Raw genomic sequence first — 72,089 nt, 5'->3', positions numbered from 1 at the left:
TGAGCACTGGCCGTGGAATACCAGCTCAGCTAGACCAACTAATTAAAACTAATTCAGCTCCACTGAGTGGCGCAAAAATATAAGTACCAAGCTCAGCTAACGGCCGAGCAGTACCAAAAAGGTGTGTTATGTCCAAAACAAAAGGGCTAAAGCATGTGAGTTTTACTGTGCCCTGTAAACAGCCCATGCTAACAGCACACGTGGCTGAGACAGGCGCTAGACCAAACCAAGGAAAAGCCTGCCTCTCTAAGGAAAACTGGACTTTCACACACGCAGACAGAGCGGCAGAGTCTCCACCCACACACACACACACAACCGCAAATGATCTTAGCGTGCTGCCGGGCGCCCCAAAGATCCTTTTATAGACAGTGCCTAAGTCCAATCAGACAGGACCTTGCTCAAGGGCCAATCCGGAGCTGGCACAGGATCTGAGCAGCTGACGACCGACCACCAATGAGAGGTTGCCACCTCACGAGCATGCTCAGTAGAGCGAATCCTGGACTTAGGCTCAGGAATGACTGCTCGCTGCTGTCTATTGTTAGTTACCATAGCTGGACCTGAAGAGGAAGCGGTAATATTTGCACAGCCTGAGTCTGAGCCAGCTGCTGAGACTGATGTCTTTGCTGAGCAGCATCTACTGTGGTTGGGAGTGAATGGGAGACTGCAGGAGAAGATAAGGTTTGGGATTCACACTGTGCAGAGGGAGAACCCTGGCGCCTAAAGCAAGACATCCTAAAAAATGTTTTTTCAATAAAGCGTCAACTTTTTTCCAGGAAAATAATTCATCATAAAAAGTCTTGGCCTTCGATGCGTTCCCTACCGGACTCTCCTCACCCTCCAAAACTTCAATAAAATCTCTCTTTTCACACATTGACAATTCACATTCACAGTAAGACAAAGTTCTTAGTAATACTGTATTTGATAAGGTTTTTAATATTAGACAGTGTAGGACCGCTCCGATCACAGAGTCACCTTGTCGATGGTGGGACGGCTTTTATGCTATATTTGATCAAATACAGTAATACTAAGAACTCTGAATTATTTAAATGCACTTTTGCTTTTTATTAATTACAGCAGGGTTTTTCTCATTTTGTCTTTTGTAGGTTTTGTTTGTTTTAAAAGAAGAGCATTTAAAAGCAGAAATTAAAAAATGGTCAATCCTGGACGAACACCCTCTAGCCGACCATGTGACCTTGAACTCTTTTTTTATTCCCATCCAATGCCCATACATCCTTTAGATTAAAAGAGGAAATAATACTTTTAAGGTATGATACAGACCCATCCTGTTCTTTTTTCAATTGGCAGTTAAAATCACCCCCAATTAACACAGGATCCGTACCTGGTAAAAAAAAAAAGCTGTAAAATTTCAAAGAGATGCAACCTCTGACTTTTCTCCACGTTAGCATATATGCAAAAACAACGACATTTTTATTTCCATCGTTTTTTACATCGACTCTTAGAATACGGCCAGGATAAATTTCCTCATGTCCCACCACCTCCTTGAACACAGGAACCCCACTCCATCACTCTTTGATTCCCTCCCACTCAAAAACACCATATTACCCTTCCAAATACCACGTAAAAACTCATCTTTTGTTGCAAATTACATTCTTGTAAAAAAACAAAATCATATTTTTCTTTGTTTAAGAAATCATATAAGGCTGTTCGTTTATATAAATTATTTAACCCCTGAACGTTCAGTGAACATATAGTGATCATCTCTTAACATTTACACCAGGGCTTCCCCCCTCTGTCATCAGACATAGATAACACCTCATCAATTACTAAGGAGCCGTCCTCTGAAGCAGTAAAGGGGGACCAAGGCTCAAAAGCAGGTGAAAACCCACCCCGAGCCTTTTTCCCATTCACATCTTCCACCTTCTCCTCCGTACTTCTCTTTAAAGTTTCTCTTCCTAAATCCATCTCTTCTTGACCACAGGGAATATAAGGCAACTCCTGAGACTCTGCTGGCGGCACTCCACCACTATGATCCTCCTAGCGAGACCCTGGAGCCTCCACTACTACGCCTCCCGCCTCCACTCTCCTTCCCTCCTCTTCTTTTCTTCTCTCTTCTCCTTGTTACTCATAGAAGGAGGTGACATATCCTCCTGTTAAGCACCATCAGGAGATGACTTTTTCTGGGCTTCCATCATTGCCACTTCTTGTATGTTCTCCGCCTGAGTCCCCGAAGCACCTCCATGCCTCCTCGGACACTTAGCAGTTTCATGCCTTTGATTCGGGCATTCTTTACATAATGCACAGTCTTCAACTGTATGACCATGGTCTTGGCACGTTTTACAAAACGGTGGCATGTGAGAAAAAAAAACAAAAAACCACTATCCTGTTTTATAAAAACAGTTGTGGGGGGGGGCATAAATACACTCCCCTCCTCATCGGGGTCTTTTTAGAAAATGACTTGGTACAGTCTCTTGCCATTCCAAGCCCCAAAAGAAGTTAAAAATCTTTTTTAAACAAAACAACTGAGCAAAACTTCCTTAGATATGCTCTTGGGTCGCCCTCCCTGGGCTGTGGGGTACTCGGTACCAGGCCGGTATCAGTGGGATGTGTCACAGCAGCGGTGACCGGGACGGTGGCCCTGGGCGCCCAAGTAATAGGAAGATGTGAATGGTGGAATGTAGTTAATGGAATAGTTCGTGACGCCACCTGTGGTGTTCGGCAACGGAGGTGTTAAGCCGACGCTGCAGACAGATCCTCCGGGACAGATGGTGTGGTGCAGCAATAATGTTATAGCCCTCCACAGGCAGGGCTGTAGTCCCAGGGCAGGATAGGTGAAGAGACACTTAGATGGTGTAGTGTTTGGCGCAGGGGATATAGCAGTGCCAGGCGGACGGACGCAGGAAGAAATGGAGGACACCAGGGCATGTAGTTCCAAAGCTTTACTCACAGTCTGTAGTGCCCACTTCTGTGCCGTGTCCTCCGGCTCAGGGTCTCAGTCAACCTCCAGGCAAGATGGAATGCTCCCTTCCAACACTCTGCCAACTTATGTGCCTTTTCTGAACGTCTCCTCTATAGCACCTTTAAGTGTGAAGATCTCCTGGTACTGAGTTACACTGGAGTTCCTCCTGACAGATGTTCCCAAGAATGCTACTTGTACGGCAGACAGCTGTAGCCTGCTTCGGGGACTCTCTACTCCTAAGTCCCGGCTCTCTATATGTGTTGCTATTGTGCCCTCAAGTCTTAGATGGGAGTAGTGCATTTACAGCCCACTACTCCACCGGTATCTGCTGCAGAACCATTAGTGTCCATACAACCTCGGGGACTGGGCCCCGGCCTTGCGCTTAGAACTTCTAGGCAGGGTTCTTTCTCTAACCCACGTCCTCTGTGTTCCCTTTCACTCCTACATTCCGTACTTGTTTTTCCCTCCTATGGAAGCTCAGGCTTCGGTTCAGTGTCTTTCTCCTTCTTTCCTTTCCCGTGTCAGCTGGCTCAGATCACTGAGGCAGCTGCAGCACTCCTTCCTCCATCCCTCTTCCAGGGATCCCCACTCCTCTCCGAGTGGCTTCCTCTCCCAGACTCTCCGTCTGACTGACCTCTAATCCTAAAACCTTCCCGCTCTTTTATGTGTATTCTCAACTCCACCCACCTCCCAGCACGTTTAGTGTTCCAAGCAGGGAGCCACCAAAGGTGCTCTGCTTCTCTCTAAGCAAGGAGCCGCAATGTGGTTTTGCTGAACTACTCTATTGTGTGGGGTGCGAGTGTTGGAGCTTGGTCAGGAGCCTCCAGCTTACTTGGATGGTGGGGCACCACACCTTAGGAGAAGGTGCAGTACCTCTGTGGCGACTGAGCTTCAGGGCGCCACATACCCCCCCGTTAAACACAGCACATCCACGGGCTGCAAGGTAAACAAAGTTGAAAATACAGGAACTTACAAATTTTTGTAATGCTGAATAAACATTTCTTATACTAAACTTCCCAATGTGAGAGGCACTCATTCTTGAACATTGCAAACAATTCTTAATTAACTATCTAAAATCCTAAGTCAAAAGTGCAATTTTCTATACAATACTTAATTCAAAGTGCTGTTGTCTGTTACTCACTACCACCTCAGTATTCTTCATCAACACATTTCTTTTCTCTTAACTCTGAGTGACAACTGTGGTGCCTGGTTCATCATCTACATTTTCAATTCTTTATTATTCTCTATCCAAATCTCTTATCTCTTTATTTAAACATTCTATATATAAAGCCATTTACTCTCATAAGACACATCATTATCAAATACTTCACATTAAACTTTTCAATAATTCTTGTAAGTGCTGGACACTGCTCCCAGCCGGGATCTCTTGCAGTGTCCTTTGATTGGAGTCATGCTCCAAATGAGGTAGACGTTATCTTCGCAAAGTGTTCTATGTAAAACCAAGAGAGGGCACCTAAAGAGGTGCAACTATTTACAACTGCAGTTCTGGACCATTCAGCGTTCATGATCTCCTTAGTTCAATGGAAAGGCTGCCAACAAAACAGGGCAACACTGGAAAAATAAACTAGGGCATGATAACCAAAAATAGAAAAACTGGTAAAAAATAGAAAACAATGGCACAGCTGTGCAAATACCCTCCTGGCTAACGAGAGTTATGTTGTAGGTACTTCCTTTAATGTTGGTGGGCCCCTCCTGGGATTCTGGAAGCTGATGATTGGGAACTGCTACCAGATGTGATACTTTGGGTGTCTTCATCCTGTTGCTGGTTGCTTGCTAGTTCCGGTGCTCTGGTGCGTGGCCTAGCACCGAGGGATGCCGCAGCTTGTTGGTGCTGATAGTCGACTACATGGGGACTCGGCAGCCAAGGGATCCCAAGGTCACTATCCCAAAGCGACCTAGACACCTCCAATCCCCGAAGATGTCGAATCGTGCGTGCCTGTTCCAGTCGTACCCTTCTCAGTAGGGACCTCTTCCACCTCCCCATTTCCGACAGTCTAGTGCCCCCAGCTGACTCTTCCAACTGCCCCATTTCGAGTTCCCGCAAGCCAGCCTCTGACAACGTGAATTCGGGGGGCAACCCATTAGGAGGGCCTGGGTGTATACCTGGTGCCTCCCGGCGGTGCGGTCTCCGCTCCGGTGCAGGTGTATTGGCAGTGGGCGCTGCCCGGTGGGACACCGGGGACGGCGGTGGAGCTAACGGCGGCTCCGGGTCCGCGGGGGTCTCTGTAGGGACCTGCGCAGCCGCGTCAGGTCCGGACAGGGGCTTCTCTTCCTCCGCTTCAGCTCCCTGTGCTGTGTACAACTCCTCCGGTAGTAGCGGCAGGGAGGGAACAAGGTACGCTGCCGGCGGCATGGCAGCGGTTTCAGGCTCCACAGGGTCTGCTTGGAAGAGGTCCGGTGCAGCAGCGGCAGGTACCGGTGTCGCGGGTACCGCAAGTGTAGGCCCCTCCTGGGCGCGCTGCAGATTCAATGTCCATAGCGCTCCCTGCCTCAATTGCAGGCGGCGCGTCAGCTGGGCTATTTCTTCCTCCAGCTGCTGGCGATTCATCTCGGACACTGGGTTGGAGCCTTCAGCCATGATGCCGGGGAGATCCACTTCCCCGCGCTCCGCAGGCCTCCTCCCGTCTCTCTCCAAGATGGCGTTCTGGCGTTCTTCTCCCTCCTCTCTCTGCCCCTTTCCTGCCACTGGCTTCTGCCCCTCCTTCTTGGGGTGGCGTCTTCTTCCAGCGCCTCCATACCAAGCCAGTATACGAACCCCTCGGGGGGTGGGCCATGTTGCTGTCACATAGTAATTCAGGCAGGGGAGGCCCAAGATTGTTCGCAGTCTTTTCCTAGGACCTCCTATCTCGTCACGCCCTTCTCCACGCCAACGGCCATTTTTAATGTTCATTTTACAGTCTATTAAATTGGGTCTTCTGCACATTCTCAAAAGTTTTAAGTCCAACAAATCTTAGGCACACAGAACCCGATGGCATCGGGTCTCGTCATCCTGTTTGATGGCATCGGGTCTCGTCATCCTGTTCGTGACGCCAAGTTGGGTCACCCTCCCAGGGCTGTGGGGTACTCGGTACCGGGCCGGTATCAGTGGGATGTGTCACAGCAGCGGTGACCCGGACCGTGACCCAATAGGTGGCACTAGAGTTCTAGTCCTCTCCCTCTCTGAAGAGACAATTTGCATATTTCCCAGAGGAGCATTGCAGCTTTAAGTCTCCTCATCTCGGCATGCTTAGCATGTCATTCTCCACAAGGAGAAATGATACTTCTTGGATAACAAACAGTCCAAAAATACAACTTCCATTGCTTTCATTTCAGTGTTTTTGGAAACTGGATTAGGGAAGGGGTGCACTGGCAATCTTTTTTTCCATCTCCCTGTTCTAAAAAATCCATTTAATATATGGTCCCCAGATAGGGGACGTATCATATATTGAACTGATAAGAACAGATTTTTTCTTTTTAAAAAATGAATATAAAGTTGCCGCGCTGACAACGCTGTGTGGCCTGAAATAGTTAATAACAAAATGCACAATCTGCCAAATGAATGCAAATCGGGGTACTCACTGGTGTGCGTGCTCTGCACTGTTTATGCGCCGTTCCTCCGTGGAAGCCAGTGGGTGAAAGCTGAATTAAATGGTCCTTGAGAAAAGGGGACGGTTCCCCCGAAACGCGTCGGGGTTGGCCCCTGCACATGTCCGTCATTGCGGACCGGTGACGTCACCGCTTCACCACACGCCCCCTTCTTACCACGCCCCCCCTTCTTACCACGCTACTACACGGCGGCGCCATCGGCTGAGGCTGCCCGCCGTTAGCTGTGGCGCGCCACCCAGGGGGTCTCTCTTCATGCAAACGGGAGGACGCTCCCTGCATTTAATTCAGCTTTCACCCACTGGCCTCCACGGAGGAGTGGAGCATAAACGGTGCAGAGCACACACACCAGTGAGTACCCCAATTTGCATTAATTTGGCAGATTGTGCATTTTGTTATTAACTACTTCAGACCACACATCGTTGTCAGTGCGGCAAGTTTATATTCATTTTGTGTCTTTTGTTTGGCAGAGAGCACAATGTATCTGCTTGGTTTGCCAGCGGCTTTAAACCCAGCTGTGTGTGAAATTAGCGCCGGTGTGACATTTTATTAGATTTTTTTTTTTTAACTTGAATGCATCAGAGAGACGCAACATTAAATAAAAATTCCCATTTTGGACAATAAAATGTCGCCAACATCCTCATAATCCGTATTCAATTATTTTTTAATTTTATATTTATTTCTCATTAAAATACAAACAACAAAACTCTACATTTTAAAAAAGCAAAAACTTTATACTTTCTTTAGCTCTGTATCTGTATACCAATCCACTTCAAATCTCCAATCTGTCCATACTCTAATATCTTCTCCAGAAATTTCTTCTTTCCTCTCTCCTTCCTTCTCTTCATATTTCATCAATACATTCGCCCTTAAACCTCCTTTATTTCTTTCCTGTTTCTTTACTTTCTCAGTGTTCCTTAGTTTACCCTTAAAAAATTGTCTTTACTTCCTTTAAGACACTTTCTTTGATATTCTCTTTTTTGTCTTTCTTTTTTCTTGCACTTTCACATTATCTCTAAAGTTGGTTCATGATATGTAAATGAGTCAATGGGACGTTTGTGTCCCCAGACTAGTCTGGGAACTTAGCATGTTATCAAGCCCATGTGGGCGTGATAACATGACTTACAAGTGCCGGTGTCATCGCCAGAGCTACACATACCTCGCGGCTTCATTCCCAAACTGAATTGATCATCTGAAGCAGAGTGTACGCATGCTGGCTTCAGAGAGGCACATTGCACATGATCAGAATTGAAGAAGACGTCAAATCATGTGAAGTGCGCCTCTTTGAAGCTGGCACACATAGGAAAAGTAGTCATGAGCTTGTGTGAGGTATGTATAGCACTGGCGATGATGCCAGCACTTGTAAGTCATGATGTTATCATGCCCAAAGTGGGCTGTGTAGTTTTGGGAAACTAACAACCCATCGACTAGTCAAAAGCCTCATTTACATATCATAAACGGACTTTAGAAATACTTTTTCTAAATATCTTTTTATGCATGTAATATAATATAGGGACTGTTAGGCAGGGTGTTTAGCTATGTAGACACAACTGCTGTTGGTTCTGGGGTCACAGGGGGACTTGACAGGTTTCCTTTAATCTCTCCACAGGACTTGTTTCCAAAATGCATCAGGCTTGTTTAGATGTTTTTTTGCATAGTTCTAATTCTGAATTTTATGGTGAAGACACAGGTAAAGTTTATTCTGATGACTCCTCCATGAAGGCCATATTTGTGCACGTGTGTCTGAACAGTAGAACAATGAACCACAACTCCACAATCTGCTAAATCTTTCTGAAGGTCTTTTGCAGTCAAGCAGGGTTTCTGATTTTCCCCTTTAACAATCCTACGAGCAGCTCTCACTGAAATTTTTCTTGGTCTTCCATCTTGAAAATGCTTTGCTATCTTCTTATAGCCTTCTCCTGCTTTGTTGGTCTCCACCGTTTTCATTTTCAGAGTGCTAGGCAGCTGCTTATGTAAGGGGGTGAGATATAATGTCCTTCTTGCTTCCCTTCCTCTAATTGCTGTTGATTTGTTAATGTTTATATATTGCTAATATTCATAATGTATATGTTGAATGCTTGAGGTACTACTACATATGAAGATGTATTACCGCTTATTTTACTGGTACTGCCACATTTGTATATATGTTACCATGCTCTTGCTTAATGTTATACTGTATATATTGTAAAGTAATGTACACTGATATTTATGTACAGTTTAGGGTAAGTCTAATTCGGGAAATTAGAGGAGGGCACTTTAGTAGATAGTTCTTATATATAGGGTAAGTGTAGTTCTGTTATGGGCCACTAGATGGGGGCATACTAGTGGGCTTTATAGGTATAGCTGATAGGATGGTTGTAGAGGGTTAATTGTAGGAGGGGCTGCCAGGTAGTAAGAGAGAAGTTTGTGGGAAGTTAAGTCAGACGGGGTCAGGGTGCCCTAGTGTCCACATGGGCTATAGGCCCGGACAGCTTGGCAGCCACGCAACGTTCAAGCGCTGCAGCCCACGTTACCCACGGCCACTGTATGTCATAGCAGTGGGACAGTGCAGGAAAGGAAAGATGTGGCAACTTATCGCCTGGGCAGATGTTTTTAGGGCAGGAGTCAGTTGGACTGATGAGATGAAGGAAGTTGGAGCTTCGACGAGATTGGTACAGATTGGCCGGATGCTTTACCAGAGGCAACCAAACCTGGTGACGGATGATTTCAAGTCTGGGATGAAGCAGGCAGAATGAATTGTCATCATGGAAAGGTCAGACCAGGAAGGAACTGGGGAGCAGTCTAGGACGGTCCGGGTGTGTACCTCACAGAAGCTACAGCCAGAAAGGGAAAGATGAGGAAACCAGTAAATGTCAAGATGTAACTACTGTGGATGTAACGTGTGAAGTACTCAGTAAAGAAAATGTTAAAGTTAACTTGGACTGTGTCTCCATTGCTGGGGGTTTCCTGAAAGAAGGACCGTCGTTGCCTGGGAAGTGCACAGAGGAAGCTAAATCCGGAGATACAGGTATGCTGAAAAGAAGAGTGCAGTTTTCTGTAGGGGAAGGAGTGGATATAGATATTGCGGTTATTCTGGTCACAACTACAGTCCTGTCCCTCCCATACACTTAGAAGGACACATGGCTGCTGTTTTTGGCACAAGGTTAGAGAGGGCTGGGTTTTTATAAAGCTGTGAAATTTGCATCACCTGGCCTTTACCAACAATGATAGTGAACAAGCCATAACCCTAACAGGCTATTAAGATCTGAAGCCTTTGTCAAAGTTATCTGAGCACACAAATCTCCAAGGGTGCCCAAACTTGCCCAAATACAAAGGAAATGTGTCATCTTTAGCTAAACTTTTCCATGCCACTGTAAGTAAGTGAAGATTAAGGTCAGCACACATTGTCGTCTGTGTGCAGTCCATGTGTTATCCATTTTTAACACTGTAATGTATTGGAGATTATTGCCAATTTATTCAGTTATTTTTTGATACAAGAAAATCACTGATGAATCGCTGATTGTAAAAGCAGAAACTGACAAACACTGATGGAAATCAGGCCTTTTTTTCTGTATCAGAAAAAGCACTGATGTTTTAGCGAAGCCTCGGTCTCAGAAATTTCTACCATATATCTTGTATAAATATATTTTTGGTTCCTCAATTATTGCTGCAGGAATTCGCTTCTACTAAACAAAGATTTCCAGAATGTCCTAGTTCCACTTTGGTGCTGTATGATCAAGAACTTGGCTCAAGACACACCAAAGAGTTCTTAAGTTAAAAAATGTTCCTCACCTCGCCAGGGTGTATTATAGATTGCTCACATGTAATCTTTTAATCTTCCAAAACCAATTATCAAAGGCTGATGGACATTGAGTCATTTGGCAACATCTGGTGCCAGGCAGCTGCTCCAAAAGCTAATGAAATCCTGAAATGCTATTAAAAATAGGGCATGGTTGAAATTATTATTGTGGACACAGATTGAATAAATACGTTTTGAAAACCCGCGTATGGCAAAAATAGGTCTCCCTAAAATGTTCTTAGGGACCGGCAACATAATTTATGTGTATCATTCAGGAGAAATCTATCTATAAGTCCTCATTCAGATGTTCTTCTTATTGCAAAACAGAAAGCAAGTCTTATTTATTATTATTATTATTATTATTATTATTATTATTATTCATCCATCTTTGGTCTGTGTGTCCATTATTACTGTCATTGTAGCTGCACGCAAATGACACACTGGTGGCACCCATCTGCTGTCCACTTTTTTCACGGACCCATTGATTTGAATGGATGTTATGTTTGTGACTTGGGTCACAAATTAACTTGTGTCTTCTTTTTTTATTTTATTTTGCAAATACTTGCCCCTTAAAAACACACTGAGCATTTGAACAGCCCTATAGGCTATAATGGGTACGTCTTTGTGAAAAACATGTATGGACGAAGAATGAGGGCTTTAGGTTGGCTTAGCCCAGATATTATATGAGTGCAAAGCAGAAATCCTGCCAATTTTTCTATCTGAAACCCACCTAAGTAATACATGGTTAGCCCACCGTACAGCCCAGGAGGTGGGGCTGCAGGTTGCATTCACTTGCCAGCAGCATAGGCTGTTTTCATGGTGCATTGGGCATCTACTAAGTTATCACTTTGTGAGTGCCCGTTAGATGCCATGGTTTAAAGTGCAACCTGTTTCATAAGCGGTTAGTTGCAAGAAAAAAAGAGAATGTAAAAAAAATACTTTTTCTTTAAAAAATCCAAATGACCAAAGAACACTTAAGCAAAGCCTACATAGTAGGGGAATTTTACCTGTAAGTGGTAGATATTGTGGAAATCCCTGAGAGTCATAACCTGGTCACAAAGTTGCTAATAAAAACTTAGATTTCTTCCATGAAAGACCTAGATCTCTATAGCTGAAGATATTGATCAATGTAAGAGGGTAACTCTCATGTTTTGGAGCTGGAACTTTTTTTTTCACTTCCCCATTTGAGATCCACATAGCAGCAAGAATTACAAGATCCCCTTTATGACGTGAACTGTAGATCTATAACATTATACAGCTGCCGTCAGCATGTGTGGTTGTTGGCATGGCCGGACTAGAACAAAAAAGAAGCCCTGGCGCACAAACTCCATCAGCCCACATACTAGAAGACCTTCCCCCCCATTGAGACGCAGTGCAAGTCTCAGCGAATTTTGCTTTAATTGGCCATGCCCCTCACTATTCCCTTAATGGGGTTGTTTGTGGAGCCACGTGTGAATGGAGCTACAGTGCACATAACCATCACCGCTTCATAGCTTGATGTCACCTGACAATACAAAGGTGACATCAACCCCACAAATATGAACCCTACTTGCCACCGCTAAAGGGCAAGTGGGAAGAGCCGGGCAAAGCTCCAGAATTTACGCATCTAATAGATGTGCCTTTTCTGGGTGGCTGCGGGCTGCTATTTTTAGGCTGGAGGGGGCAATATCCATGGCTCCTTACTAGCCTGAGAATACCAGCCACCAGCTGTTTACTTTAGTTTGGCTGGTTTTCAAATAAATAATTTTAAAAAACATTGTGGGTACCCCTCTATGCTTGATAACTAGCCTTGCTGGCTAGTAATAGTCCCATCAGCCGCCACCTGCTCTCATTATCACTTGAATATAACTCTCATCATTCTCCCCTGCTCACATTGATTGCTGGCAGAGCAAGGGAGAATGATGAGAGCAGTCTTCAGCACCGGGGAACTGCGCTTACTGTACTGCTGCTTCTCAGGCGCTAGTATGTGTCTCACGGATGACATACCTGTGTGTCATCCATGTGCATGTGTGCGGGACGTTTTGTGGCCTGTGCTGCCGGTAAAAACGAACATACCAGTGTGTATTGCCCATGGACACATGGTCCGTGGAAACACACTGATGTGCACAGACACATTCACTTGAATGGGTCTACGTGTGTTAGCGTCTCCGATACATGTGAAAACTGTCACCACACGTACCAGAGACACGTATGAAAGAGGCCTTAAGTATAGAAAGGTATAGAGCGCCGCCTGAAAAAAGAGCATAGGGCTTCTTTCAAGTGCTTCACTCTGAAACCTGAAACAGTTAAAAGAAGTGACATAAGACGATATGACGGAACATGTGCACCACAATGTCATTTTGATATTGCTTTGCACTATGTTCATTTTATGGGGGGATTTTGCAGAGATGTTATCTGCACATACCATTAAAACCGTCTCTTGAAGCATTTTGGAGTTCTTCCTTCTGATTGGACGGTATCTAGTTTGAAGCAAATTCCGTTAGGAGCCATTTTAAAAAAGTGATCTGCAATTTCCTGTTTTCTTCTAAGTGTTTTTCAAAACTTGAAGTGGAAAAAAAAACGCTGAAAACACAACATATGAACAGCAAAAGAAGAGTCTTTCATGCGTTTTTTTAAATGATTTTTCTGGTGAATATTTTGAAGCAGCCTGAAATCGTCTTGCAAAAACTCCCCAAAACTGCAACAAAAAGTGAACTTAACACACAGCAATGTAAAAACGACATTGTTGTGCACATGTTTAGTCTTTCATTACTTCTTTTAACTGCTTAAGGGTTCAGAAACTGTGACTCGGAAGTAGAATATTCATTTCTTGGCTTCCGCTACAAAGCCACTTTTTAGTTAAAGTTGTAGAAAAAACAATGGCCAAAAGACCACCAGATTTTTCCTAAAGCGGCATTGCCTAGGAATAGTTTTGGAGCAGAAACTGAGTGGAAACTTTCCAAAATCCTCCTGAAAAACTCAAGAATCCTCAAAAACTTTGAGGTTTTGCTCAGTTTCTGCTTCAAAACGTGAACAAAGACTGAATGTGAACCCATCCAGCGCATGTTTTTTCATCTTTGGAAGCCTGTATATGTGTTTGGAAAAGTTCTATAATAAGTTCACACAGAAGATACTTTTATTAACTTTATTATTTGTGTCACCTGCCAGCAGGAGGCACTGCAGACTTCTGCATTTCATGAGACGAAGTAGTTGTCGGAGTTGGGCGATGGTCCTAAGTTTGAAATATATATTTGATTCATTTCTTCCAACACTGAAGTTGCAGAAGTATTATCGAGTTGATGTTGAAAACTAAGATGTACATTGCAGTATCCATGTTTGTCCATAGGTGGCAGTGTTCTAATTGTGCAGTTCCGTAGGCCGCGCTTACTCATTGGTCCAGGAGCTGATCCAGCAATTAGTCACAGTACCATGACCTCCGACAAGTGAGAAAACGTCTGAATATGTGAAGAAAGTGTGCTTATTCTTACAATGTTAAAAATAATCTTATCTTGTAAGTTTTAACGATATTTTACAAAATTCATCACTTGTGTTGAGGAGGATTATTGGATCGCTTTCTAATTGGTGAGCACGTCTGAGATTGCAGCATTCATCAGTCCATAGTCGTTGTGTGGTGACCTTTATCATTGCTGACTGCTGTAACCCCATAAGGCAGTTCATTAATCCATGGTGTAGCACTGCATCCACCGCTCAGACGTGCTCAGAGGGTATCCTCGTTCCACCCGTAGCTGCTTGTTCACTCTCCAATACTTGTCTCCTTTAAAAAAGTAAATCTTTCCATTCTTCCAAGTCAGAGCTGCGTCCAACTTCCCAGGAACACCCGTGAACAGGGTAGAGATCTTTTTAGGCGCTAGGTTACTCCAGGCCAATTCATCCCACTGCCAATAGTCATCGCCCTGTGGAAATCAAAGATTACATTATTTATTGTACAAGCACATTACAGATACATTGGTTTGTTATATATTTTAAAAAAATATTGAAATATTGTACTTTTAGTAACTACAGAGCAAGGCTACATGCACATGAGGTTGTTAGAGGAGTTTCTCGAGAGGGTCCACTCTGAAAGATGCTTGAAACATTACGTAAAAGATTGTTCCTATAAAAATCTATTGTAAAACCACTTTGCTGTTCATATGTTCAGTGTTAAAAGCAATTTTTCCTCTTTTAGTTTTGAAAAGCGCGTGGTGGAAAAAGAGAAGGTGCATGTCCCTTCTTAGGGCCCTTTCACACTGCATTCTTCACCACGTTCAGTGTTCTCATCGGGGTTTACGTCCAAACCCCTTCACAAAACGGGATTTGGGCATATGCAATGTCGAAGACATTGACTAGAATCGTGCCGACAGAGTCAACATGTGCTCCGTCGTGCATAATTTGCGGACATATACACTTAATGGAGTCGGAGGCATAGCAGTCTGCATCCGAGTGTCCGCCTCCATTAGGGGTAAACGCCTGAAAATGATGCACGACAGAGCACACATTGACTGTCTGCACTGTTCCATATTCCATTTCATGGCCCTGTCAGCAGATACGCCCGAATCCCATTTTTTGGGGAGGTTCGGACGTTCCTGATGGGACCAACGAATGTATGACAAAGCACAGAGTGAAAGCACCCTTAGAAACAGCTAACTCCAAACTAGATACTACTAAACCAGGGGGATGCACAAAAAAAAAAAACTAATAATAAAATGCTTTAGGAAAAAAAACTTCCCAAAAACTTCAAGAACTTTTAAAAACTGCTTCAGTAAACAAAAAATCCTTCAAAAATTCCCTAAAGAAAAAAGAGTTTCCTGAAGTGGTTTCTACTTGAAAAACTTGTAGTTTTTGACTATCTCAAAAAATAAAAAGAAATCCCTCTGCAAATGGCCTAAGGATATGTTCACACTGCGTCTCTTTCTGGCTGTCAAAACTGTTCATTTTTTAAGCAGCAGTCACTTTAGCAATCACTAATTTTTTTCTGTTGTTTTTTTCATTTTGTAATTGTGGCGCCCCCAGGAGTATGGTCGCCACAATGGCATTGCCTTCCTCCAGGGAGGGTGATGTCATGCTTGGAAGCAAGGAAGGGTCTCTCTAGCAGTTAACCATGTCATGCAACACAGTTCCCACTCCAGGCCAGCAGAGGGAGCTCTGAACCAGGATTGGAGGAGGAGCGCGCTCTGAGGGCCAGGAGGGGAAAATAGTTAGTTAGTGTGAGGTGGGCAACATGTGTAGACGTGTGGAGAGAAGCTGGAGGTTGAGCTGAGGACGGAGAGCTCCCGCCTTGTGATAGCGCATGATCTGGAGCCTGGTCTCCACGGTTGTATGGATACTGAAGGTCCTGCAACAGAAACCAGAGGAGTAGGAAGCTGTAAATGCGCTATTCCCAACTAAGACTCGGAGGCACAACAGCGACGGGTGAGCCAAGAGAGACAGAGGGCTACAGCTGTCTGCCATACAAGGTAGTTCTAAGAGAAGATAAGAAGGAGGAACTTCAGTTTAACACTGTACTGCATGTACCTCAAGCCAGCGCTAGGAAGGAGACTACACAACCCATCTGATAGAGAGATACCTGAGTTGCTTCCAGGCTAGCCTGCTCCTGTGCCATCTGTAACCAGGACCCTGGACTGCGTTTGCCAAGTAAAGGTAAAGAAACTGCACCCTGTTGTGTCCTTGCCTCCTTCCTGCAACATCCTCAGCGCTGCTACATCTCTGTGCCAAACACTGCACCTTCTTCCTAACCCTTCATCCACACTGCCCTGGGACTACAGCCCTGCCTGTGGAGGGTTACAACATCATAGCTGCACTACACCATCAGTCCCAGAGGATCTGTCTGCAGTGTTGGCTTAACATCTCCCTTGCCGAACACCACAGGTGGCGTCACGAATCACATATAAACTTTATTCCCAACTCAACCCCTTTTACATGGGCGCCCAGGGCCACGGACCGGGTCACCGCTGCTGTGACATTCCCATCTTAGAGACCGGCCCGGTACCGAGTACCCCACAGCCCTGGGAGGGCGACCCATAATCCTTTGCTTTTTTTTTGATAAAGGAAACCTGTTGTCAGGACTCTAATGTCAGGACCAGGTCGGCGTCGGCAAACTGCCACGCCGAGCAGGGTGACTTACCCACACTATGGGAGAGCGCGGGGTCCAATACAGTAGTGACGGTTCAAGCAGACAGGACCTGCGGCACTGAAAATAGTAAGGAGTCCCAGGACCTAGATCATGTGACTGCAGGGGGCGGGGCTTATTGTCCTGCTGCAGATGATATAATGTACCTACTGCTGTGAAACTGTAGAAGAGGAGAGGAAAACGCAGGTCAGACAAACGAGGGTTCATACACAGAGAGGGCTGTGTGGTACCAAAGGGACGAGCAAAGAATGGTCAAGTCACAGGCAGAGGGTCATACACAGAGGGGTAGCGCAGTACAAGAGGGACAGGCAGAACTCGCAACAAGGACAGAACCGGATCAAAACCAAACAAGCAAGCAAGATATCAGGCACAAGGCACACATACGCACGAGGTCATCTAACTCAGCCGAGGGCAGGAGTATAACTGACACCGGACCTAGGTCAAGTGAGCATTAAATAGCCGCCCTCTGCCAGAGAGAGGCAGAAACAACCCCTGTCTGACCAGGACGGGCCAAAGACAAAGCCCATCCTGGATCATGACACCTGTCAGCAGTACTCTGACCATTTTTCCTGTCCTTGTTGCCGAAAAAACATCCCCACAGCATGATGCTGCCACCACCACCATGTTTCACTGTGAGGATGGTGTTCTTGGGGTGATGAGCTGTGTTGGTTTGGCACCAGACATAGCGTTAAGATGGGTAGTACTCATCGTAAAAAAAAACAATAGGTGCTTTTTAAAGAAGCCAAAATAGAGTGTCAGTGACTGCTCATTCTCAATTGGGGCTGTTATGGGAAGCTGACATTTAGTTATAATCATGGACACCGTTTTACTGGTATAAACTATTTTTCAAGCTAATATGATCTTAGAATAATACAGCTTTTCACCTCCTTTCTGCTATGGACATTATGGATAAACTTTTGCTCCTGTCAGTGACTTATCCCCCCTCTTTATACCATTAATAATGCATGCTCGTCTGATTGAGCATGCCTGAATGTCTATCCGGGAGAAAGGGGCGATAGCTGTATTGTTAGCATATACAGTATATTATGTATACTTTTTTTTTAGGAAATAGATCAACAGTTTACCTTAAAGAGGAATATCTTCTGGTTTCCTTCCCAGTATAAGGCTGCTCCGATGTTTGGGGGGACTCTAGTTAAAAATTTAGGGTATCCATAGTTCAGTTTAAAATCAGTGTACCTCCATAATTTGTCTCCTAGAAAGGGAACACACAACAGATGATGTCATGATAGATTCGGAAAAATAATTTTCTTCCTTACTTGTACAATACTGTAATGTGACAAGTGTCAAATACTGCAGACAATGATGCGACCTGTGCAGCCGCATAGGACCTAAATGGGCCACATCTAGCTCCAAAGCAGTGGAATTGGGCATTATGATGACTCATTGAACTGCAAAGGGCCCATATATTGTTCTTGCATAGGGGCCCTCTAATGTCTGTGTCTGTCCCTGGCACTGATCAGTGTCGTAACTAGAGGCTCATGGGACAATGCAAAATCTCCAACAGGGCCCCCAATTATTGCAAACCCTTAATAGTATTGGTCTCTTCATATACCAAATGGACTTTTTGTGCCCATGTGCGATTGCAACCCCTGCACCTATTGTAGCTACACCCCTGGTATTGATATTGTATCAGATCAATACCATAAACATCTCCTGTATTTATTATCATTACAATATGACCATCGAAAATAAAGGTGTTTCACCTTTAAAAAAATATGTGAGCTTGGTGCGTTTCGAGTGAACTGCAGCATCTAAGTTTCCTGGTAGTCCTCTCCACAGGGACTGGATTTTCATGAGAGGACCAGTGCCATGGTCGGTGACTGTCCACACATAGTTTCCCTTAAAGGCATATGTTTTCCCAAAAGGCCCTACAAGTAAGACAACAAGATGATTTATAACATGTTGCTATAACTGAAGGATTTATTATATTACTGCGTATTTACAAGAATTTTCACAACAGGCCTAGAATATGGAAATATGGGCACTTACCGAGAATCATGGCATCTAGGTTGTCCTGGCATGGATCCGGCATCGGGCTGGTGGGAGTTGGAGAGATGGATGGTGGAACTGTTGTGACACGTTCTTCTTTGTCTTGTATGTAGCGGTTGTTTTTACCTTTCGATGTATTTAGATAGGGATAGGTGAGTTTACTGTACAGTTTTACATATATTTTATAGAACACAGTATAGTAACATTTTTCTAATTCACAAGTTGACATCCTTATTAAGTTAAAAAAAAAATTATGGTTCAATTTCCACAAAATCCTAAACCTTTATTAACAACAAGTTTGGCGAACTCTATTTTAATTCCGGAAGTAATCTCTTCCTTTCATTGTCTGAACTTCACTCTGAAAGTCAGCACAGGAAACGCGCAGGAAGTCCGTAATCACATAACAATGTTTATTGCTGCCCAGCAGTAGCAACTAAGTTATTTTTAAGTAAGGCAAAGGAAGAGTTAAGTATTTCCTCACTGATCCAGTAACCCTAAGGCCTCTTTCACACTTCCGTTTTTTACAATCAGTCACAATCCGCCAGGTTTTGAAAAAAACGGATCCTCAAATTTTTTTGAGGATCCGTTTTTTTCCCCATTGACTTGCATTAATGGCGGATTGTGACGGATTGCTGTCCGTTGCATCCGTTTTTTTTGAGGATCCGCCAAAAATTGCTGTCCGTCACCATCCTCAAAGATTTCAAAACGGAGCTTGTAACGTTTTTTTCTGTGGCGGATCCTCCAGACACTCATTTAACCCGAAATTCTTTCTGGGTGCGGGACAAAAAAAAAAAAAAAATTCTCTCTCTCTCTCTCTCTCTCAAAACGGATCCTGTGCCATCCGTTCACATCAGTTAACAACGGATCCGCTTGAATGACTTTTTGGCGGATTTGAACTGATGCAAAAAAACTGAAGTGTGAAAGAGGCCTAAGCTGAAGCTGTCTTTTTTTCTTCCCTGACCGGACTGAATGTAGACGGCTGGGTTTCATTTGAAACATCCGGACAGCTAGTTCTTAGAAAGTTTGTACTCTAGCAGAGCTGTGCGGATGAAAGAAATAAGTGCATTAATGTGGGTTGGATTTTTTTAATTTAGTTTACTACAAATATGTGTATATGGTAATTACCATCAGACGCTATATATATATATATATATATATATATATATATACACATAGGTCTGCTGCCATACAAATATTACTTTTTAGGGAAAGTATCTACATTAGGTACCTGTCAGTACAGCAGCACAAAAGGGCAATTCAGCCCTGCACTAAGAGTCAGTACGGCCTCCATGCACTGCCATGCAGTCTTTGTACTTATGTGCATGAGCCATTAAGCTCATGAAGAATATTTAATAAAGGTCATTTAACCTGGACTCACCTAAGGATACAGGATTTTCAAGATGCAAATGAAGATCAGCAGCATTAATGGGTGTCAGGTGACTGCTGAGCATCTTTACCCTAGTACTAGGTGTGTGCCTTCCAAGCTTATTATTTTGCAGCCCCGTCTTAAAGTGGCCCCCTATCCTGGGATTGAAACATGACTACAGTTGTGGCCAAAAGTATTGACACCCCTGCAATTCTGTCAGATAATACTCAGTTTCTTCCTGAAAATGATTGCAATCACAAATTCTTTGGTATTATTATCTTCATTTAATTTGTCTTAAATGAAAAAACACAAAAGAGAATGAAGCAAAAAGCAAAACATTGATCATTTCACACAAAACTCCAAAAATGGGCCAGACAAAAGTATTGGCACCCTCAGCCTAATACTTGGTTGCACAACCTTTAGCCAAAATAACTGCGACCAACCACTTCCGGTAACCATCAATGAGTTTCTTACAATGCTCTGCTGGAATTTTAGACCATTCTTCTTTGACAAACTGCTCCAGGTCCCTGATATTTGAAGGGTACCTTCTCCAAACTGCCATTTTTAGATCTCTCCACAGGTGCTCTATGGGATTCAGGTCTGGACTCATTGCTGGCCACCTTAGAAGTCTCCAGTGCTTTCTCTCAAACCATTTTCTGGTGCTTTTTGAAGTGTGTTTTGGGTCATTTTCCTGCTGGAAGACCCATGACCTCTGAGGGAGACCCAGCTTTCTCACATTGGGCCCTACATTATGCTGCAAAATTTGTTGGTAGTCTTCAGACTTCAGAATGCCATGCACACGGTCAAGCAGTCCAGTGCCAAACGCAGCAAAGCAACTCCAAAACATCAGGGAACCTCCGCCATGTTTGACTGTAGGGACCGTGTTCTTTTCCTTGAATGCCTCTTTTTTTTCTCCTATAAACTCTATGTTGATGCCTTTGTCCAAAAAGCTCTACTTTTGTCTCATCTGACCAGAGAACATTCTTCCAAAACGTTTTAGGCTTTTTCAGGTAAGTTTTGGCAAACTCCAGCCTGGCTTTTTTATGTCTCGGGGTAAGAAGTGGGGTCTTACTGGGTCTCCTACCATACAGTCCCTTTTCATTCAGACGCCGACGGATGGTACGGGTTGACACTGCTGTACCCTCGGACTGCAGGGCAGCTTGAACGTGTTTGGATGTTAGTCGAGTTTCTTTATCCAACATCCGCACAATCTTGCGTTGAAATCTCTTGTCAATTTTTCTTTTCCGTCCACATCTAGGGAGGTTAGCCACAGTGCCATGGGCTTTAAACTTCTTGATGACACTGCGCACGGTAGACACAGGAACATTCAGGTCTTTGGAGATGGACTTGTAGCCTTGAGATTGCTCATGCTTCCTCACAATTTGGTTTCTCAAGTCCTCAGACAGTTCTTTGGTCTTCTTTCTTTTTTCCATGCTCAATGTGGTACACACAAGGAAACAGGACAGAGGTTGAGTCAACTTTAATCCATGTCAACTGGCTGCAAGTGTGATTTAGTTATTGCCAACACCTGTTAGGTGCCACAGGTAAGTTACAGGTGCTGTTAACCCCTTCACGACCTATGACGCCTACGTAGGCGTCATGAAAAGCAGTGCCCAAACGACCTATGACGCCTACGTAGGCGTCATGCTATAAATAGCCCCCCTGCGGGTCGGGTGACCGGGGTCACTGAAAGGTCACCCGACCCGCACACAAAGGACCCTTCAGAGTTAACACCTGGGGGTGTGGCTTAGCCCCCACGTGCCTACGATCGCTCTGATTGGCTGTTAAAAGTGAAACTGCCAATCAGAGCGATTGTAATATTTCACCAATGAAAATTGGTGAAATATTACAATCCAGCCATGGCCGATGCTGAAATAGCATCGGACATGGCTGGACACCGAGACCCGACCCCCCCCACACCGACTGACGGCACCGATCGGCTGCCGCCACCTTCTGACGGCACCGATCGGCAGCCGCCGTCATGATCTGCCCCCCCGCCTTCTCTCTGCCCCCCCAGCCCTCCGATCATCCCCTCTCACCCTCCGATCACCCCCTCACCCTCCTTTGTGCCTCCGATCTCCCGCTATCCGTCCCGGTGTCCTGCCGTCCAGCGTCATGGGCGCCGCCATCTTGCAAGATGGCGGGCGCATGCGCAGTGCGCCGAATCGAATCTGCAACGCTGCAGATTCATTCATTTATTTTGATCACTATGATAAACTTTCATAGTGATCAAAATAAATAAAAAGTAAATCACCGCCCCCTTTATCACCCCCATAGGTAGGGACAAATAATAAAATATATTTTTTTTTTTTCCATTAGGGTTAGGTCCAGGGCTAGGGTTAGGGCTAGGGTTAGGGTTAGGGTTAGGGTTGGACTAAGGGTTAGGGTTGGACTAGGGGTTAGGGTTGGACTAGGGGTTAGGGTTGGACTAGGGGTTAGGGTTGGACTAAGGGTTAGGGTTGGACTAAGGGTTAGGGTTGGACTAAGGGTTAGGGTTGGACTAAGGGTTAGGGTTGAATTTAGGGTTAGGGTTGGAATTGGGATTAGGGTTGGGGTTGGGATTACGGTTAGGCTTGTGGTTAGGGTTAGAGTTGGGATTTCGTTAGGGGTGTGTTGGGATTAGGGTTGTGGTTAGGGTTATGATTAGGGTTGGGATTAGGGTTAGGGGTGTGTTGGCGTTAGGGTTGGAGATAGAATTGAGGGGTTTCCACTGTTTAGGCACATCAGGGGCTCTCCAAACGCGACATGGAGCCAACATTTATTCCAGCCAATTTTGCGTTCAAAAAGTCAAACGGTGCTCCCTCCATTTCGAGCCCCGACGTGTGCCCAAACAGTGGTGTACCCCCACTTATGGGGTATCAGGGTACTCAGGAAAAATTGCACAACAACTTTAGGGGTCTAATTTCTCCTGTTACCCTTGGGAAAATAAAAAAATGGGGGCTAAAATAATTATTTTTGTGGAAAAAAAAGATTTTTTATTTTCACGGTTCTGCGTTATAAACTTCTGTGAAGCACTTGGGGGTTCAACGTGCTCACCACACATCTAGATAAGTTCCTTGGGGGGTCTAGTTTCCACAATGGGGTCACTTGTGGGGGGTTTCCACTGTTTAGGTACATCAGGGGCTCTGCAAACGTAACATGACGCCCACAGACCATTCCATCAAGTCGGCATTTCAAAACGTCACTACTTCCATTCCGAGCCCCAACGTGTCCCCGAACAGTGGTCCCCCCCCATATATGGGTACCAGCGTACTCAGGACAAACTGGACCACAACTTTTGGGGTCCAATTTATCCTGTTACCCTTGTGAAAATAAAAAATAGTGGGCTAAAAATCACTTTTTGAGGAAAAAAAAATATTTTTTTATTTTCACAGCTCTGCGTTATAAACTTCTGTGAAGCACTTGGGGGTTCAACGTGCTCACCACACATCTAGATAAGTTCCTTGGGGGGTCTAGTTTCCAAAATGGGGTCACTTGTGGGGGGTTTCCACTGTTTAGGTACATCAGGGGCTCTGCAAACGTAACATGACGCCCACAGACCATTCCATCAAGTCGGCATTTCAAAGCGTCACTACTTCCCTTCCGAGCCCCAACGTGTGCCCAAACAGTGGTCCCCCCCCATATATGGGGTACCAGCGTACTCAGGACAACCTGGACAACAACTTTTGGGGTCCAATTTATCCTGTTACCCTTGTGAAAATAAAAAATAGTGGGCTAAAAATCACTTTTTGAGGAAAAAAAAATATTTTTTTATTTTCACAGCTCTGCGTTATAAACTTCTGTGAAGCACTTGGGGGTTCAAAGTGCTGACCTCACATCTAGATTAGTTCCTTAGGTGATATAGTTTCCAAAATGGGGTCACTTGGGGGTTTCCACTGTTTAGGTACATCAGGGGCTCTGCAAATGTAGCATGACGCCCACAGACCATTCCATCAAGTCTTCATTTCAAAGCGTCACTACTTCCCTTCCGAGCCCCAACGTGTGCCCAAACAGTGGTCCCCCCCCACTTATGGGGTACCAGCGTACTCAGGACACACTGGACAACAACTTTTGGGGTCCAATTTATCCTGTTACCCTTGTGAAAATAAAAAATAGTGGACTAAAAATAATTTTGAGGAAAAAAAAATATTTTTTTATTTTCACGGCTCTGCGTTATAAACTTCTGTGAAGCACTTGGGGGTTCAACGTGCTCACCACACATCTATATTAGTTTCTTGGGTGATCTAGTTTCCAAAATGGGGTCATTTGTGGGGGGTTTCCACTGTTTAGGTACATCAGGGGCTCTGCAAACATAACATGACGCCCACAGACCATTCCATCAAGTCGGCATTTCAAAACGTCACTACTTCCCTTCTGAGCCCCAACGTGTGCCCAAACAGTGGTCCCCCCCACATATGTGGTACCAGCGTACTCAGGACAAGCTGGACAACAACTTTTGGGGTCCAATTTATCCTGTTACCTTTGTGAAAATAAAAAATAACAGGCTAAAAATTTATTTTTTGAGGGAAAAAAAATATTTTTATTTTAACGGCTCTGCGTTATAAACTTCTGTGTAGCACCTGGGGGTTCAAAGTGCTCACTATGCATCTAGATAAGTTCCTTAGGGGGTCTAGTTTCCAAAATGGGGTCATTTGTGGGGGAGCTCCAAAGTTTACGCACACAGGGGCTCTGCAAACACAACATGGTGTCCGCTAACGATTGGAGCTAATTTTCCATTCAAAAAGTCAAATGACGCTCCTTCCCTTCTGAGTCATGCCGTGCGCTCAAACAGTGGTTTTCCCCCACATATGGGGTACCAGTGTACTCAGGACAAACTGGACAACAACTTTTGGGGTCCAATTTATCCTGTTACCCTTGGGAAAATAAAAAATAGCGGGCTAAAAAATCATTTTTGAGGAAAAAAAAATATTTTTTTATTTTCACTGCTCTGCGTTATAAACTTCTGTGAAGCACTTGGGGGTTCAAAGTGCTCACCACACATCTAGATAAGTTCCTTCGGGGGTCTAGTTTCCAAAATGGGGTCACTTGTGGGGGAGCTCCAATGTTTAGGCACACAGGGGCTCTCCAAATGCGACATGGTGTCCGCTAACGATTGGAGCTAATTTTCCAATCAAAAAGTCACATGGCGCTCCTTCCCTTCCGGGCCTTGCGGTGCGCCCAAACAGTGGTTTATGACCACATATGAGATATTGATGTACTCAGGAGAAATTGCCCAACAAATTTTAGGATCCATTTTATCCTGTTGCTCATGTGAAAATGAAAAAACTGAGGCCAAATAACATTTTTGTGAAAAAAAAAGTACTTTTTTTTTTTTACAGATCAATTTGTGAAGCACCTGGGGGTTCAAAGTGCATACTATGCATCTAGATAAGTTCTTTGGAGGGTCTAGTTTCCAAAATGGGCTCACTTGTGGGGGAGCTCCAATGTTTAGGCACACAGGTACTCTTAAAACAAGACATGGCAACCGCTAAACATTCAAGCATATTTTACATTCAAAAAGTAAAATGGCGCTCCTTGCCTTCTGAGCCCTGCCGTGCGCCCAAACAGTGGTTTATGACCACATATGAGGTATCAGTGTACTCAGGAGAAATTGCCCAACAAATTTTAGGATACATTTTATCCTGTTACCCATGTGAAAATGAAAAAACTGATGCTAAAATAAAATTTTGGTTGGAAAAATTAAAATGTCCATTTTTTCATTCCATGTTGCTTTAGTTCCTGTGAAGCACCTGAAGGGTTAATAATCTTCTTGAATATAGTTTTGAGTAGCTTGAGGGGTGCAGTTTTTAGAATGGTGACACTTTTGGGTATTTTCTGCCATATAGACCCCTCAAAGTGACTTCAAATGTGAGGTGGTCCCTAAAAAAAAATGGTTTTGTAAATTTTGTTGTAAAAATAAGAAATTGCTGGTCAACTTTTAACCCTTATAACTTCCTAACGAAAAAAAATGTTGTTTCCAAAATTGTGCTGATGTAAAGTAGACATGTGGGAAATGTTATTTATTAACTATTTTGTGTCACATAACTCTCTGGTTTAACAGAATAAAAATTCAAAATTTGAAAATTGCAAAATTTTCAAAATTTTTGCCAAATTTCCATTTTTTTCACAAATAAACGCAAAAATTATTGACCTAAATATACCACTATCATGAAGCCCAATATGTCACGAAAAAACAATCTCGGAATCGCTAGGATGCGTTGAAGCGTTCCTGAGTTATTACCTCATAAAGGGACATTGGTCAGAATTGCAAAAAATGGCCAGGTCATTAAGGTCAAAATAGGCTGGGTCATGAAGGGGTTAATTACACAAATTAGAGAAGCATCACATGATTTTTCGAACAGTGCCAATACCTTTGTCTACCCTCTTTTTTATGTTTGGTGTGGAATTATATCCAATTTGGCTTTAGGACAATTCTTTTTGTATTTTTTCATTTAAGACAAATTAAATAAAGATAATAATACCAAAGAATTTGTGTTTGCAATCATTTTCAGGAAGAAACTGAGTATTATCTGACAGAATTGCAGGGGTGTCAATACTTTTGGCCACAACTGTATACATTTCATATTAATAGTCACCCTCTCTGGTGATCATTGCTTGCCTCCTCTGCTCAGATTTGTGCTCCTTTCCTCCTACTTCCAAGATAGCCACCGCTGTGGCATAGCAAGTGTACCGGTAAGGCCACAGCCACACTATCAGTATTTAGTCAATATTTCACGTCAGTATTTGTAAGCCAAAACCCGGAGTGTGTCAAACATGCAGAATTGTTGCACTTGTTTCTATTATACCTTGTCCTCTGATTGTTCCTCACCTGGTTTTGGCTTACAAATGCTGAGAAAAAATACTGAACAAATACTGATAGTGTGGCCATAGCCTAGCTAAGGCTGGTTTCACATTCGCGTTAAAACAACGCTGCGCACTGCGTCGTTAAGCCCCGCCCCGATCCGGCTCCCTGCCCGCCCCATCCGGGATCACCGCCTACTTTCGCATTTGCACGCATGCGATCGGCACACCCTATCTTTAGCATAGGGTGCGCAGATCATGCGCTGCCATTGTGAAAGTAGCGTGCTGCGCACTTTTGACGGTGCGCCGTGCGCGCCGAAATGCAACATGCTGCATTTCGGCGCGCACGGCACACCGTCAAAAGTGCGCAGCACGCTACTTTCACACTGGCAGCGCATGATCTGCGCACCCTATGCTAAAGATAGGGTGCGCCGATCGCATGCGTGCAAATGCGAAAGTAGGCGGTGATCCCGGATGGGGCGGGCAGGGAGCCGGATCGGGGCGGGGCTTAACGACGCAGTGCGCAGCGTTGTTTTAACGCAAATGTGAAACCAGCCTTAGTCGAAATTCCACTGCACAGGAATGGCAAGACATTAAACTGCACTCCCCATGATAATGTGAAAGCTATCTTTGAAGCAGAAGAACAAGCAAAAGACAAACTGGGAGCACTAGGAAGGGTGAGTATGACTGAGACATTTTTATTTACTACTCGGTCCCAAGGTGGAAGGTAACTTTAGTACATTCCAAAAAGAAGTAGAATTTTCGACATACCAGTTAAAGTATATTTTAACTTCAGCAAAGCATTTGATAAAGTTTCTCATACTATCCTTATTGAAAAAATGACCAAGTATGGGATTGACAAGGTTACAGGTAGGTGGATTCATAACTGACTCAGTGATCGTACTCACAGAGTGGTAATAAATGGTTGCAAATCCAATGGGAAAAGTGTTTCAAGTGGGATATCACAAGGCCGTCTCCTGGCCCCAGTGTTGTTCAACATTTTAATAAATGATCTAGATAAGTGAACTGAAGGTAAACTGATCAAATTTGCAGACGATACAAAGCTAGGAGGGATACCTAACACTAGAGAAGACAGAGAAAGGATTCAGAAGGGTCTAGATAAGCTTGAGCAATGGGCAGCAACTAATAGAATGGTATTTAACAGGGAGGAATGCAAGATTCTACATCTGGGCAAAAAAAGCAAAAATTACATCTATAGAATGGGAGGAATAGAACTAAGCAACAGCACATGTGAAAAAGACTTGGGTATACTAATAGATTACAGACTGCACATGAGTCAACTGTATGATGCAGCCTCAAAAAAGGCAAACACAGTTCTAGGGTGTATTAATAGAAGCATAGAGTCTAGATCACGTGAAATAATTATCCCCCTCTACTCCTACTTGATCTGTCCTCATCTGGAAAACTGTGTCTATTTCTGTGCACCATATTTTAAAAAAGACATTGAAAAAATGGAGCAAGTTCAGAGAAGAGCTACCAGGATCGTAAGCGGACTGCAAAGTATGTCCTGCGAGTAACAGTTAAAGGATCTGGGAATGTTTAGCTTGCAAAAAGGAAAACTGAGAGGAGACTTATTCGCTGTCTACAAATATCTGAAGGGATGTCATAGTGTAGAGGGAACATCATTATTCTCATTTGCACATGGAAACACGAGAAGCAATGGAATGAAACTGAAAGGGAGAAGCTAAAGATTAGATTAGAAAAAACCTTTCCACAGTGAGGGTGATCAATGAGTGGAAAAGGCTGCCACGAGAGGTGGTGAGTTCTCCTTCAATGGAAGTCTATAAACAGGCTGGACAGATATCTGTCTGAGATGGGCTAGTGAATCCTTCATTGAGCAAGGGGTTAGACATGATGACCCTGGAGGTCCCTTCCAACTCTAACATTCTATGATTCTACAGTCATGGCCAAAAGTTTAGAGAATGACACAAATATTATATTTTCACATGATCTGCTGCCCTTTGGTTTTTATGTGTTTGTCAGATGTTTTTATCACATACAAAAATATAATTGCAATCATATTATGAGTAACAAAAGGTTATATTGACAGCTAGAATGAGTTAATGCAGCAAGTCAATATTTGCAGTGTTGACCCTTCTTCTTCAGGACCTCAGCAATTCTCCCTGGCATGCTCTCAATCAACTTCTGGATCAAATCCTGACTGATAGCAGTCCATTCTTGCAAAATCAATGCTTATATTTTGTCTGAATTTGAAGGTTTTTGTTTGTCCACCTGTCTCTTGATAATTGACCACAAGTTCTCAATGGGATTAAGATCTGAGGAGTTTCCAGGCCATGGTCCCAAAATCTCTATGTTTTGTTCCCTGAGCCATTTAGTTATCACCTTTGCTTTATGGCAAGGTGCTCCATCATGTTGAAAAAGGCATTGTTGATCGCCAAACTGCTCTTGGACGGTTGGGAGAAGTTGCTCTTGGAGGACATTCTGGTACCATTCTTTATTCATGGCTGTGTTTTTAGGCAAGACTGAAAGAGAGCCCATTCCCTTGGCTGAGAAGCAACCCCACACATGAATGGTTTCAGGATGCTTGACAGTTGGCATGAGACAAGACTGGTGGTAGCGCTCACCTGGTCTTCTCCGAATAAGCCATTTTCCAGATGTCCCAAACAATTGAAAAGGGGATTCATCAGAGAAAATGACTTTACCCCAGTCCTCAGCAGTCCACTCCCTGTACCTCTTGCAGAATATCAGTCTGTCCATGATGTTTTTTCTGGAGAGAAGTGGCTTCTTTGCTGCCCTCCTTGAGACCAGGCCTTGCTCCAAGAGTCTCTGCCTCACAGTGCGTGCAGATGCACTCACACCTGCCTGCTGCCATTCCTGAGCAAGCTCTGCACTGCTGGTAGCCCGATCCCGCAGCTGAAACACTTTTAAGAGACGTCCTGGCGCTTGCTGGTCTTTCTTGGGCGCCCTGGAGCCTTTTTGGCAACAAGGGAACCTCTCTCCTTGAAGTTCTTGATGATGCGATAGATTGTTGACTGAGGTGCAATCTTTCTAGCTGCGATACTCTTCCCTGTTATGCCATTTTTGTGCAGTGCAATGATGACTGCATGTGTTTCTTTAGGGATAACCATGGTTAACAGAAGAGAAACAATGATGCCAAGCACCAGCCTCCTTTTAAAGTGTCCAGTGGTGTCATTCTTACTTAATCATGACAGATTGATCTCCAGCCCTGTCCTCATCAACACCCACACCTGTGTTAATGGAGCAATCACTGAAACGATGTTAGCTGGTCCTTTTAAGGCAGGGCTGCAATGATGTTGAAATGTGTTTTGGGGGATAAAGTTAATTTTCTAGGCAAATATTGACTTTGCAAGTAATTGCTGTTAAGCTGATCACTCTTTATTACATTCTGGAGTATATGCAAATTGCCATTAGGAAAAATGAAGCAGTAGACTTTGTAAAAATTTATATTTGTGTCATTCTCTAAACTTTTGGCCATGACTGTACATCTGCAATCTGTGCCTTCCAGTTTTCATCCATTCCCTTCTTACCCTATTACACTGTCTACCATCTTATGTCTTCACTGTACTTAAATGGACAGTGAACTCAAAACCAGGAGTGGGTAAAAAAATACACATGTTTCTATTAGGCTGTGTGCCCACGTAGCGTTTTTTAAGCGTTTCTGCAGCGCTTTTAGACAAGCGATTCTGCTGCAGAAACGCTTAAGAAAAGCATCCAATTGATTTGTAATGGAAAACGCACATGTTGTGCTAATGGTGCGTTTTTAACCGCTGCAGAAAAGCTTAGCGATTAAAAACGCAGCATGTTCATTAATTTTGCGGAATCGCACGCGATTCTGCATACCATCAATTATATGGGCAAAAACGCTTAGAAAAACACATGCACAAACGCTTGACAAACGCTTACAAAAGCGCGTCAAAAAACGCATGCGGTTTCCCGGGAGCAGGGTGTGCGATTCTGCTCAGGTTTATTCTGCTTCAGAATCGCTACATGGGCACATAGCCTTATACTTTCTCTCTGACTGTTCCACTCCTGGTTTTAGCTTACAAATACTGAAGTAAAAAGCTCACCAAATACTGAACATGGGCACGTGGCCTTAGAGAAATTTATATGGTCGTATACAATCGATGTTACCTCTATATAGCAGTATTACATCAATAATGACTATACTTACCATACAAAGCCTGAATCCCTTTAATATCATCATCATGGAGACGGAAGTTAGATCTATATCCAGCATAAACGGGGGCCATCAGTGCACTGCCATATCGAGAGTGGCCTAGGCCTAAGGCATGTCCTAGTTCATGGGCTGCAATGATGCGAAGATTGAATCCAAGGTATGTTCCTTCAGTCCAAAGCTCATCTTCATCAAAATGTACTGTGCCAAGCTCAGGGATATCAGCATGTGCCAGGACTTTACCTGCAGGATTAATAGGGAGATATTTAGGCATTTCTAATCTGTGTTCTATACACTGAAAAAGTGATTTTAATTAATAAGGGAAAGAAGAGCAATTTATTCATGTGTCCCACACATACCCCCTTTTCCATACACTACATCATCTGTCCTTAGTATATGGAATGTACTGGTTTACCTCCAGTAACACAAAGCACCAAATGGAAATCATACCACTTTATTAGACTCTGCCAATACACAAGCTGATGCCTGACAGGAATGAGCAAAGATAACAATGGACTCTTTCCAAATATTTAAGACGCTGTGTACAGACCTGTTTCAGGGTCTCTGAGCATTACTAGAACAGTTTTTGACCTTTTAAAGGCTGAAGAACTAGCACAATGTGGTATTTAATAGGAACAGTATTGTAGTATTACTGACGTAGATGTGACCATACAGTGACATGAATGTCATCATGTATGTGAGCTAACAGCACTGCATGGCTAGTTGTGCATTCCCATATTACATATTATTCTGGTCTTCACGCATTTTTTTTTTTTTGAAACATTTCTTCAGAGTTGTCCCATTATGGACTCATTAAAAAATGTAAGGGCAGAAGCAGACACTTTCAATGGTTCTTGAGGCCCAAGTCCCCGACCTGTCCCTGTCTCCTGTTAAGCCCTGTGCTAAACCCCAACAAAAGGAAATAGACCGACACCTAAATAAACTACAAAAGCAAACTTAGCTTTATCTGCTGCTATTGCTCATCAGCAGCAGAGAATGGCACCAGCAAAAGGGAATAACTGGAGCTCCACTGCAACACAGCCTGCTCCAGAGTCCAGCTTGGTTGGTCTCCAAATGAGTAATATCACCAACATTGATTTACTGCACATGACGACCTTTTATAGGAAGGAGGGGGGAGTAGTTATCACCTGAATAGATAATTAATCACCCAGCGTCAACCATGCAGTAACCCCAGCGGCCACTGGGGGCAAAAACTCATATTAACCTCGATGACCGAAAAGGAAAAAAGTTTTAAATATGAGGAGATCCCAATCTGACAGATCCAAAAATGGATCATGACAGTTCTGTTTTATGTCTCCTATTCTGGATGTAGATGTCTATTGCCCTCCCACCACTGAAAACACATGCACGTTCAGCTGAGATAAGAGTGTGTGTGTGGGGGATTGGAAGGAATAGCTGTCAGATCTGAGTGGTCAGCTGAAAACGACACAAGGTGTATACGCGCCTTTACGCACATTGGTCAAACAGAGGTACCTAATAGGCAACTGTTGCCCCCTACTTCAGGTGTTTCCATTGTGTAGAAGATTCTGGATACAGGTGCGGGACATCAACTTTATGGGATATTCTTATAAAGAGGAATGCCAAACACCTATGCCCCCTTACATGTTAGATAGCTGGCGACTCTCCCATACACAGGGGTGCTTGCTCTGTTGAGAGCTCATGTGTTCTCTATGATAGAGCAGTTGTCAGGCATGGTTTATTGCTTAGAGAACAAAAAGATTGGCAGTCTGATATTGAACATGCTGGATCCTTATTTTCCCCAAAATGGGGGAGAGTTACGATGTCTCCCATACACATTAGACCATCATCAGAATCAACTAATATTGGTCTACTGTGTATGAGGACCATTATTATATCATGTCTCTTACACCATGGAGCACACAATATACACCGCAGACATCAGAATATATAGAAAGCTCCATCTGAGAGTACAGCCTATACAGCATTACATACCAGGACCATCGAATGGCCGCGAACAGCTGTCTCCCTTCTTGTGGAATGAGATCCTTATGTTTGCTCTTCCATATTTGATCTCCTTGAATTTCAGGGGGGTGACATCACTCCAGTATTTAAAAGCAGATTTGATGGCAGACCTCACCTCATCTTCTTTCATGTCCGGTGTATAATTATGAATTCGGTAAGTCAAGTTTTTCTTTCTCCATTGACCTGTTAAGTTGTGAAAAGCACAGTCAGAAACAGAATGTTAGCGCAGATTACAACCACCCTGTATTTAGTGTGCTGTTGGCTATTATGCAGTACACATGATATAGGCCGGAGTCACACTTGCAACTGCAATGCGAGAAACTCGCGCAAGTCTCTCTCATCAATACCTGACACTGCCGCCGGCACTCGGGATTGGAGTGTGCGGCTGCATGTATTTCTATGCAGCTGAGTGCTCCGGTCCCGAGTGCCGGCGGCAGTGCCGGGTATTGATGCAAAGAGACTCGCGCGAGTTTCTCGCATTGCAGTTGCAAGTGTGACCCCAGCCATAGTGTGGCTTCTAGAAAACTGAAAAGTGTTGAAAAACCTCAATAAGTGTGCATTTACTTGGGCAGATCACTGCCAACAAAGAGTGCTGGCCAACTATAAACAGGTCGCTTGGCACTTGTTTTAAGGTACCCGTTCACACTGGGGCAAAAGATCATTTGGCCCCCATAGGGAAAATGTGCAGCTGAAAAAAAATGATTTATTGGCCTGCATAAATGGTACAAACAACATGTGAATGGGGGCAAAACGCCTTTTTTATACAGGTCGATGATTGGGATGACTGTTTTTATGCACGCTTGTTTTCCGATTATTGATCCTTGTATACAGACTCTTTATTGATTGTTGTCACTGGCAGGGAAGGTTTACACAGAGTACATGGTGATGGTTTATATAATATTTGCATGGACAGTACTTCCTCTGTGGATCTGGAATAGGTGCCTGCGATTACAGTGGTGGATATGTAAGGAATATGATGGGAATTAACTGGATTGGCTCAAAATGCAATAATCATACACAGGTACTAGTAAACCTATAATCCATATCGATGACCCAATAGCTTTGCCTGTATAATAGGAGTGCAATATGGGTGCCTTTTATGGTCCATATCACAAAAAAACCCAAAAAACAGTACCCATATGGTTCAAATGTCATCATCATGGGACTTTGAGGAAGCATTGCTTGAATCCATTGGCATTCCAATGTGGGATATCTAAAATCTGTTGTAACAAATATACATCCTATGGGCTGCTATTGCACCGCTGTTGCACGGACTGCTTGTGTCTCTCCATACCTCAGCATGACAGCCTCAAAGATGTATATGAAACTGCCACATTTGGGTCGGTGAGTCATGGCCAGTTCAGCATTGCGTTCTAAGGTCGTACTGATTTCCACAGACATATGCATGAGCCCTAATTTTATTATGTCATGTATTTATTATATTTCATTATGTAGTTGAATAATTGTGCGCTCTTGTATCAGCCCAGCAACATCCTAGGGAGAAAGCACCTAATAGCTGATATCGCAGAGTCTTCTGGTTAAATGGGTCTTCTAATCCACACCGTGGCTGCTTCATCTTGTCCAGTGTATCATTGTCCAGGACGCCTGTTTTGGGTAGCTGAGAAACCAGCTGGAAAACTCTGTCAAGAAAATTATTAGAGGGTAAATAAGAGCACCACAAACTTTCCAAGTGCCAATACAAACTTTATCTATGTGTCCTAAGCTAAATAGACTTTCACTGGTCATGTGCATATATATATATATATATATATATATATATATATATAAATATATATATAGTTGTGGCCAAAAGTATTGACACCCCTACAATTCTATCAGATAATACTCAGTTTCCTCCTGAAAATGATTGCAAACACAAATTCTTTGGTATTATTATCTTCATTTAATTTTTCTTAAATGAAAAAACACAAAAGAGAATGAAGCAAAAAGCAAAACATTGATCATTTCACACAAAACTCCAAAAATGGGCCAGACAAAAGTATTGGCACCCTCAGCCTAATACTTGGTTGCACAACCTTTAGCCAAAAGAACTGCGACCAACCACTTCCGGTAACCATCAATGAGCTTCTTACAATGCCCTGCTGGAATTTTAGACCATTCTTCTTTGGCAAACTGCTCCAGGTCCCTGATATTTGAAGGGTGCCTTCTCCAAACTGCCATTTTTAGATCTCTCCAAAGGTGTTCTATGGGATTCAGGTCTGGACTCATTGCTGGCCCCCTTAGAAGTCTCCAGTGCTTTTTCTCAAACCATTTTCTAGTGCTTTTTGAAGTGTGTTTTGGGTCATTGTCCTGCTGGAAGACCCATGACCTCTGAGGGAGACCCAGCTTTCTCACACTGGGCCCTACATTATGCTGCAAAATTTGTTGGTAGTCTTCTGACTTCAGAATGCCATGCACACGGTCAAGCAGTCCAGTGCCAGAGGCAGCAAAGCAACCCCAAAACATCAGGGAACCTCCGGCATGTTTGACTGTAGGGACCGTGTTCTTTTCTTTGAATGCCTCTTTTTTTCTCCTGCAAACTCTATGTTGATGCCTTTGCCCAAAAAGCTCTACTTTTGTCTCATCTGACCAGAGAACATTCTTCCAAAATGTTTTAGGCTTTTTCAGGTAAGTTTTGGCAAACTCCAGCCTGGCTTTTTTATGTCTCGGGGTAAGAAGTGGGGTCTTCCTGGGTCTCCTACCATACAGTCCCTTTTCATTCAGACGCACTGTTGTACCCTCGGACTGCAGGGCAGCTTGAACTTGTTTGGATGTTAGTCGAGGTTCTTTATCCAACATCCGCACAATCTTGCATTGAAATCTCTTGTCAATTTTTCTTTTCCGTCCACATCTAGGGAGGTTAGCCACAGTGCCATGGGCTTTAAACTTCTTGATGACACTGCTCACAGTAGACACAGGAACATTCCGGTCTTTGGAGATGGACTTGTAGCCTTGAGATTGCTCATGCTTCCTCACAATTTGGTTTCTCAAGTCCTCAGACAGTTCTTTGGTCTTCTTTCTTTTCTCCATGCTTAATGTGGTACACACAAGGACACAGGACAGAGGTTGAGTCAACTTTAATCCATGTCAACTGGCTGCAAGTGTGATTTAGTTATTGCCAACACCTGTTAGGTGCCACAGGTAAGTTACAGGTGCTGTTAATTACACAAATTAGAGAAGCATCACATGATTTTTCAAACATTGCCAATACTTTTGTCCACCCTCTTTTTTATGTTTGGTGTGGAATTATATCCAATTTGGCTTTAGGACAATTCTTTTTGTGTTTTTTCATTTAAGACAAATTAAATGAAGATAATAATACCAAAGAATTTGTGTTTGCAATCATTTTCAGGAAGAAACTGAGTATTATCTGACAAAATTGCAGGGGTGTCAATACTTTTGGCCACAACGGTATATATATATATATATGTCACATGATAAATAGATACCCCCTTTTTTGTGATTGGCCAAAAAGCTTTCAATGACAGCTTTATACATGGAAGTCCTTATTGCTGCAATACCACCAAACACAGTCCATGGACAAGACAATGACATTTTTAGAAGAGAGACGGTATGCTTTTCTTTTTCGATATAGCAACTTACTGTACGGCTTCCTGAATTTCCTCAGGACTGAAATCCTTGCTGTCACTCTCAAGTGGTTTCTGTAAGTATCCAAACTGCTTTAGATATTCCTATAAAGATGGCAGAAAGTTTCAAAGTACATTAAACTGCAAAAAAAAAAGAAGTAAAAACAGCATTGAAATTGACATTTGATGTGGAATTTTTGGAGTCTGTTCACATGGGACAGTTATGTTGTGGATTTTCCATCTGGCTTTCTTGGAGGTCAGGACATATCAGAATATTAATCTATTGTGACATGCTGAATACTTTCAGAACCGATGTAATTCTCAGGGCTTGTTCACATGACCGTGTTTTCAATCCAAATGCTGGCCATGAAAAAACGTCCAGCACTCAGACCAATATTATTCAATGGGGCTGTGTAAATGAGCACAGTTTTTCACTGACCAAATCTGAGTGTTAAAAATAATTGCACCATGCACTAGTTTGTTCCCTAAATCTGATGAGACTCATCCATTCAAGTCTATGGGTATGTGAAAAAATTCAGATGCCGTACGGAGCCGCAGTATAGCCAAGAGTTTTACGGACATATTGCAATTCTGTAACAGGAGAGTGTAAATGGTCTTATAAATGATTAATAGCTGCTGCTGTAAAAAAAAAAGAAGCAGATTGCATACATACGGCAAGTGAGAAAAAAATCTCTCACATCTCTGGATGAAATTATGAACGATTTTTTACACACTTGTGTGAACCTACTCATATAGTGAATTTTGTCATGGGTCGCAGATTTTCCTTACTGAATTTAATTGGGTAGTCCCAATCTACTGTGGATCTTGCTGCCAATATCCATGCATATTTGCAGAAGAATTCATAATTCCTGGAAAATTCGTTTTGCAAGTTCCACAAAAAAAAACAAACAAACGACCACATTCACCTCGTCTGGTGAATTTGCAGCTCCCGTATCTGATTTCTTGCCTGTCCTGGTAGAACCCAACTGTTAGGCGTCAGGTTCCTGGCGCTGCACAGCAGGAATCCTGAGCATTGCCTTCAGCGGTCTCCCATTCCTCTCCAGCGGTCTCCCATTCCTCTCCAGCTACAGTGGAGCCCGCTCAGCAGACTCGTCGATCCCAGCGCTCTGCTCACACCAGCATTGTGGGTTTGGTTGCTGCTGCCACCTCTGGTCCAGCTATAGCAACGCATGCTAGTCAGCAGCGAATGATTCCAGGGACTAAGTCCTCCTTTCGGTCCACTGAGCATGCCCGTGGGACGATCTCATATTGGAGATCAGAGGTCACATGTTCAAGTCCTTCTCCAGCTCGGACTGGACCATCAGGAAGGCCCCGGAAGGGCACTGCTATAAAAGGTTCGCATGGCCGCCCCACGATGCGCTATGATAGACTTTGATGCTGTTCTGTTTAGTGGTGTGTGTGATGATGGATGTATGAGACTGGAGACTCATTAAGATCCCCTCCCTTTGATACGTATGAGTTAGGGTTCAGGAGACAGAGTCAGCACCTTAGTACTAGCACTGCTTAGCGCCGCAGTGTAGTCAACTCACCATCCTGTAGCGCCTTGGGGCGTCGGCCCGTACAGGCCTCACATACCGCTGCTACCGCAGTATCTGCCAGAGCGGCGCCGTGCGCAGTTACGTGCGCTTACCAGCACGGTTCTTATGCTGGCTAGTGGTGTCCACCAGGGCAGACATTGTACCCTCTCTGAGCGGTAGTTCACATAACCGTGATCTGTGACGTTAACAGGTCACGCTTATACGCCGACTGGTGTGGACTCCGTGAAGTAACAGAGTCTGTACCTGCACGCACCGGGTCAGTGGTTACCCGCCGGTGTCCGGCTACCTCCTGCTATATTTCATTCCTCATTGCTTAGCTGCAGTTTGTCACCTCTGCACGTTGGACCCCGGGCTGCGAATGCACCATATATCTTATACCATCTTTATTATTTGGTGTGTTCCGCCAGCCCCTAACACCGACCTTGGGCAAAGGTGTCTTGTCCATGTGACCACTGCAGTCAATTACATGCTTCAGGGGTCACATGGGATGAGACATGGCAGGAGTATAGTCTTAATTGTACAGAGACCATCAAAGAACCAGGCACCTGATTAATGAAAGCACATGACCGGGAGTGACCTATGAGGCGTTGTTCTCAGAAGGATGCTCCATAGGTTACTGTCCAGAATTGCTGGACGTTGTGGAAACCCCAACGGATTACGTTGTAGCTGCAAGGTATTTTTTTTAATAATTGGAGAATAAGGGAGTGTTTCATTTTTTATTTAACTCTCTTTTATGTCTTTCAGCTTGCCATTTTTGGAGTACTTCGAATTCACTGGATTAAGTCAGATCTTCATTTTTTTATTTATTGAATGGGTGAATGACGTATGGGGGTGTTTTTATAAATAAACCATTTATTCTGTGAGTTTGTTTTTATTTTTGATTACTGGGTTAGCAATGGGGCTGTCTGGTAGACCACTCAATTACTAACCCATGGTCTTGATGACAGTGGACATTACAAAGCTGACATCAACCCCAATAAACCCCTATTGTCACCACACCAGAGCTATCGGGAAGCGTTGAGGCAAAGTGCCAGAATTGGCACATGTAATGGATGCGCCAATTCTGGGGTGGCTGCAGGCTGGTATTTTGGGAAGGGACAGATAACCATGGAGTCCCTCCTATTAATATCAGCTCACAGCTGTCTGCTTTGCTTTTGCTGTTTTTCAAAAATGTCGGGACCCCACGTCATTTTTTTAAGGGCAGTCCCCCATTGTTTGATAACCAGCAAAGGCAAAGAAGTTAGCTGTAAACTGATATTTATAGGAGGGACTCCACATCATTTTATTAATTTTATTTATTGATTCTATAGGTTTAATAAGGCTAAACACACATTTAGGGCCACATGAAAGTCACTAAAGGGTGCTAGTTTATTATATGTAGGAGGCTTGTGACATTAAATTTCTATGACATATATCTATTCTATCTATCTTAACATATCAGTCTATTTTATTCTGTTCTACAGCTCTGGCAAAGATTAAGGCTATGTGCCCACGTTGCATTTTAAAACGCACACTGAAAACTGGACTCCATCTCAGAAATCGAGTGTTTTTTTCTGCGCGATTTCACCGCGATTCTGTTCGCGATTTTGCTGCGATTTTCTCAAGCACTTTCCAAGCGATTTGAAGCATCGCTTGGAAAGTGATTGACAGGTTGGTCACACTCATCAAACATAGTGTTTGACAAGTGTGATCAGCTTTTTACTATCAATAGTAAAAGATAGAATGTGAAAAATGATAAAAAAAATAAAAAATCGGGGTATATTCACCTTCCGACGTCCCGCGCTGCCATCCCGGGCATCAGCGTTCCCAGTAATGCCTTGCGAGACCTGTGATGACGTTGGTCTCGCGTTACTATAGCGATCACGCGAGACCACGTCATCACAGGACCTTGCCGCAAGGCATTACTGGGAACGCTTAGGCCGGGAATGCAGCGCGGGACGTCGGAAGGTAAATATACCCCGATTTTTTATTTTTTATTCTTTTTTTTTTTACAGGGGCCATACCCTCCTCTCCTCCACACCGTGGGTACCAACCGCACATGAGACGCTTAACTTCCCGCATGGTGGGCATAGCCACATGCGGGAAGTAAGCGATTCTCATGCATTCTTATGGGTGCGGAATCGCGGCAATTCTTTGCGATTCCGCACAAAAGAATGAGCATGCTGCGTTTTTTTCCGCGATTCGTTTCCACCGTGGAAAAAAGCGCAGCATTAGCACAGCATGTGCGGAATGGCATAGGAATGCGTGGGGTGCATTCTGTACACGATTTTTAAACGTTTTCGCAGCGTTTTCGCACCGAAAATCGCGGCAAAAACGCTTAAAAATCGCATCTTGGGCACACAGCCTAAGAGACCACTTTCAAATGTTCAGTTTGTCTGATTTTTCTCTCTATAGTTATATTTTTGAGTAAAATGTAAATTGTTCTTTTAGACTATAAACTTCCAACAACATATCTCCGAAATTCCAGGCAATAAATTTTGTATTTCCTTTCTGACAAAGAAAAATGATCAAAATTAAAAAAAAAAAACAGTGCAGCACCCCTGGAGTGAGGTGTACATCTATCAGACATTTATCCTGTAAATATGCCAGAAACACTAAACTTGGGAATAACCTTTAAAGGGAATCTGTCACCCCATTTTAGCCTTATCAGCTGCGGCCACTGCCACCAGGGGCTTATCTACAGCATTCTGTAATGCTGTAGATAAGCCCCCGATGTAACCTGAAAGATAAGAAAAAAAGAGTTAAATTATACTCACCCCGGTGTTCGGTCCGGTCCGATGGGTGTCACCGTCCCGTCCGGCGTCTCCCATATTCAGACGATGATGTCCTCCTCCTTGCTTCTCCCTCGGCTCCTGCACACATGTACTTTATCTGCCCTGTTGAGGGCAGAGTAAAGTACTGCAATGCGCAGGCGCCGGACCTCTCTGACCTTTCCCAGCGCCTGCGCACTGCAGTTCTCTGCTCTGCCCTCAACAGGGCAGATAAAGTACATGTGTGCAGGAGCCGAGGGAAAAGCAAGGAGGACGACATCATCGTCTGAAGATGGGAGGCACCGGATGGTGACACGCACGGCACCCGACCCCGGTGAGAATAATCTAACGTATTTTTCTTATCTTTCAGGTTTCATCGGGGGCTTATCTACAGCATTACAGAATGCTGTAGATAAGCCCCTGATGGCGGTGGCCGCATCTTATACGGCTAAAATGGGGTGACAGATTCCCTTTAAGGCATTTTAAAGTAGAATAAGACTAAACAACTGATTTTTGTGCGTGTATATAGTGGTTAATGTCATTTGAAATGTTACATACACAAAAGCCTTATGCTCCTACTGCATTTTAAGATGCATTGAAGCCCAGTACACCTGTTTTTCATTATCGGTGCATTTTTTACTGCATGACTTTCAAAATCCATCCATAATTGTATAAATTGCATTTGCTTTCTCTCTCATTCCTTTTTTTTGCTTGTGTTTAGTCACATAAATCTTCCGGCCAGTGTACATTCTGCTTAGTTACAGAAAATTAGCTTAATTATGGACGACTTTTCCTCCACCCTAAAGTTTCCCAAATCTTTTAAAGGTGAAAGTCTAATGTGTATGGGGGCCTCCTGGCTCTCCCTGGAGGATGACGTCAGGGCAGAGAAGGATACGGACTCTCTGAATTCAGGCTGCATATTCAATTGTTTTCTGGCAGGTACCATAAGTCACCGCCAGAGGAGTCTGGCAGCGTCTTTCTCATAAGAATGAAACGAAAACTCAGACAAACCAAATGTTCTGCACATGAATTAGTCGGAAGAGATAGCTGTTACCTGAATGAACATTCACCCCACAGCTATCTAATGTGATGGGGGCTTTAGATCCCTAAGAGCAAGCTTTACCATACAATCATCATACAATTGATTAATATACTGCTCAAAAAAATAAAGGGAACACAAACAGCCTGTTGCAAATGGAGTAGTGTTCCCTTTATTTTTTTGAGCAGTATACATTTTTCCCGAAGAAAAAAAAGGGACAGGAAACTGTATTCAATTACTAAAATAGGAGGCAGAAAGAACATTTTTAGAAAAGCCTGTATTCTATTGAGAAATTAGGTTACCAAACTTGACATGAAAAAGGCAATGAAAAAGCTATTTCTCCACTCAGCTCTAGATGATCCTACCGAAATAAGACCTGGGCCTAGCGTGGGTACTGGAGAGGCTTCATATGAAGAGGTTTACTGTTTATCCATGTTTTAGCATTTATGCGCAGATACATGTGTCTGCTTTTTGCCATGCTGTCATACACTAGCCTGTGGTTGGTAAAGGACTTGATAGCTTTTCACAGTCCTTTTGTTTGAAGGGTTCTCCATAAATAATCTGGTTATAGTTTGTCTCCAATTGGCTTTATTACACACTGTAATTTGATAGAAAGTATTCAACTGACCTGAAACACAACCACAAGGGAAATGTAGAATTACATGGAGCCTATTTTAAAGGGTTGTACATGTAGGCCAATCCATTGGCTTCACGGCATAAGATAAGAGAAGCTGAGTAGATTGATGTATAGTTTTGTGGGAAAATATTCAATATAACTTGTGTTTTATTCATCTAAATATCTGATAATTCTATGCTTTGGGGTCCAATGGGGGATCCTACTGATTGACATCTATCCTATCTCTACATACAAAGTTAGGGAATATAGGGAATGCTGTCATTCACTGCTAAACCCCACCCACTGGACTCCTAAGTATAGAAAGGTCTGGCATACAAATGAATAAAATACAATTTACATTTTTTCCCTGGAAACTATACATCCATTTGCTCATCTCCTGTTGCTTGGTGTCATATTGCCTGTAGATAGAGATACCAATCCATATTCTATGGCCACGTTCACACACTCAGATCAGAGGAGAAGTATAATAGAAACACGTCACCACTTCTGTATTTATCACCCACTCCTGGTTTTGGCTTACAAATACTGTACTCAAAAGAAACACAATCGTTGTAGTTTTTCTCTGATCCAATTAGGTTGTGATCAAAGGATTTCTGTCTAATAAATAATATAAATCAAGATTTTCCACAAACAATGTTAATCATTCTGCTTATTGAATAAACCCAAAATGTATTTTCGAAATTCTAATTTATTGAACTATAGTTTGTGATAAAGGAAACAAAAGATTTCCAGACTAATCGGTATGTCAGTGGACTTACCAAGGCTTCTTCTTCAGCGGTGGGGTCTACTATGGTTGCAGCATAAGTAGATAAGGCCAAAGCCCCCAGCAAAGGCAGCAGAGGCAGCATCCTGAAGTTGTTCTCTATGTAGAGGTCCTGGTGACCAAGTCTCTGCTCCTTTGCTCTTGGTTCCCCCTGCAAGCCTTTAAGAGTCCTGCCAGAATGACTCACAAACACTCTGTACTCCTTCCTCCTCCCAAACCTCCCACTTGCATCTTCCTCCTTGAGAAACGGGCATGGAATGCAGAATTAACCCTTTTCCTGCAGACTCAGGATGAATAATTTTATGCAACTTTAGGATAAAAAAAATCCCCAGCTTCTAGTCACTGACAAATCTCCATTTATTTTCTGGTCATTACTTGTTGACAGGTGATATCTGTGTATAAGGGAACACTAACCTTGAGTCACTGACCCAGACGTGCATCTGTTTAGTAAACTATTGCCCTGAAATTCATATACTCATACAATAGATATTCGCTTTGATTCCAGGCTGTCACGTTACTTATGTGCGTTCGGGATTTTGTGATTTCGGTATAATATTACAATGTTACAAGTTCATACTGTATATACTAAATGTAAACACTGGTGTATGACGTTCCCGTTCCATATGGCAAGCAACAGGGCCTCCTCATCCTATGTTATATTATTGGTTTCTTCTAATGTGGCCGAGGACCCTTTGGACCCCCTAATTCTCTATTGTTGAAGTGCGTCTGATACTTTTGTACTTACTATAGTTACACCCCCAAATTTGTAATTGGTAAGATAATGAACAATCATGTAGTTTTCTATCCCAAGTGCCATAGAAATAATTGTTGAATAACTTATGTTGTGTTCCTGGAATATTGGACAAATACAATACAGTATGATTAATACAAAAAAGGCTCACAAGTCCAGTGGAAGACCATCCTATTCAAAGAAGACTTTGTAGCTAATAATTTTCTACTAGATTCACAAATAACCTATTAGATTGTATGACGATAAAGGTTTTCATGCACATGTTCTGCATGGAGAGCGGGATCTCAGTGTCATTCCCAGAAGTAATGAATATCTCAATAGCCAAAAGCATGATATTTAAATGGAACCTATCATGTGAACCCTATCTGCAGATATGGGGTTAATCTGCAGGTTAATAGCATTAGTGAACCTTAAAGCCCTGCTGCTGGGAGGAAATTAAGTTTATTCCTCCTCGCAGGGTTCGTTATTCGGTCACAGAAGTGGCGCCGTGTATTGAGAGCGGCGTCTGTAACCGTGCCCCCGACACTGACTGACAGCTGACCCTATTGCTGAGCCTGCTGACAGTCAGTTCCATGGACATGGTGAAACTGTGTCGGTGACACCCCTACCACTGAACGCTGGATGCTGCTGGGAGAAATAAAGATAATTTCCTCCTGGCAGCGGGGCTTTAAGTGTGGGTGCTAGGCAGGTTCAGAACACTATAAGCCAGCATATATTAACCCTATATCTCCAGGTGAATAGCATTTTTTTCATATGATAGCTTCCTTTAAAGGGACTCTTTCAGCACAAAATGACTGTTCAAACCAAGTATAGCGTAGGCATTCGGTGCACAAAAGCGTGGCCAAACATTTAACTACTTTTTCCCACCTGCTTGTTTTTCTATATCTCCTCCTCCCAAACCTCTTTTTTTGATTGACAGCTCTGTTTCCATAGAGCTAGTAGAGCTAGAGAAGGGCAGAGATACATGGAAAGCAAGCAGGTGGGAAGGTGCACTTAAAATGAATCTGTCACCATATTTGACCTATCTAAACTATTAATATGGGAATACAGGCTATAGACTGCTGAAACATCTTACCTGTATGTCTCATATCAGATGTCTTGATGTTGAGAAATCATATTTAATCACTACAAAGTGATAAATATAAATAAGTATAAATGATCTCTTTCAGGCATTGAGGAAGATGCTGCCTGGAAGAAGACTTCCTCCAGAGATTATTATACATGAAGGGGAGTTACCAGTGTGCAGTATGATGGACGCTCTCTGCTCTCCTGGCCTCACTGCAGAGTTGTGTGTGATTATGTAGGGGGAGCCAGGGCCATAGTCGTGGCTGAGAATGGCTACTCAATCACGCCCTAGTCTTCCGCCACATGCACACAATGTCCCCTTTGTAGCATACCTTTCTTTTCGCTTTCGGATCCATCAGGGTCCTCTCTGATCTGCTGAGGATTTCCTCCTGACGGTTATTTACAAAGGGAGACAGAGTCCAGTTCAGTCACAGATACAACATAGGGTTCATCACAGAGTACATCCTTTTCTCTCCCTGTGCTTTCTCTCACTTCTTCCGGAATGTCCCAGGGTCGTACCGACTCATCCGATACCACAGCGTTCCTTCTGGTCAGCCTCACTAACTACAGGAGTTCCCCTGTCTGTTTCGCCCCAGACATAAGGGCATCTGCCCACGTAGTTGGCTGCCACATATTGGAGCTGCCCTGCATTCTTTTGGTGCTGTGACCTTCAGCCCGCAGGCCCTGGACGACTGGGCTACTGGCTTAAACATTACGTTACCAACTGCCCTGTCCGGGCTCTCAGGCCCTACTGACTAAAATAGGGGAAACTCACTGACTTACCCACAGTTGGCCCCTCCTATGTTAACTATTCCATACCCTATTCTAAAATGCTGTAGAAAAGCTCCCGATCTACCCTGAAAGATAAGAAAAACAAGTTTTATTATACTCACCCGGGGCGGTCCGGGTCCTGCGCTTCCCATCTTCATACGATGTTGTCACATTCCTTGCTTCGTGTTGTGGCTCCTGTGCAGGCGTACGGATCTGCCCTGTTGAGGACAGAGCCAAGTACTGTAGTGCGCAGGCACTGGGAAAGGTCAGAGAGGCCCAACGACAAGAAGCAAGGAAGATGACATCGACTGAAGATGGGAGGCGTTGGACCGGGACCTGCGACGCCCATCCGACCGGACCGCCCCCGAGTGATTAAAATAAAACCTGGTTTTTTTTATCTTTCAGGTTAGATCGGGGGATTATCTACAGCATTATAGAATGCTGTAGATAAGCCCCAAAAGGTAGTAGGCACAGCTCATATCTGAAAAAGGAGGTGACAGGTTCCCTTTAAGTACTGCACTTTCCCTACAACATACATATTTACACATTACATTAGTAGCAGCATTACAAAATATACATGACATATCACAAACACGGGCAAGAAGAGTGGGGCACCACTTAGCCTTGGCAGACCCCTTACAATTATACCTGACACATCTGCAGGCTCCTCTCAGCTCTGTCTCACAGCCAGACAAGATTGTAATATTGTTGCAATACAGCAGAGTTCAGAGAGCTGCAAAAAAATGTGTTTGCAAGAAGAGAAATTCATTTCTCCTGTTCTGTGTTAGTTACTTGTCTCAGACTGGTGAGAGAGACAAATAAAAAATGTAAAATAGGCAGAGTTATCTTCCAGACAACATCCTGCCCATAGCCTGGAAGAGGTCATTTACATCAAGTGATAAAAGATGATTAACATCATGGCATCTGATATGAGACACACAGGTATCACTTTTTTCAGCAGTCTAGAACCTGTATGCCCTAATTATTAGTTTAGGTAGGTCAAATGTGGTGGCAGGCTCCGTTTAAATGCTTGGCCATGCCATGATGCACTGAGCGCCTGTACTTAGTGTGACAGCAGTGAGTATGGACCCACTGTGCCATGCACCGGGCTTACCCTGCAGGGTATGACTAAGTGACCACCTGGATTTCACTAGAGCCTCTGGTGGTAAGAATAGTCAACAGTTGTAACTCCAGGGCAGTCCCCAGACATGCAACAGCTGACCCATGGGTCAAAGCAGTTAAGCTGAGCAAAGGAGGGCAAGAGACAGAAGTGTAGTCAGACGGGACAGAGGCCAGGGTAGGCAGCACATGTTCAGAATACAAAGCAGAGGTCAGGAGCGGAGAAGTCAGACAGAACGGGTAACAAGACTGTTTGATAACAGGAGAGACAAGACAAAATAACACATATCTGATTGCTGAGAGAGACAAGAATCAGGAACCAAATTTTCTGGCATGGAATAGGAGGGGGAGCTGCAGTATATTTCCCCTGCTGACAGGGGATAGTCTGTGGAAATCAAACCCTGCAGAACACAGAAGGGGTAAATTTCGCCATGATCTGGCCGCACCTCCTTCTAGCCACATGGAGACAGCAGATACAGCACAGTAAAAAGTGCAACATGAGGAAACTCAGCAAGGCGGCAAGTGCAGTCAGCAGCACAGCGGTAACTCACATGCGTTCCTAGCACCTTGACAGTATCCCCCCTTATGCCCCTCCTTTACTTGGCCAGACTGATGGAGAAACCTTTCCAAATGACAGCGGTGCAGATGTTCTTTGCAGGCTCTCAGGATCTCTCCTTAGGATCAAAACCCTTCCAGTTCACCAAATAGAAGGTCCTTACCAAACGTTCTTAGAATCCAAGAAGTCCATTACCTCAAAGATATCCAGGGGACCCTCAGGAACAGAGGTAACAGAAGTAGATTGGGGCTTTGAGAAATGATTCAGGACCATCGGCTTCAGGAGTGAGACGTGAAAAAGAGTTTCATATCTATAGATTCGCCGAGAGTTGAAGACAGTAGGTCACCGGACTGAGTTGCTTGAGGACTTTGTATGGACTGAGATCCTGGGGTCGAACTTGTAGGAAGGCACCTTCAGGCAAATATTCTGCGGTGACAGCCAGAGTTTATCTCCAGGGTGATAGGTGACAAACCTCTTTTCTAGTCTGTATGAGTCTTCATCTGAGACACGGCCTTAAGAAGGGAGGTCTGAGTTTGCCACCAGATCTGGAGTAAGTCACCATAAGAGGAATCAGCTGCTGGTACCCTGTAGAGAAGGTAGTTCTTGAGAATTGGATTAACCCACTCCACCTGCCCATTGGTTTGCAGATGGTACGCTTAGGAAAAATACAGCTGGACATTCAGCAGCTGTAATCACACCGACCTGAAGAATAAATCACTTGTACCGTACGAGGAACAGCCTAAAAAATAAATAAAACCAATTCTTGACTGGCTATTGATTTGTTCATTCTGCCTCCCACAAATCGCATTAATGCTCACATTTATCCTGCGCTCTTTGCTGACCACTTACCATGGTTTTTCCATGTAAATCTCTCAAATACGTGATTCAGACGGGACCCCCTGTGGAAGATTTCCTATAATGAGGCAGATGGTGACATTGTGGACACCATCTGGCCTATGATACAACAGTGTGCCCATTTTTAAACATGCTTAAAAGTGCTGTTGGCCACAGTTTTGTTCCATTTCTGAAAAGGACAAAGCTGAAGGCCAGACGGAGTACAAAGTAACTCTGCTGCCTCATTATAGTGAATGACTCCCTCGGGGGCTTCATCTGAATCACATAATTTGGAGATTTAGATGAAAGCTCCTATATAATTGCTCAGCATAGAATGCAGATTCAAAATGTTATGCAAAATCTTCCCAATAAAAAGTTCAACTCAATCTACAAAAAACATGTTACCACTCAGGTCCGTCATTTGTCAATGGAAATATGGAGAGTTTCCTGTTACTGGTAGCACCTAGGCACTGGAAAAGCACTATGGCTTCTTGCACCACAAAAGAAATCCAGTGAATTTGGCACTCCTAAATCCAAGTGCCCCCTTCCAATCTGAGTCCCACAGTGTGCCTGAACCACATTCAGCATTCCCATGTGTGACATTTCTGTAGGGATGAGAGCCCACTTAATTTATGGGTGTGTGTCTCCAGAGGCATGAACTGGGCACAATGTATGGGCACTATAAAGTATGAGAAATAAAATGGCAAATTAGCAATTTTCACTGAGCAACATCCACTGCTGCTTGATTCTAGAAAACACCCATGGAGTCAGAATCGTCACTATACCTGTAGATGAATTCCCAAATGGGTGTAATGTCTAAAATGTGGTCTGCTCTTTTGGCACTTAGGGGCTCTGTATGTGGAGTCTGCAAACTATTCTACGATAATTTGTTCTGCAAGAGTCAAATAGTGCTCCATCTCTCCCAAGTCTCGCCATGTGGCTAAGCAGAACTGTACAGACACACATTTGGTATTGCCATGTTCAGCAGAAATTGTGTGACACATTTTGGTACCATTTTTGCACAATTCCCCCTGTGAAAATGCAAAATCTGGAGTTTATACAAAATTTTTGTGGTAAAAATGTAATTATTTTTTCGTCATTGCCCCCCAATGTTATAAAATTGTATGACATACCTGTGGTGTCAATATGATGACTGCATTCTTAGATGAATTTATTGTTAAATGCGGTCAATTTTGAGGCAATTTGCTGTACTGGCACCACAAGGGTTCTTCCAGTGGATCATGGGACCAGCAAACCATAATAGCAAAATCTGCAATACAATATGGCACTCCTTCCATTCTGAGCTTTCCACTGTGCCTGAAAAGTAGTTCCCAATTTCATGTAGGGTATTGGTGCACTCAGGAGGAATTGCACAACAAACTATGTGGTCCATTTTTTCCTATTAGGCCTTAAAATCTGTTAGCCATTAGCAACTTGGGGCTAAAACAACATTTTAGTGGTAAAAATGTAATTTATTCTTTCTTCACCGCTCAGTGGTATAAAATTCTGTGAGGCACATGTGTTGTCAATATGCTCACTGCATCCCTAGACGAATTAATTGATAAGTGTAGTTTGTAAAATGGGGACACTTATAGGGAGCATCCCCAAACCACTCCATCAAAATCTGAACTCCAATATAACTCTCTTCTGTGCTTTGCACTGTGCCTCAAAAGTAGTTTTCAATCACATATGGGGTATCAGTAAACTCGAGAAATTGCTTAGCAAATTATATGGTTCATTTTCTCCTATTATCCCTTTTTAAAATTGAATACTTGGGGCCAAAGCAACATTTTAGTGGAAAAAATGATAATTTTTAATTGACTCAGCCCAATGTTATACAATTCTGTGAGTCGTCTGAGGGTTACACCTCACTTTACCCTTAGATAAATTCCTTAAGAGGTGTAGTTTCCAAAATAAGGTCAGTTGTAGGAGTTTCTACTGTTTTGTCATATCAGGGGTTCTTTAAATGGGACATGGCACCCTCAAATCATTTCAGCAAAATTTGAACTCCAATGTGGCGCTCCTTTCCGCAATCTATTCTAGTTAAAATTGCGCTCCAGAATTCAATTGGCGCTCCTTCCCTTTCAAGCCCTGCGGTGTACCCAAACAGTAGTTTTCCACCACATGTGGGGTATCTGCATACTCAGGAGAAATCGCATAACAGGTTTCCGGATCCATTTTCTACTGTTACCTTTATTTTTAATTTTCATGGCTCAACGTTATAAAATTCTCTGATGCATCTGTGGGTTAAAAGTGCTCACCACACTCCGAGATAAATTCCTTGTGGGGAGTAGTTTCCATCACTTGTGAGGAATTTCCACTGTTTGGGCACATCATGGTCTCTGCAAATGCAACATGGTGTCCACTAACTATTGCAGACAGTTTTGTGCTCCAAAAGTCAAATCGTGCTCTTTCCATTCCAAACATGGCCGTGCGCCCAAATAGTAGGTTCCCTCCACATATGCGATATCTGTGTACTCAGGAGAAATTGCACAGCAAATTGATTAGTCCATTTTCCCCTTTTACTCTTGTGAAATTGAAAAATTTAGGGCTGAAGCAATATTTTAGCGGGAAAATGTATTTTTTCAATTTTAACGGCTCAATATTATAAAATTCTGCTATGCACCTGTGATTTAAAGGTGCTCACCACACCTCCAGATAAGTTTCATGAGGGGTGTTGATTGCGGAATGGGGTCACTTGTGGGGGTTTTCACTGTTTAAGTACATCAGGGGCTCTGCAAATACAACATGGTGTCCGCTAACTATTGCAGACAATTTTGCGCTCCAAAAGTCAAATGGTGCTTCTTCCATTCCAAGCCCTGCTGTTCACGTAAACAGTATTTTTCCACCACATATGGAGTATATGTGTACTCAGGAGAAATTGCACAACAGATTGTATGGTCTATTTTCTCCTGTTACCCTTTTGAAACTGCAAAATTTGGAGCTAAAGCAATATTTTTGTGTGAAAATTTTTTATTTTTTCCTTCCTTATTGCTTTAATTCTAGTGATCATTCTAAAGGGTTAGTAAACTTCTTGAATGTGGTTTTGAGCACTGTGTGGGGTGTAGTTTTTAAAATAGTGTCAGGGTGTCTTTTGGGCAGCTTCAGTTACGGTACATAGTCCATTCAAAGTCTCTTCAAATAGAATGTGGTCCTTAAAAAATTGGCATTTTCTGTGGTATAACTATCAGGTTTAAGGGTATGAAAATTTGATATTTTTGTAAATAAATACAAATCATAGCTACCAAAATTTACCACAAGTACAACATGTCACAGAAAAATTATCTCAGATTCACATGATACTGTGAAGCATTACAGAGTTACAGGTGCTTCTCACAAAATTAGAATATCATCAAAAAGTTAATTTATTTCAGTTCTTCAATACAAGAAGTGAAACTCATATATTACACTAGATGGAGGCCCAATGCTATCGCATCGGGAGGGTGGTAATGTCACGATGTGGGGCAGACTTTGCAGCATTGAGAATCTCTCCATCTATCCACTCTCTCTTTCCCCATGTGCTAACTTCTCCCGTCTGTGCTCTCTTCTTTGACCTGTCTACCCCATGTGCTATCCCCCTTGTCTGCTGTCTCTCTCCTTCCTGTGCAGTGTTCTCCCCTCATGTGCTGTCCCGTTTGAGCTGTCTCCCCCCTGTGCTCTCTCTCTCACCCCTGTCTGACCATGTACAGAACATACCACAGCTCCTGGGCAGGGGAGAAAGCAAAAGACAATACTGACATTACAGCAGGAGATCGCAGAGGATACATTTTGTGAGGTAAAATATTGTTTAAGAACAGTCAGTGAAATATTTTACCTCACAAAATAAATCCTCTGTGATCCCCTGCGTAATGTCAGTATTGTCTTTTGCTTCCTCCCCTGCCCAGGAGATGTGGTATGCTCCGTACACGGTCAGACACAGACAATTTTTAAAATGAACTTTCATTCATGGGAAAACCCCTTTAACGTGAGCGGCTTCCTCTGCCTGTAGACACGTTGCCGGGATAAGCCGAATGATTCACTGCGACTGTGCAGAATTTGCGCAGGCGCAGTGTGACGGTGTTCCGCTGGTGGTACCGCGCAAGAGACTGCGTGAGAGTGTGAGTGTAGTGAGTGTGTTTGTGTGTGTGTGTGGTGCGTACGGCGTATAGAGTGTATGAGTGTGTGTGATGCGACGGTGTTCCGCTGGTGGTACCGCGCAATAGGTTGGTACCAGCAGCAGTTTCCATATTGAGACACCCATCACTTGGGTGTCCCAATATGGTGGTCGTGAACTCCTCCGCTTGGAATTCTGGGATACAGTGACATCTGGACAGAACAGGAAATGAAAACATTACAAGGCAATTATATAAATAGAGTCATTACAAACAGAGTGATCTATTTCAAGTGTTTGTTTCTGTTAATGTTGATGATTATGGCTTACAGCCAATGAAAACCCAAACATCATTATCTCAGTAAATTAGAATACTTTATAACAGCAGCTTGGAAAATGATTTTAAAATCCGAAATGTTGGCCTACTGAAATGTATGTTCAGTAAATGCACTCAATACTTGGTCAGGGCTCCTTTTGCATCAATTACTGCATCAATGCAGCGTGGCATGGAGGCGATCAGCCTGTGGCACTGCTGAGGTGTTATGGAAGCCCAAGCCCAATCTGTTTGCAATGACCCTATATAATATACGAGTTTCACTTTTTGTATTGAAGAACTGAAATAAATTAAGTTTTTGATGATATTCTAATTTTGTGAGAAGCACCTGTATACCCTGGCAAAATGACACTGGTCAGAAATGAAAAAAATTGGCCTTGTCAGGAAGATGGAAAACATGCTGGGGGTGAAGGGGTAAATAAACTATTTCAATGATTTTTGCTTGCAGGCTGTCTCATACGTATTTTTGGGTTGCTAGTGCCTTTTACACATTATCTCTTTCTTGTTGCTTCAACATACCCATATGAACGGCTCAGTGAGGTTGATCCTACTGACAGATTCCCTTTAGGACCCACCCTAGAACAACCCCAAATTAGCATGGAAAGCATTCAAGGTTTACTTTTGTGTAGGGTTTGCATAACTACTACCCGCTGTAAGGCTGGTTTCACATTAGCATTTTTTTGCGCAGCGCATCGTGCGCATCCGTGCGCATGCGTACCTATGTTTAACATGGCGTACGCATGGTCTTGTGTTTGCATGCGTTCGTCTGCGTTTCGTGCACATGCGTTTTTTCAAGGTGGTCGTCTAGACATGCCGGACGCAACCTGTTGCATTTTTGGGTCTGCCCAAAGGCGTCAAAAAACGCATGAGTACGCTTGCGCACGGAATGCGTCAAAACAACGCATTACAGTCTATGGGAATGCAGGCGTGTGCATGGACATGCATATGCATGCATTTTACGACTAAACATGTGTAGACACTGGTTTAACACCTAGAGAATGAATGCGCATAAAAAACGCAAACGCACGGAAAAACGCATGATGTATTTTTACTTGCGCACGATGCACTGCGCATAAAGACGCAAATGTGAAACTAGCCTTAGTAAGTATACATTTCCTCCAAGGGATCCCAGTAAAGTACTGCACATGAGTATAAGGAGTACAATAAAAAAAAACTACAAAAGATTTTGATTAGAACTTGACAGCTTAGAAGAAATTTCAGTTTCAAACTTTAAGTCATTGTTCAGTGCCAAAGCGTTGTGCAAATACACATTGCGAATCCAACTTTCTACTCAGAACTTGAGGCTCTTGGGCCACTATTCAAGACCTGTATCAATTCTCCTGTATCTGTCCTGGGCTATGTCTATAGCCTTCCTATTACTATCATCATACATCATCACACCCCTGCGGTGGCCCTTTTATGTACCAGGTGAAAATAACAATGCAGGTGTGCGGTTCTCCTTGATAAACTGCAAAATTAAAAACTGAAATAGTGACCCTCAAAAAATCATTAGTAAGAAATCTGCACCCCAAAAATATGGTCTGTTTTAGCAAAATGTGTTTCATAATGCTATTGCTGTAATACGATGTGGATTTTTTGTATATAGTGCCATGACGGAAAATTTTCAGCATATTTACTACATGGGAACATGTATTATTACTACTGCTGTGTATCTGATTGTCTCTGCATTTTTCATTTAAAACGGTACATAATAAAATTAGCCATGAGTGGCACCACAAGGTAATTGCCAAATGCATCAAGAATAGAATCAAGGAAAAGACATGAGGTCAAGTCATAAATTAAAATAATAAATGCTCCTGTGACAATAGCCACAATGGGTGAGTGGCAAATGGATGGGCCATAGTGAAATAACCATATAAAGTAAAGGCTATATAAGGTATAAGCCATGCATAATATCACAGGCACAGAGTAGACATGCAAAAACAAATGAATATAGAGTAATTTACCTAGATACAGTGTGGTGACAGGTATCCCTATGCACGTTTCAGCTGAACAAGCCTTCTTCTTGTTCAGCACTCCCCTCCGGAAGAAGGTTTGTTCAGCCAAAACGAACATAGAAGGTTGACCAAGCAGTAATTAATGTTGGCCAAAATGCGTTCAACATGAGGGTCATGGGAAAGGAAGTGGAACATAAACTGACTACAGCCAAGACTTAAGGTACTGTCACACTTAGCGATGCACCAGCGATCCCGACAACAATATGATCCGGTCAGGATCGCTGGTGCATCGCTAAGTGGTCGCTAGTGAGCTGCCAGACTCGGCGATGAAGACGTCCTCCCACCCACGTCCACGCGTTGCTCATCTCCACAGCAGGAAGCCCAGCAGGAAGCTGATGACGAGAAACGGCCCAGGCCGTTCTCGCGCGATCAGCGATAATCAGCGGGGGAGTCGGTCAGAGGTAAGTATCACACATAGCGATATTGCTAGCGATATCGCTGCTGCGTCACAAAACCAGTGACATTATAGCGATATTGCTAGCGATTTCGCTTAGTGTGACTGGGCCTTTCCCTGTCCCCACCAAGAAGGCGACTGTCCATGTTGTCCTCCTCCTCCTCATTCTCCCTCTCCTCCTCATCTTCAGGCCATCCATTCTGAACAGATGGGATGAAGGTTGTGTGTTTACTACTGTCTGTAGTGCAGGCAACCAGCTCATGTCCCTCCTCCTCATTATCACCCAATCCGCGTTGTAAAGATGAGATGAAGCTGGATTGTGTAGCATGACCCAGCATTATCTCTTGCTCTCTCTCAACTTGCTCCACCTTAAATGCCTGCTCTTTAATTGTGAGCAGCATGAATTTCAGTAGACAGAGAAGTGGAATGGTGAAACTGATTATGGCGTCATCGCCACTCACCATCTTGGTTGAGTCCTCAAAGTTTTGGAGAACCGCACAGATGTCAGATATCCATGCCTACTCATCAGCTCTTATGAGCGGATACTCACCAAAATACTGATGTGCATGGTGCAGGTGGTATTCAACTTCTGCTTCTCTGCTGCTCACAAAACCTTGCCAACATATATAACGCTGAGTTCTAACATGTGATATCGCACACCACTTGGAAGTTGCAAACCCTGCTACAGCACTGCCAGGGTGACAGCAGCTGTAGCCGACTTGAGGAAATGGGCACACACATGGCTTACTTTCAAAAGTAGCTCAGGCAGATCTGGGTAGGTTTTGATAAACCGCTGAACTACTAAGTTGAGCACGTGGGCCAGGCATGGTACGTGTGCAATGTTACCAAGCTTAAGAGCAGCCACCAGGTTACAGACATTGTCACTCACGACCATGCCTGGTAGTAGGTTCAGGGACAATAGCAACAGATCAGTCTAGTCTGTTAGCCTTTTCAACAATTCCGCAGTGGTGTGCGGTTTGTCACCTAAGCAAATTAGCTTCAGCAGAGCTAATTGCCGCTTGGCTGAGGCAGTGCTGCAGTGCTTCCAGCTTGCAACTGATGTTGACGCTTGTAAGATGGAGGGTGAGGAGGTGCAGGAACTGCTGTAAAAGGTGGGAGCAACCCTGATTGGCCTGCAATCCTTGGTGTTGGTAGCATGTGTTCCGTCCCAGGTTCTGACTGGGTCTCAGCTTCCACAATGTTCACTTAGTGTGCTGTCAGGGAAATGTAGTGTTCAGTGGCCACAAGCACTTGTTCATGTGTCCGTGATTAAATGGACCTTGCCAGTCTCAGTGTTGGTCAGGGCATGGCTGATGTAATGGGACACGTGCTTGTGTAAAATGAGAATGGCACACTCGGAAAAATAATGGCGGCTTGAGACTGAGTACTGAGGGACAGCTGCTGCCATGAGGTTGCAGAAAACTTACAACTCCACAAGCCTAATCGGCAACATTTCAAGGGCAAGCAGTCTGGAAATGTGGTCGTTTAGTATTGTAGCCTGTGGGTGGGTGGCTGCATATTTATGTAGAGGTAGGAACAACTGAACGCTACTCTGGGACAAGGACATGGATGTGGTTGCTGATAGTAGTTGCAAGTGTGTAATGAAAGGAGCAGGGGAAGACGCAGTGGTGTCATCCGCAGACACTGTTTCTGGACCCTGGTGTTCGGCCCAAGTAGTAGGGTGCTTTGCTTGCATGTGCCTGAGCATGCTGTTGGTGGTTGGGTTGGTTGTTGGGGTACCGCTGCTGGTGTGGCAAATGTTGCAAATGGCCTTTTTTGGGATAACTACACTGTCTTTAAAAAAGCGCCTTTCTTTCCTATACTGTTTGTTAAAAGTTAAAAAATGAAAGACCCTCCGTATTGGGTCATTGACCTCTACTACTGGGTCCCCAAATGTTAAGGACTCATGGACAATTGTCTTGGTCGGGAGTTAAGTTGTATTGCTTGTATTCATCTACTTGTCTGGTTTCAATTATTATGTTATTCTGGATTTCGTTGTGAGTCTTTAAATAAATAATTATAAAAAAAAAAGCACCAGACTCAAGAACATCTAACCCTTGGCTTGGCAACTTCAACTTTATGCTCTGGGGATCAGTTGTCTGCCTTAGGCGTCTGACTACCCCACTGCCTTTTCCTGCCTGTTGTTGTCCTGCAGATCCCTCCCCCTGTCCTTGCTCTGTATGTCACTTTCCCGGGTTGGGCCAGTAGTTTCATCGTCCATCGGTCCATCTTACACTTCCGCACCCTAGTCTCCCTCCTGGCTTGCTGATGTAACAACACTACTTGCTGGCAATTGTGTCTCATCATCATCCAGCTCTTGCAAAAGTAATTGCATTTTCCCACCGTCTCCTACTTGTGAGCATGGCTGCTCAAATATTTGAGCATCGCTACATGCGATTCCTCAAGTCCTGAAGCAGGCAGGGCGAGAGGCCAGAATCTATAAATGGAAATGTGAACAGCTCTTTGGCGTGTCCAAGTGAGTGATCAATTGTCTCCGGGCACTCAGCATGGTGGGAGGAAAGAGGATCAGAATGAGGATTATGTGGTCCAGAATCACAACTACTGAGACTGGACCGTGTGGTAGACAGAGTGGTGCTGGCAAAGTGACTGGAAGCATTATCTGCTATCCATCCAACATTTTCACACTGGTCTGGCTTCAAGAGTGGTGTTCCGCACCCTTCTACAATGTGGGACAGGAAGCTAGGTCTGCATGATATGTGTGTTTCTTGTGCTGCTGAGGTTGGCAAAGTTTCTCCTTTATCAAGGCCCCGGCCTCTGCACTCACCATCAGCATCACATCCACTTCCCCGTCCCCAACCAAGCGTCTTGACCATTTTTAATTATGCATGATATATCCCTGTTGAGAATATGTTGCAATCAGTAGTACAATGCCAGAAAAATTTTCCCACTACAGATGGACATATAAGACTGCAGTACCAATATAGCAATTCGATTTTTAAAAAAACAATTTCTTTTTTGGGGGGTTTAAGGCCCAACTGTAGCAGGATAAATGACGTACAAAAATTTCATTGCTCAAAAAACTGCAGTATCAATATAGCAATGTTATTTGTAACCAAATAAATATTTTTGGGGGGTTTTGAGGCCCAACTATAGCAAGATAAATGTCATATCAAATATCACTGCAGAAAAAAATAGCAGTATTACAATGCCAGAAAAATTACGCATGATATATCCCTGTTGAAAAAATTAATCAGACAATAGTACAATGCCAGAAAAAATTGCCCACTTCCGATGGACATGTAAAACTGCACTATTTGTTTTTTAGTGGTGGGGGTTTGAGGCCCATCTCTAGAATGACAAATGCCTTACAAAATGTCACTGCTGGAAAAAATTGCAGTATGACAGTGTCAGCAAAAATGACAGAAAAATGTGCCCACTTCAGATGGGGGTAAAAAAATTCAGTTTTAATAAAGCAATGTGATTTTTTTAACAAACAATTTTTTGGGGGGAGTATGAAGCCCATTTCTAGCATAACAATTGCCTTATACAATGTCACTGCTGGAAAAAATTGCAGTATGACAATGCTAGAAAAATTTGTCCAATTGAGATGGATGTATGAGACTGTACTATAAATATAGCAATACGATTTTTCAACATACAATTTCTTTTTTTATTTTGACATACTATAGTATGATAAATGCTGTATAAATTTTCACTGCTGAAAAAAATTGCAGTATTACAATGCCAGCAAAATCTTCCCACTTAAGATGGATGTATAAGACTGCAGTATCAATATAGCAATGCTATTTGTAGCCAAATCATTTTTTTGTGGGGGGTCGAGGCCCAACTATAGCACGATGAATGTCATATAAAATGTCACTGCAGAAAAAAATGCCAGAAAAATGTGCCCACTTCAGATGGGTGTAAAAAACTGCAGTTTTAATAAAGCAATGCGATTTTTTTAACAAACAATTTTAGGGGGGAGTTTGAAGCCCATCTCTAGCATGACAATTGCCTAAAATGTCACTGCTGGAAAAAATTGAAGTATGACAATGCTAGAAAAATTTGCCCAATTGAGATGGACGTATGAGACTGCAGTATAAATGTAGCAATGAGATTTTTTTTAACGAATAATTTATTTTTGGGGGGATTTTGAGGTCCAACTGTAGTACGATAAATGCCTTATAAAATTCCACTGATCAAAAAAATTACAGTATTACAATGCCATCAAAATTTGCCCAATTGAGAGAGATGTATGAGAACACAGTATAAATATACCAATGCAATTTTTTAGCAATTTCTTTTTTGGGGGGGTTTGAGGTCCAATGTAGCACGCTAAATGTCATATTAAATTTGACAGTTCAAAAAAAGTCTGTATTGCAGTACCAGGCAAATTTGCACACCTCAGATGGATGGATGAGACTGCAGTATAAATATAGCCATGAATTTTTTTAAGAAATAATTTATTTTTTGGGGAGTTTTGAGGCAGAACTGTAGTGCAATAAATGGCATAGAATTTCACTGCTCAAAAATTGCAGTATTACAATGCCAGGCAAATTTGCCTTATTAAGATGGACGCATAAGATTGCAGTATCAATGTGTTCCGTTATGTATTTCCGGTCATGGATCACACTCCTTGGATATCTCCAGGCTTGTTTATTACATGAGACTTCTGATACATTCCTCCATTACAAGATGTCTGCTAACAACAGCTAACCAACAAGGTCTTACACTCTATATTACACACATCAAAGTAGTGAGACCCCTAGAGGCCACATCAACCTATAACATATTGCTACATCCTTTCTCTTTCAACTGAAAGAACAATAAAATTAATAAACAATGTATACCATGACCAAGTTAGAGCTATAACATAATAAGTCCAGTTAGATATAATCCTTGAGGTGCGCCGGCTTTCTGATAATTCTGCCAGCTCTAGTAACATAAGATGTGTCACTGCCTACATCTGGTAGTTCTTCTGATTCTGGTAATATGCCTTCTGATATTGTCTGTCTCTGGCCAGAATCCTCACCCTGATGGTCAGCTGTCACTGTTGGTACTTGACTTGTACTTGCTGCCTCGTTGTCTTGGGTGTCAGGATACTGCTCAAAAGGCCATGAAAATGAATTATCTCTTTCTTGTGATTTCCTCAGATATCTCCGAGTTCTCCTTAAGGCCCTTTTACATTTAGCGATGCACCAGCGATCCGACCAGTGATCTGACCCGGTCAGGATCGCTGGTGCATCGCTAAATGATCGCTAGTGAGCTTTCACACAGAAAGATCTCACAGCGATAGAGCAGCGACGCAGTGCACGATACTCACCTTTCACACACAGCGATCCTGGCGTCCTCCCGCCCACCTCCAGCGTCGCTCATCGTCACAGCAGGAAGTCTCAGCAGGAAGCACCTGACGAGAAATGGAGCCGCCCGATCTCGCGCGATCAGCGATGGACAGCGGGGGAGCCGGTCATTGGTAAGTATCACACATAGCGATATCGCTAGCAATATCGCTATAACGTCACAAAACCAGCGATATCGCTTAGTGTAAAACCCCCTTAAGTCTTCTTCCTTCCTCTGTTAGAATTTCGTAGGACCGAGGTCCTAGTTTCTGGACAACTTTTGCCTGTGTTTGTCAAACGAGCTGCTTGGCTGCAGCCGAATGTTGTCATTTCTCTGGAGCTCAGACAGATCCTTTGCAGATTTATTGTAATAGAAAGCTTGCCTATCTTGATTCTTCTGTAATTTAGCTTTGATGTTTCCCAGCAACTGTGGCTTTAACAGATGACTAGCAGTTGGTAAAAGTGTCTTTGTACGCCTACTCATTAGCCTCTGTGCCGGACTGCTGTCTAGGCCTTGAGTGGGTGTGTTTCTATGATCCAGTACAGACATATATACATCAGTACCTGCTTGTTTTGCTTTCTGCATGAGTCTTTTGGCTGTTTTTACTGCTGACTCTGCTTTCCCATTACTCTGAGGATATCTGGGAGAAGACGTCTGGTGTTCAAATTCCCATTTCTTGCTGAAAGTTTTGAACTCTTCCGAAGTAAACTGCGCCGCATTGTCCGAGAAAACGACATCTGGAATGCCATACCTGGCAAAAAGGGCCTTGAGTTTTTTAATCACTGTTCCCGCCCTTGTGTCCTGCAACAAATCAACCTCCCAGAAGATAGCGAAATAGTCCACTGTAATCAGGTATTCTTTGTCATTCCAGGTGAACAAGTCCGTTCCTATTTTTGACCATGGCCTATGTGGAATTTCATGTGGTTGCAATGTCTCCTTTGGTTGCTTATCACTGCAGGATGCACATATTTCACATTGTGCTATATCATTTTTAATGTGGTCATTCATACCTGGCCAATAAACAGATTCTCGCGCTCGACGTAGACATCCTTTCATGCCTAAGTGAGAAGAGTGCAATGTTTTCAGTATGTCTCTTCTGAGAACTTCTGGTATAACCGCCCTGTCTATTTAAAGATGATTCCTTGCTGCACTGACAATTCATCTCTTATGTGGAAGAATGGTGAAACTTCCCTTGGAGCATGTTGCTTGTATTTTGGCCAGCCCTGCAAGATGACAGTCTTTAAACTCTGGAGACTTTTAGCCTTCTCTGTGAAAGTCTGGATTTTCTTCAACTTTTCTTTTGACACTGCAAGATAGTTTCACATATTGATGGTTTCAATGTCTTTCTCCTCATCATTTGTGATAGGAAGGTAAGCTCTGCTTAGTGTATCTGCAACCAGTAAGTCTTTTCCTGGACAGTCCCCGATGTCAAAATCATATTTCTGAAGTCGTAACAGCATGCGCTGTAGTCTCTTTGGGGCATTCAGTAGTGGTTTCTTTGTAATGCTCTCCAAAGGTTTGTGATCCGACTGTACTCTTACCCGTTGACCTTAGTTGTATTGGTGAAACTTCTCCAACCCAAATACCACAGCCAATAGTTCCTTCTCAATCTGAGCATATCCCTGCTCTGTTATTGTAAGGGCTCTGCTTGCAAATGTGAGTGGCTGTTTGTTCTGCATTAATGTAGCTCCAAGGCCTTTTTCTGAAGCATCACATTGTACCACTACTTCTTGATCTGGATCGAAATACTTTAGGGTTGCTGTATCTGCAATAGCTTTCTTTACTGATTGTAAAGCAGTCTCCTGGATTTCCGTCCATTCCCAGAGCACATCTTTGTGGGTTATCTGTCTCAGTGGCTCACACATGTCTGACAGATGACTGCAAAATTTGGAGAGATAATTTACCATGCCCAAAAATCGTTGTATTCCACAAACATCAGTAGGGATAGGCAAATCTTGTATTGCTCTCACCTTTTCAGGATCCACTTTTACACCGTTTGAAGTCAGACGATGTCCAATATAGGCCACTTGGTATATCCTGGGAAACTTCAACAGACATAATATTCTGTGACTGTACTTTTATTAAGTCCATTGCCTGAACAGCTTTTACTCCCAATAATGGTACATGGTTACCACCACGCAACACGGTAAATTCAACTCTATAACTCTTTCTGTTACATGGGTTCCGTGTTTTGAGCTTACATGTTCCCATCGGTTTCAGAACACTTTTGTTGTACATCACCAGTACCTTGTCAGTTGGCGCAATAGAAACCTGTTTGTTCAGCAGAGCAGATGGAATTACATTGCAGCTCCACAATCCAGCTGAAATCTAATGGGCTTTTTATCCAACAAGAATGTTGCATAAAGCTGCTTGGCATCCTTGCCTACTGACTGCCTGAATACATTGACTTTCTCTGCTGCAGGCTGTAGTTGTAGCCATGTAATGTCCTCTGCACTGTCAGTGTCTGGTTTCACAGTGTGGAGCTGTCTGTATGATAGCCTGTTCCTTGCCTGCAGACAGCTGAGAAATGATTCTTCTTTCCACACAATCTGCAGGTTTCACCATATGCTGAACACTTGGTTTTGCCTCTCTCATGTCTTTTCCCACAATACTTGCAGTGGACAGTGCTTATAGGAGAGCTTGGTCTTGTCTTTCCTTTCATAGATACTGCATGTACCTTATCATCATCATTATCACTGGTGCCTGCCATCATCTTCAGGCTGTGTTTTGTCAGTTCAGCAGCCCTGCAGATTTGCATGCATTTCTCTAAAGTCATGTCTTCCTCTCTCAGTAATTTTTCTTTGAGATGACTGTCTCTTATGCCACACACCATTCTGTCTTTGATTAGACTGTCCCTTATCTCTCCATAACCACGTTGTTGCCAGCCTCCTCAGCTCTGTCAGATATCTGTCCACATTTTCACCATCGTCCTGATGTCTTGTGAAAAAGTTATATCTTTCCACTGTCTCATTCTTCTTTGGGTCACAGTGTTTATCAAATGCCTGCACAATACCTGCTAGAAGGAGGTTGTCTGTGTGTGGGAGTAAGGTGTGGGCTAATTCTCTGCCATTTTCCCCAATAAGGTAATAAAACAGCTTCACTTTTCGTTTGTCATCAGTGGGGGCCACTGTGAGATCCACATACAGTGTAAACTCTTCCTTCCAATGTCTCCAAGTCTGGGACAAATTACATGACATCACATCCAGTCCCTGAGGGGGCTTCAGACCAGTCTCCATTTTGCAGTAATGTCAGGGAGTCTGTACTTACAGGTGCTGTGATTCTCTGTGATCCTCTGTACAGTCCCAGCCTCACACAAGCTCTGAGGATTTGCAGGGTCTGTGCCCAGCTGCCACCATGTTCTGTTATGTATTTCCGGTCAAGGATCATACTCCTTGGATATCTCCAGGCTTGTTTATTATATGAGACTTGTGATACATTCCTCCATTGCAAGATGTCTGCTAACAACAACTAACCAACAAGTTCTTACACTCTATATTACACACATCAAAGTAGTGAGACCCCTAGAGGCCACATCAACATATAACATATTGCTACACAATGTATTGATGCTATTGAGAACCAATCAAGTCTGGCTGTATGCTTTTGACGCATAACTGCAGAGGTAAAAATGGTGTATAATATTTCCCTGCTCAGAACAATTTTCAGAATTAAAAACAAAAAAGAATATTATTATCCCTGAGAAGGGGTTTTGGTATGAGTTGCAGGCTGCAGCATAAGGGATTTGCAATTCACCCTATCATGTCCTACACGATCCCCTCAGCACAATCTCTCACTATGCTCTGCTAACAGAGGTATTACTATTGATTATCATTAGCCCTAAGAAGGACAGTTGTTGTAATTCACAGAAATATAAATGTGGTTGAATCCCTGGCTAATACGCAACTACAATTCTGTCCCTCTCTCATCAGCACCTCTCTTCACGCTGCCTGTGTCCGGGGTACAATGTGCCAAGTATGGCGCCACTGGTCTTATATAGACCTGATGACGCTATGTGGTCAGCCTATCACAGTAATGCCACAACCAAGATGGCTACGGCATTACAGTGACTGACAGGCAATCTCCACATATTCATTGGCTGTCTAAAAAGAGATAAACATGTGGGTCGGGGACTTGAGATCCCACTCGAACATTCAAAATATACTCACTGAGTAACGAGCATCCAGAGCACACTGATGCTCGAGCGAATAACGAGTAGTGACACGCACGCTCGCTCATCACTAATCATAAGATATCATAACTCCTAGGGCATTATGGTGAAACTCTGATGCTTCAACAGTGCGAGAAATAGTGCTCTGCAAGTTTTTTTTTTGACAAATGCAAATTGTATCAAAAAATGTTTGAGCTTGCGTGAAACTGCAAATTTCAGGAAATTCGGCTCAAACTCAATCCACTCATCTCTGTACATGACTTGTGAAGAAAATTTGCACCAAAGGGCGTTAAGAAGTTAATATTTAATTAGTTTGCAATATATTTCTTATTGGTATGACTATTAAGACCTATCACCAAGTTAAATGTGATGAAATTTTGGTCACTTGAATATTTGGTCATTTTTCTTTCGTAAATCCTCCATGGGACTTTTCATTTAGATGTGCCCAGTATGCTAATTTCTATGGCCTTTATCAAGGTGGGGGGTTGTTGCTCATTGGATTCTGTGGAATGTCTATAGGTTGTTCTGCATAAATACCTTTGGAGCAATGCCCCTTTTGTAAAGAACAAAAATTTAGCACTACATAAAAAGGGACATATCTCTGGAACTGTATAGTGGATTTTTAAAAAAAGATCAGGAGAGCAAGGGGAATTAAATAAGAGCAGTGGAGGAGAAGTGGGCCACCGGTCCTTCTGGGACAACTACTGTAGCTCCTCATGTTCTTTGCATATTGTGTCTATTACTGCTGGTTCCCTGCCAGCCATACAGTTATTAGACATGTATGGAGGACTACTGTATGTATAGATGGTTATTTTTCTAAATCTAAAAATAAATTTTCATATTTTATGAGTTTTCAAGCCTAAATTGTTTAGTAAAAACATGTCCATTCCTTTTATGCTGCCACTTGTATCACTGACTTGCTACAAGGATTGGGGTAGTAGCAGGTCATCATTCTGTGGTTTTCATAATGAAGCGTGAGAACAGCTGATATTTAGTATGGGAAACACTGTAGCACTGCATTCCTCTAAAGGTTACCATGTGCATGTTCTGTCCAAACAAATGCTATGTCTCAGCTTATTACATTGGATCAACAAGGTTATTTTCAGGAGTTGATCATAGAGGCTTTTATCTCATAGGTTTGACTATGGCTAGGGTCACAAGACCACGTTTTCTCTCATCTGAGAAAATTGGTCCATTTATGCTATAACCACACTCTGAGCAGAATTTGATCAGAGAGCAATCCAATTTCTTGGAGTAGTAGAACATGGAAAAAAAAGTCTCCATCTTCTCCATTCTATCAGTACGTGAAAATTGGACTGCACAGAGATAACATCCGAGTGCAGTACGATTTATTCCACAGACTCATTAACTTGCATGTTGGAGGGAGATTCGAATTTCAGATTCACATCGTGCATGCTGTTATTCTTGAACAGACTCTGTCCGCAGAATAAAATAGGTCATTTGCACGGCCTCATTGAATAACATTGCGGTCCGATGTTTTGTTGAATCACACTCGGACCAAAAATCCTGTAATCTGTACAAGCCCTATTACTAATAAGGTAATGTTTGAAAAACAGAGAGGCCTCACCAGCACTACTGAGTCCATACAGCGCCTTCTTGGTATGTTTCCAAGGCCTGCACTCACTTTTAGAGCTGGCTCAAATGAGCGTATACATCAGATAGCACTTGGACCAATTTTATTCTATGGGGTAGTGCTGATCGGAGTTTTTCTCATGCTGATTCGCAAATTGTATCTCACTCATTCATTCAAGTATATGGGTGCGTGGAAATCATCAGACTGTACTTGGATGACATCTAAATGCAGTTGGATTTCTACAGACTTAGGCCGGGGTCACACTGCGTTATAGGCAGTCCGTTAACGCCACCATTGAGCCCCATTGTCAGGCGCATCGCAATTCGCGATGTGCCGTCATTCGCTGACAGAGCCTCGAACGCAGGCTGCAGCGTCTGAGGCTCCGTCACCGCTAGAAAAGATGGTGAAATCTCAATATCCATCTTCTCCTCACCTATGCTACGATCCTCTCATCCGATAGAATCGGATCACACTAATCTGACACTCGGCTCACACTCTGACATAGTTTGAACCAATTGATTGGGTGGATCAAGGAAATGCTGTAGATATAGTATATCTTGACTTCAGCAAAGCATTTGACAAAGTATCTCATACAATCCTTATTGAAAAAATGACTAAGTATGGAATGGACAAGGCAACTGTTAGGTGGATTCATAACTGGCTTAGTGATCGGACCCAAAGAGTGATCGTAAATGGCTGCACATCCAGTTGGAAGAATGTCTCAAGTGGGGTACCACAGGGCTCTGTCCTGGGCCCTGTATTGTTCAACATCTTTATCAACGATTTAGATGAAGGAATTGAGGGTAAACTGATTAAATTTGCTGATGACACAAAGCTAGGAGGGATAGCTAATACTAGAGAAGAGAGAGAGAGGATTCAAAAAGATATAAATAAACTGGAGCAGTGGGCAGCAAATAACAGAATGGTTTTTAACAGGGAAAATGCAAAGTACTACATCTGGGCAATAAAAATGAAAAAAGCATATACAGAATGGGAGGAATAGGGCTAAGCAACAGCACATGTGAAAAAGACTTGGGTATACTAATAGATCACAGACTGAATATGAGTCAACAGTGTGATGCAGCAGCAAAAAAGGCAAATGCAATTCTAGGATGTATTAACAGAAGCATACAGTCTAGATCACGTGAAGTCATTATTTCCCTCTACTCCTCTTTGGTCAGACCTCATCTGGAATATTGTGTCCAGTTTTGGGCACCATATTTTAAAAAAGACATCAACAAACTGGAGCAAGTTCAGAAAAGAGCAACCAGAATGGTGACCGGTCTGCAAACCCTGTCTTATGAGGAAAGGTTGCAGGATTTGGGATTGTTTCGTTTGCAAAAGAGAAGACTGAGAGGAGACATAATAGCTGTCTACAAATATCTAAAGGGCTGTCACATTGTAGAAGGATCAACTTTATTCTCATTTGCACAAGGAAACACTAGAAGCATGGGATGAAACTGAATGGGAGGAGACACAGATTAGATATTAGAAAAAACTTTTTGACAGTTATAGTGATCAATGAGTGGAACAGGCTGCCACGAGAAGTGGTGAGTTCTCCTTCAATGGAAGTCTTCAAACAGAGGCTGGACAGACATCTGACTGGGATGATTTAGCGAATCCTGCTTTGAGCAGGGGGTTGGACCAGATGGCCCAGGAGGTCCCTTCCAACTCTACGATTCTATGATTCTATATTTACATAATCATTCTATCCCATGAGAGAATCTATGCTCTTATGACCCCAGTCTTAGGCTAAGTTCACATCATTGTTTTTTCAGTTTGAGTGCTGTTCATGAATAAACAGACCACACTCAGACCATTGTTATTCAGCGATGCAGTTCAGATGACTTTTTTTTTACATGAAAAAATGTCAGCGTGCACTATGTAGGTTTTTCGTTTATATTTTGAATGAGACTCATGTATTCAAGTCTATGGGTGCGTAAAAGTAATCTGATCCCATACAGATCATCTATTTTGCATCCGATTCTTTTTTTCCAGATATGTTGTAATTCTTTAACATAGGTAGCTGTACTTGATCTAGTAAATTTTATTAACTTCTGATTTATAAAAGCAGATGCCATACGGACGCCATACACACGACGCTACACATGAAAAATCGTCTGTTTTTCCAAGATTAAAATTGGATGATTTTTTCATGCACTCGTGTGAACTTAGCTTTAGGATAGGCTGACAAGGTCGTAATAATAGTAATAAATGATAATAAATTTTATTTCTATAGCGCCGACATATTCCTCAGCACTTTACATTTCAGCGGGGACTTGTACAGACAATAGACATTACAGCATAACAATAATCACATAGATTATAACAGATACCAAGAGGAATGAGGGCCCTGCTCGCAAGCTTACAGTCTATGAGGAAAAGGGGAGACATGAAAGGTGGGTGGTAACAGTTGCCCTGATTGTATGGACCAGCCGTAATGTTAAGTGTGTAACAGTACAGACGCAGAGGGCTAATAGATGCATAAAGCAATAAAAAACAATTATAAAAAAAAAATTCAGAGTTTTATCCAGAAAAATGGGATGATTTTTTTTTATCACTTGTCATTTCTATACAATCAGTTTCTTACAGCAGTAGCTTTAAATAATTCACAAGACCATTTACAGTTTTCTTTGTTACAGAATTGCAATATATCCATAAAAGTCTGATGCTATACTGAGTCTCCGTACGGCATCTGATTTTTTTCCTCGCCCATATAGACATGAATGGGAGAGTCCCATCCAATTTCCGAAGGAAAATAGTGCATGCTGCAATTTTTCTCAAAAACACAGGATCCGTCACAACAAAAAAAAATCATTAAACTGCTCTGCCCCATTGTATACTATTGGTGCAAGTGCAGTCTGTTTTTTTTAACAGATAGCACTCATACTGAAAATCCATAACATGAAGAATATACTTACGGCACTTATTTCTTTTTTATTGGGTTTATTCCAAGTTACACACAGATAATGCCAGAGAGACGGCTCCCCGCAGGCTAACGCCATTTCTCACAGCCCGCTATGTATCAAAATGAAATAATTTGTGTTGGGGAGGACTATACTGTCAACAAAGACAATATTCGTCATCACTCCATTGTAATTAATGCTTTGTGTTCACAATATATAGATATGGATATGGTGTATGGACAGGGTACACAGACTTTTGCTTCCAGTGCCGATTACTGTCATACTGGCCAGAATTTCTTTCATTTGTTTCACACTCTGTATAATCATTAATATATTTTTTCTGTACCTTCATGTTTTGACTTTTTATTTTATAGCACAAGGATATCATGAATTAAAAATTAAATACATTTTGTGTTCTATCTATGGTGCTGATGACATGATGGTGTTTTTTTGCGGACAGTGCTTTGAGGAGACATGTATGATGTTCGTTTTTGGTCCGAGACACAAATCAAAGTCTAAGGGCCCGTTGCATTAAAGCTTTCTCTCCGGAAATCTGGCTTAACAGCTTTGAAAAGTTGCAAAATTTAGGTACAACTTGAAGTCGAGCCTAAATTTGGAGAACTTTGGCGTTCTTAGGCTATGTGCACACGCTGCAGACTCACCTGCGGGTTTTTTCCCACGGAACCGCAGGTAAAACCGCAGATAAAGTGACCTGCGGTTTTGCTGCGGTTTGGCCTGCGGTTTTGCCCAGCGGTTTCACACCTCTACTATGTTAAAGGTGTGAAACTGCAGCGGAATCCGCAGAAACAATTGACATGCTGCGGAAAAAAAAACCGCAAAACCGCGCTGAAAAAAACGCAGCGTGAGCACAGCGGTTTTGAAAACCCATAGGGTTACATGGTACTGTACCATGTCTGCGGAACTGTTGAGGTTCCGCAGGGCCAAAACCGCAGCGGAACCGCAGCAAAAACCGCAGCGTGTGCACACAGCCTTACGCCAGTCTCTCCCAGCTCTGATAAAATGTGCAGGTGCAGAACTGGGGCAGGACAGGAATGTGGCGACTGCCGCTCATCATGAATTTGAGTCTGGAGTAGGATTTGTGGCTAGGCGCACACTGAGGAGTCTGACTCCAGCACACCCCCTCATCAAACCAGGGTGAACAATAGAGTATACTTGACAATAGTCAATGGATAGCTAATTAGACAGAATGGAGTCGACTAGTGGTCGGCACTTTGGTATGATTTTTCTGCATAAGAGAACAGTTTTTAGATACAAAAACAACTTTTACAAATTGTCCATTTAGCATCTTATCAAGTTTATTGAAAGTACAGTGACCATTGAATTTAAGGGGTATATTTATTTTAAATTCAGGACAATGACTTAGAAAATATATTAACAAACTTTATGTAATCACATACTTAGCTTGCCAGTTCATTAAAAGTCATGATAAATACATTCCTGGCTACAGATAGAGTCAGATATTTTAAACAATTGTGTCTTTTAAAGTTAATCCAAATTAAAAGAACATTGCCCTCAGCAAATAATAACTAAAATAGTTAGTAGGGTAAAATAAGAACTGACATGTAGCTTGAACTTACCATTCATATTTAAAGAGGATTCAGAACTCTGTGAGAAAGGTCCACATTCTTGGATCGAAACGTCGCCATATGGGCAATTAAACCGCACGTGATTTGATCCAACAGTGTGCTGCTTCCATTTTTTTGGATATATTTACTAGGTTTGGTACATAATTGGGAAGCTTTTGCAACCCTTAAGTATTTTTGTGCTGCTTTTTGTTCTTTTTTTCTATCTATCTATCTATGGGCAGCATGATGGCTCAGTGGTTAGCACTGTAGCCTTGCAACATCTGCAAGGAATTTGTATGTTCTCCTCGTGTTTGCATGGGTTTCCTCCGGGTTCTCCAGTTTCCTCCCACATTCCAAAGACATACTGATAGGCAATTTAGATAGTGAGCCCTAATCGGGACAGTTCTGATAATGTCTTTAAAGCACTGTAAAATTAATGGCGCTACATGAGTAAAATAAATAAATATCTATCTAAATTGTTGTCTCATGACCCAGGAGAGACACGTTTATCCATTTAACTGTAGGTTGATAGCCCATGAGTGGCATGTACAGTAGATATAAGAGCCATCAAAAGGAGGTCACCTTGCTGTGGTTGATGGGCATACATTAATTGGCCAATTTATGCGCTAAGAACCTTCATTTTTGTATGTACATCTTTATGAGTAGTAATATAGTCTAGATTTAAAGTTTTCAGTGTTTTCACATGGCCTGACTAATGCAGAGTGCTGCTGTGTATTCTTTTTCTTGTCAGGTTTCAGCACAATGCCAGCATCTGCACCAAACAAACCACAACAGAGCAGATTTCAGGCTACCAACAGGGTTTATATCTTGCCAATGCTGATCCAGGCAAACATATTTAAAGGGAATTTGTCATTTAGAATGAACCCTCCTAAGCCATCTATATGGGCATGTAGGTTATAGGAAGCTGAATAACATGATACCTTCATATCTGCGAACTGATGTCTTATTCCAGAGAAATACACATTAATCTTAATATGTAAATGAGCTGTTAAAATCTATGGGCCAGACACTGATCTCCCTGAATCTGCCCCCAAAGTTTATTGTAAATGAGTAGACTTTTGTTAGTCATTACTTGTCTCACACTGGTAACATCCTCTTTCCTTTAAGACTACCTCTGGAGGCACCGAGGAAGAGTCTGAGACATCTATATCCCGCCCAGAGATCCTAACAGCTCATTTACATATTAACAAAAGCATGTATTTCTCTGACATAAGATATTGGATTGCAGATATCAAGGTGTCATGGTATTCAGCTTCCTATGACCTCCGTGCCCATATAGACGGCTTAGAAGGGATGATCCTACTGACAGATTCCCTTTAATATGTGCTAAGCCAGAACAGGGTAGTCAGTCAGCCCAGTGTCTTCAAGGGCCAATATATATTTTAAACACTTTAACTCTGCTTAGTTCAGTGAACTTTAGTTACATTTTGCTTTCTTCTATAATATTATCTGCTATACTGTTTTGCTGTGATTTTAGCTGTAATGTTATGTTGCATTGTGAAATA

The 72,089-nt window shown here is 42.9% G+C and overlaps 1 protein-coding gene and 1 pseudogene across 1 annotated transcript; both read right to left on the bottom strand.

The window, feature by feature from the left end:
* Nucleotides 1–6,234: 6,234 nt before the first annotated feature.
* LOC141055591 (U2 spliceosomal RNA) lies at nucleotides 6,235–6,406 on the bottom strand (annotated as a pseudogene).
* Nucleotides 6,407–13,408: 7,002 nt separating this feature from the next.
* Nucleotides 13,409–43,274, bottom strand: MMP19 (matrix metallopeptidase 19). The gene is made up of 9 exons (XM_073552234.1): nucleotides 43,072–43,274; nucleotides 36,345–36,433; nucleotides 34,251–34,381; nucleotides 32,712–32,924; nucleotides 30,735–30,980; nucleotides 18,415–18,540; nucleotides 18,129–18,293; nucleotides 17,490–17,617; nucleotides 13,409–14,191 (listed from the first exon to the last, which is right to left on the bottom strand). Exons 1-9 carry the CDS (start codon nucleotides 43,159–43,161, stop codon nucleotides 13,955–13,957), a joined length of 1,425 nt encoding a protein of 474 aa, XP_073408335.1. The 5' UTR covers nucleotides 43,162–43,274; the 3' UTR covers nucleotides 13,409–13,954.
* Between the last annotated feature and the right edge of the window lie 28,815 nt (nucleotides 43,275–72,089).

Source organism: Dendrobates tinctorius, unplaced genomic scaffold (genome assembly GCF_039654945.1).
Source record: "Dendrobates tinctorius isolate UK_male_01 unplaced genomic scaffold, ASM3965494v1 ptg000187l, whole genome shotgun sequence".
In the NCBI taxonomy this organism is placed as follows: Eukaryota; Metazoa; Chordata; class Amphibia; order Anura; family Dendrobatidae; genus Dendrobates; species Dendrobates tinctorius.
This window is presented reverse-complemented; position numbering and strand designations above follow the sequence as displayed.

What these genes read in the sequence shown, in the direction of transcription:
- MMP19 (XM_073552234.1), bottom strand. Translation starts at nt 43,161, where the DNA reads ATGCTGCCTCTGCTGCCTTTGCTGGGGGCTTTGGCCTTATCTACTTAT. An exon ending in GAAATTCAGGAAGCCGTACA is followed by an intron (nt 34,382 to 36,344) that starts GTAAGTTGCTAT and finishes TTTTCTTGACAG; the next exon opens with AGTTTTCCAGCTGGTTTCTC. An exon ending in GCGGCCATTCGATGGTCCTG is followed by an intron (nt 30,981 to 32,711) that starts GTATGTAATGCT and finishes TTAATCCTGCAG; the next exon opens with GTAAAGTCCTGGCACATGCT.